The 72,089-nt window shown below is 36.9% G+C and overlaps 2 protein-coding genes and 1 non-coding gene across 6 annotated transcripts; 2 read left to right on the top strand and 1 right to left on the bottom strand.

Moving 5' to 3' along the window:
• Positions 1-9,461: 9,461 nt before the first annotated feature.
• Positions 9,462-9,568, bottom strand: LOC122283533. Its single transcript, XR_006230934.1, has one exon. It is a non-coding gene; the product is annotated as a small nucleolar RNA R71 (small nucleolar RNA).
• A 27,653-nt stretch (positions 9,569-37,221) lies between these two features.
• LOC122283033 (deSI-like protein At4g17486) lies at positions 37,222-44,408 on the top strand. Of its 4 annotated transcripts, none has more exons than XM_043095185.1 (7): positions 37,222-39,792; positions 40,024-40,277; positions 42,186-42,473; positions 42,645-42,722; positions 42,821-42,901; positions 43,920-44,091; positions 44,134-44,408. In XM_043095185.1, the coding sequence occupies exons 2-6, from the start codon at positions 40,109-40,111 to the stop codon at positions 44,063-44,065; spliced, it is 762 nt and encodes a 253-aa protein (XP_042951119.1). In that variant the 5' UTR covers positions 37,222-39,792; positions 40,024-40,108; the 3' UTR covers positions 44,066-44,091; positions 44,134-44,408. The 4 variants fall into 4 exon arrangements, with proteins under 4 accessions (XP_042951119.1, XP_042951118.1, XP_042951121.1 ...); XM_043095184.1 differs by having other exon boundaries at positions 37,223-39,913; XM_043095187.1 differs by lacking the exon at positions 44,134-44,408 and having other exon boundaries at positions 37,225-39,913; positions 42,645-42,706; positions 43,920-44,059.
• A 7,853-nt stretch (positions 44,409-52,261) lies between these two features.
• On the top strand, positions 52,262-57,027 carry LOC122283018. Its single transcript, XM_043095151.1, has 2 exons — positions 52,262-52,971; positions 56,548-57,027. Exons 1-2 carry the CDS (start codon positions 52,329-52,331, stop codon positions 56,766-56,768), a joined length of 864 nt encoding a protein of 287 aa, XP_042951085.1. The 5' UTR covers positions 52,262-52,328; the 3' UTR covers positions 56,769-57,027.
• The last annotated feature ends 15,062 nt before the right edge of the window (positions 57,028-72,089 follow it).

The raw sequence follows: 72,089 nt of genomic DNA, 5'->3' as shown, positions 1-72,089 counted from the left end.
TATGACTTTTAAAGGTGAATCACATGTACATGCACTAACTTGAAAATGATAAGCAGGTTTGGCAAGTGGGATAGATATAAAATTTTCATATTATTTAATTTAAGTATTATAATATTTTAAATTTTTTATATAAAATAGAATAAATAATTTAATTTTTTAATTTTTAAATAATAATAATAATAATAATATTAAAAAATAATATTTTAAATTTTTATTAAAAATAAAAAAATTTATATCTTACTGTCCAAACCTAGCCTTAACATTTTCTTTTAGATGATAATTCAACGAAAACAACCTTAGAGTCCACTCTTGAACAAACTCACACAAAAAAAAAACAAAAGACCAATATGTAGATTGCAGAAAGTGTTGGGAGACTCCAATGCCCTTTGATGTTGATTGCTTGTTTCGAGTGTGGCCTTTGGACGTGATAGGTCGGATATCATTCCTTCTGGAGAGATGTACAAAAATGGAGTTCAGAAAATGGATAGAACTCTACCCACATGTACACTCTAATTTTCTAGATTAATTATGAAGTTTTGGAAGGAACATGATTACCTTATTATAATTTCTTTATTGGTAACTCTTATTTCTTTTGGGAAGTGAAGTTTTAAGCTTCGTTTTATTTATTAGAATTAGAAGAATGGGTCTAGAGGTTCGATAAATTCTCCGATATTGTACGAGAGAGACGCACCCAACATGGTTTTGATAGGGTGGACTAGCGTTGGGCCTAAAGTTACTCTTTTCATCGATCAGATTTGGTGCATTTTTATTGAAGAGTAGATGAATACGATGGACTCGAATTGAGCCTAAGGTATTGTCAAAAAGTTCGGAAATGGGCCTACTACAAGCCCAATTTCTCTCCCACAGCCTGAATGATTGGATATAGTTTACACATGATATTAGCTTCATGTTGTTCTCGAGTGGTACGTGTTGGGCTCGTAAGATTTGAGATTAAGGCGATCTCAACATTCAAATATTATTAAATTATATTTTAATAATATTTTTATTTAATTTTTTCTTTCTTATTTTTTATAATTTTATAAAATATTTCACTATTATTTATAAATAATTTTATTTATTTATTTATTTCATCCCAACATCCAAACGTTACCTTATTATTAAAATTATTTATGTTTGCACTGTTATCCATAAATTAGTTGAAATTGCTTAAATCGAAATAGGTGTTTGCGTCCATGATAATCATTGTGGGAAAAGCATTCTCGAGCCCCTTTTTGAATTTTAGGCGCATATTTTTTTTTTTTTTGAAATAGACTTTAATTTAATTCATGAATGAAAGAAGTTATAACTATGACCAATAAGTCCAGGTATAAGCCTTGATTACAAGTTAACTATTCATCGGTTATACGCTCCCCCGCACACAACTTTCATTGTGCCGGACACTATTTAAAAACTTCATAAAACTTTCAAATGACACAGCCTTTCTGAGATGTGACTCTGTAAAAATAGAAGTGTTTATCTCAACTTTTCTATGAGAAAAACAACTTATTTCACCCCTACCCTCCAAAAGAGGAGGGAAATTTTTCACCCTCATCCTCCAAAGAAGGATAGGGAGTCACTACCCTCTTCCTCCAAAAGAGGAAAGAGAATTGCCTATTTCAAATTATTCTCATTTAAACCTAATAGACATAACAAAAAATAAAACAACTCAACTGAAAAAGAAAAAAACAGTGCTCCATAGTCACCGAATGCCCACGCCATATGCCTATCCACTATCTGCACTTTAATGCCCACACAGCTCCCTACTTTTGTTGCCCACTATCCCTGCTACCCATAACTGCCCTAGCCCTCCCTACGTCCTGCCATAACCTGCAACTAGCAAGCATGCAGCAAGCATGACTAAGCGAAAGGACGCCTCAACGGACTAAAAATCTCTATTGAAATAGCCATTGGAAGCATGCATCCATCGAAAGCCCTTATCACAGACTAAACATCAAACCCAAAAGCTAAACTAACCAAATTAAGCACCCAGAACAAAAAAACAAAAACATAACACAACAAACGAAAGGCCTCAGCCACCATAACTCTTATTACATGTTGGAAGAAAACTGAAGAAAAGAGCTAACCCACAATAAAATGAACAAGACAAACTAGGACTAGACTGTAAAACGATTATGTCTGGAAAACAGAAAACCAAATCGAAACTGCAAGCACTGTTGCCAACCCCCTTCTCCGAGCACCATCCATGAAGAAATCCACCATGAGTTACACCCGGGCTTCGCCCCAAAAAAGACGCCTTATCCCCCTCATGTATGTTGGCATGCATCCCGAAAAACTCCTCCATTTTTCATGGATAAAACATAGGCCTTAACTCCTCGTAAGTGCACCCTAACCCAACATGCAAACTTTCGCCTCTGAGAGCAAGCCGCCCTGACCCCGCTCACGCCGTAAAACCTCCAATGCATCCCCTCAGCAGACCATTCTTCCAGGCAACCCCACATACATCTCTCAAGCATGCATGTCTTCATTTTATACGTATGAAAGCTAATGCCTCTCAGCCAAAATAGTCAGGAACACCAGACTAGGTCTTTCATTTTCAGCCACCCAAAACCACAGCCATACGAAGCCGAGATCCTCCACCTCCATCATGTAAAATCTTCCCGCCTAGCAGCGTGAATTATGGTTGAGAACTCGGGAACCAAGCCTCATGGTGGCCATTCATCCTCCCAAAGTTGTGGCCAACAACTTTTATTATCAATCTAAAAACACGAAAAGCAAATACAGGAAAGGGAAACATAAAACAAAACTGGAAAAGAGAGAAAGGAGGGAGGTCCCTCTTACGGTTTCTCAGTACTTGTTTCCTAGAGAGAAGGGAGACTTTCTCTCACTAAATTTTTAAATTTTAGGCGCATCAAGTACTCACCCTAGTTATGCCTTTCTAATATGTAAAACCATCACAGTCATTTTATTTGTAATTTTTTCTTTTAAAGTTGAAAATGTGGATCTATGTCTTTCTCAAATATAATTCATTTTTTCTTATATATCTTTAATTTCTATTATATCTTTTGTTTTAGAAAAAAAAAACAAATAGTCTCTTGGACTTTTATCTATAGAATGTATCTCTTGAATTTTTGTCCATAGAGTGTGTTCTTTACTCTATCTTAGACGGTGGTCTGTAGAGGTTTGCAGTATGGATTAGACCATGCCAATTGTGTACTGAAGAGCTATTAATATTATAGTTAACTTGTAATGTGTGTTTCATGTCAAAATTATAATATCCGTTATTAATGAATACAATATGTTTTATAAAAAAAAAAGGAGTACTCACCCTAGTTATGTGCTCGCAAGGGTAATCATTTCAGGTAACTTTTTTTTAATAGAAAAATATTGTTCATTCATTTATAAAATAGACATTACAACTCTGACATGAGAATTACAAGCCAACTACATATTTTCAAGCTCCCTAGTATACAAATTTCTTTGTGATCGGCATGGTCTTGTCCAATGTTGTAAAACCTTTCCAAACAAACCGTATGAGAGATAACACTCTGTCTAAGAACAACATCTAAGACAGTAACAAATCTCACACTCCCATAAAGTGGAGGACATACTCTATGGACCTCGAGTCCTAGAGAGAATGTTTTTTGGTTTTTTTATTTATTTTTTATTTTTTTATTACAACCTAAAACATAGAACATACTAGAAAACATAAAAACATGGGAAATACATAGGAAAAAAAAACAACACAAAACAGAAGTTATAGTGGCACGTGACCTGGGAGCATGACAGTCAATCAGGCTTGCCCTAGACCCAAAATAGCTGCGTGTGACAGCAGAAAAGCACCATTGGCAAAAGACGTGTGGGATTCATGTGCCAACTTTGAACTACACGCGTGGCTCATGCGCCTCTCCTTTTTTGTTTTTCTGATGGATCGGCGTCTCGAAAATCTTGTGGTGGGGCATGTGGTGGCTGCTGGGTGCCGAAAAGCTATAGACTAGCTTTTTGCCCTCCTTTGGCTTGAAAAAGTAAAATATGAAAAACAAAAAGGAAAAACCTAGAGAGAAATGGAGAAGGAGGGAGGGAGGGAGGAGGAGGACGACACCTTCCTCTGAGCAGGTTTGACGTTGGTAGGTCGTAGAGAGAAGCAGTGGTGGAACCAGTAATCATTTTTAGGAGAGGCAAACTTTTCTACTACATAAGATGTTCATGTAAAATGAAAAAATATTACAAAATCATAAGGCATAAATGTATATAAAATTTAATCTTGATAATTTTTTTTCAAATAACGTAGAAATAAAATTTTAAAAATACAACTTAATATCTATTTCAAATTTTTGACGACAATATTTTATTGAATAATTTTCATTCATTATTATTTTTATAAATATGAAATCTTTAGAAATTGTTTTTTTTCATAGAAACTATCAAGTGAGATTTTAGAATGTCATATCTCATTCTAATATCTAAGCTAGTTTATCAAATTTCATATAAAATCTATCTATTTTGGTGTCGCATAAAATGGTGCAATTGAGATATTAAATAAACTTTTCCTTACTCAATGAAGTTTAAAGGATAAATCATCTCTACCATTTTTCATATAAATCATCAATCTTAAATAGTTTTTCTTATATTTTCACTTTGAATTCTATATTAAGAAACTTAATATTGTATAGTAAAAACACTCTAGGGTCAATGTTAATAGTTCATTATCTCTCTTAATCTTAATTTTAATTTAATTTTAGTGGGGCCATATCCTTAAAAATAGATAATATCGAGAAATTATATAAAATCTAGGGGTTATAGGAAAAAAATTATAGAGAGACATTTCTATGTATATTAAAATTTTACAAAATATATGGAAATAGGAAAATTATAATTTGTTTTTTAGGGGACCAATTTCTATATACATAAAATTATGAATAAAATTTAGGGACTATTTTAAATTTTGAAACAATTTTGAGGGGTCATCAGCCACTATGTAATTCCGTCACTGGAGAGAAGTTGGATGTTGTCACTCTAAAATGGGGGATGGGGAAATTACAAACGTTTCGTTTCACGTAACCATGCAGAAATATATAAACTTTTAGAGTAATGCTACATACAGTCGTGGAATTGCAAACGCCGTGTAATCGCTTTGAAAAAAAGTGGGGTCCACGATTAAAAAGTTAATTTTTTTTTCATGTGGGTCCCATATTAATTCATTTTTTTCAAAGCGCGACTGCACGCCACTTGCACAACCAAGACTACAAATATCATTTCTCAAACTTTTAACTTGTGATTTGAAAGCAAATAATATGCTGCCAATAGTAGTGTTACACATTGTTGCCAGGTGTCTACTTTTCTGTTTGTCCATTTTCATAGTAACCCGAGTGAATCCAAGCCCAAATATTTTCTTTCAATGCAAGACTTTCGATCGATGGTTGATCTCATGATGAGTATGCAATTTTTTTTTTTCATCGTTAGATTCATGAATGTTTTTGTATGTTTTATCTACAGTTGTAAAGTGTACAGACATTACATAATATTTTTAAAAAATAGTAACATTTACAATTAAGAAATTAGTTTTTTTATTCAATATTTACTTTTTTTTAAAATAATTATGTAGTGTTTATACATTTATAATTACAAATATCATTTGTCATATTCTTTTTTCTTGTCTAGAAATAAAAGCTTTAGGACCCTAGTTGGTTGAGAATATACTCTAATCCATGGTAATTTTTCATGGTTTAATCCTTTCTTTGGTCCATTCACCTATAAATAGGAACATATGTAATGTATTAATTTAATTTGAGAATAGAAAAATTGCAGCTATCAAATTCTCTCCGCATATAAATATATATATATATATATTTCCCTACATGGTTTCAGACAATACCCAATCCTGGTAATATTGTAGAATCGTTTGTGTCTGTGCTCCATTTTTTTTGTTAGCTGGTATGTTTCTTCACTTTGCTATTTACATAGCACATCACATCATTCAAAGGCTTCCTATGCACTTAACGGACGACTACTTTTTTATCATCAATTTCGTACATCAATTTGGTTTTGCCCACTGTCCACTTATGCCAAATGCCACATAGACACCTTTTTTCGGGTAGTCAGTCGAATCCCTAAGTCTCATCCACCTGGTTAGCAACGTGTTCTTATTTACAAACTTGATGAGTATGTGAAAGTGCATTCTAAATATCTTATTATTGATTAAAATGTTAAAATGTGAATAGAAATCATAGAAATTAATGTTTATTCTTGAATTGAATTTCTATTTACGTTGGAATTCTCCTAAGCAATTTTTTTATATTTTATTTTAGAATTTATAAAACATAGGAATTAAATTTGTATTCTTGAATTGAGTTTCTATTTACGTTGGGATACTCCTAAGTAATTTTTTTATGTTTTATTTCAGAATTTATAAAAGAGCAAGTCAAAGCCCAGTCAAATTCAAATGAGGACCTTCATGAGATTTGAGAGCAATTTGGATTAAGGCACAAAAAGAAAAAAAAAATCATAGAAGGAAATTGCAAGAAGTCCAAATCTGAAATTTGCTAAGAGATAGTCTATACATACTTTAATATTTTGACTGTAACTTTTTACTCACATATAGGATTGATGTAATTCTTGATGCATTAGAAAGCTATCTTAAAGGGTTATAAATTTGTCTTTAATAAGGATTTCCAAATTCGAAATATTTAGGAATTTTTTTAATGCAAAAATTATGAAGACATTAGGGTTTCTTTCCTACCCTATATAAGCATATCATTAGTATGAAATTGAGGGTGAGGGGAGCCACAAGAGGTAGATTTGAAGAGAGGAGAAAATCACTTCCATGGCCGCCGTTCACTTCAATTTTCTCTTGAGATTTTTGTTGTCCATTAAATTTATGGGTAACTAAATTCTCTAGTAGGGGTAGGGATGAACTTGAACATTAGATGATATTTTTAATTTATGTATTTGATTTTCAATTATTAAAACTCTTTTGTTTTATCATTCTCAATTCATTGTTGACGTTTTCTTCTCCGAATAATCATAGAATTTATTCTATTTATGGATTCAGTCATACTTTTTCTATTGAATGGATTAATTCTTTTATTATATTTGGATCAATTATTTATCTATATTGATTTATTTCTTTGATGCAATATCGCTTCTTGAGTATATTATCGTCGTTGGATTTTTTCAATAGGGATAGTAATTTATGTATTTTAAAAGTGGTGAATGATTTTTCAAAGGGTTACATTTGATTTAATTTTGGTTTATAAATCTATACCTTTCGATTGGGAATTTCGAGAATTGAGTTCATAATTGAGTTATCCAATGAATTAAGAATAATTAAAATACCGGATTTGTGCAAGAGATTCCCGACGCTCTACTGTTGCTTTACTTCAATTTGCATTTAAAATTAATTTTTGTTCTCCATTAATCATTTAATATTTTTATTTAGTTTCTTTGTTCCTTTTTCTATTCTTTTAATTTGTCTCCCTATGAAATTGATACCCCAAAGCTGCGCTAAAATTACCACATTATTTTTTGGGCGTAATCAAAACTCAAGATGAATGTCTTCATTATCATCTTGAGTTTGACGAGGGATGTTATTATATTACTATACTTATTATAGAATATATTCATAATATTCTAGTATGTATGTGATGACTTGCAAAATTTCGTATTGCAGATTTTACAGGATCGCTCGAGCGGAGGTTTTTGGCCGCTCGAGCGAATTCAGGCAGATTCAAACGCTCGACTGCCGCTCGACAGTGAATTCGAGTGGGTTGCGGGAAAACAAAGATCTCTCGAGCGGAGAGATTGGCCGCTCAAGCGAAATCAGGCAGAGTCGAACGCTCGATGTGCGCTCGACACCCCACTCGAGCGAACATCGTATTTTGACAGATCTAGGGTTTTCCGCCGTCACACCATATAAAAGTGATTTTTCACTCTATGGCCTTACCTTTTGATTGGAGAACACTTTTTGGGACAGAAAAAGACAGCTAGAAGAATTCAATTCATCTGTTTTGGAGAGGGAATTCCATATATTGCACATACGTTGGAATCATACACGAGCACAGACGGGAGAAAAGCATGAATCATTTCCTTGAGTTTTTGAAGACGAGTTGTGGCTGCGAGGAGTCTTTTTCAGCGTTTATTTTCTTCCAATATTCTCAGAACAATTATGGTGAATTCGTTTATGTTGAATTCCATTTCTAGCATGAGCTAAATTTTATTTATTCTAGGAAAACGATGTAACCTAGTTCCGAACTATGCTTGATTGTCTATGCTAATTCAAGGCAATTCTCTCTTTGTTTATCTGATTTATTCTGAATTTATTGCTTCTAATTAACTGGCCATTGATTAGATGATATTTAATCTTGTGATTTGCTATCGAAAGAGGGAATCATAGGGTAGATCTTGAATATTTCAGCATAGGTAAGTATAGAGATCGAAAGACTTGTATGAACCTATATAGTAATTAAATCATTGGTCTTATTGCTTTCTTGATTATTTAATTTGCATATTCTTGTGCAAATTGATAAACAAGAATAAATTCTCATTGACTATCGAAAGAGGCTTTTGGATGAATTAGACAAAAAGAATTAAATTAAATTAGTTGGATGAGTAAAGCATAGTGAAGAATTAGGTGAAATCGATTTCCTAGAAGTTTTCTTTCCCATTAAATTGATCTTCGAACGTCAGTTTTATTTCTTTTGCGTATTTCTCTTTGAGTTGATCTTAGTTTAATTTGCAACTACAAAAATCTTAGTGATTCCTCTAGATAAAATCGAGATTAGTATAATTTTGGTATTTGGCAAAAGTAAGGTACCAATCCCTGAGAACGATACTTCTCTTATCACTTTATTATAAAACTACGATACTGTGCACTTGTAGTTTTGCACCGATCAAGTTTTTGGCGCCGTTGCTGGGGATTGATTTATTCTTATTCTTTTTGTCAATATCGATACTAAGTAATCTTGGTTTTAATTTAGAATTTTATTTTAAGTTGTTCTTATATTTTATTGTTCTACAGGTGTGTTTTTGATGTTGGATGCGTCGTGCTAGATCTCGTGATATTATTCCTTTTGATCCGGAGATTGAAAGAACTCTTAGATCACGAAGAAAAAATAAGATACTAGCCATGGCTGAAGAAGAAAATGAGGCACTGCCACGCACCTTTAAGGACTATGTACGTCCAGTTGTGAATGGAAATAACTCGAGTATAAGGCGCTAGACTATCAATGCCAACAACTTTGAGCTCAAACCAGTTTTGATTAGCATGGTGCAGCAGGCTCAATTTAGCGGATCACCACTTGATGATCCCAATATTCATGGAGATTTGCGACACTGTAAAGATCAATGGCGTTACTGAAGACACCATTAGACTGAGATTGTTTCCTTTTTCTTTGAGGGACAAGGCTAGAGGTTGGTTACAATCTCTACAATCGGGAAGCATCACTAGTTGGCAAGACATGGCTGAGAAGTTTCTTGATAAATTCTTTCCTCCTGCAAAAACAGCCCAACTCAGGAGTGAGATTGGTCAATTCAAGCAAAATGATTTTGAGTCACTCTATGAAGCGTGGGAAAGGTATAAAGACTTGGTTCGACGTTGTTCACAACATGGATTGCCAGATTGGTTACAAGTTCAGATGTTCTATAATGGGTTAAATGGGCAAACTCGAACTATAGTTGATGCTGCTTCTGGTGGAACTTTGATGTCATTTGTCCCTCATTCTCCCTTCTCTGTCTCCTTCTCTATTTTATTTTTATTTTTCTACAGAGCCTAAGTCCATAATATGTAATTATCTCTCTTCCTCTATCATTTGATTTCATATATTGAAATGTGGCGACAACAAGTATCCTTCCTCATAGATACACCCATGATTAATACTTTGCCATTATTTTTCAATGCAACTTTGGATGCAGCATCACGCATATCAGCTTCGTGTAGTTCACAATATTAATAATTTGATAATAAGCTTGGAACATTTTTGGACCTCTCCTAACACATTACATGTTTTCAACCAATAAGTTGAAAATTACCTATATAAATATATACACATTTTCAGAATTCCAATTAAAACATACCCAATGGAATTTAAGTAGGCTTTTTCCATATATAGTTCAAGTTAGAAGATGGAGACACATAGAGCTCGGCTTCAAAAAATAATTATACTTTAAAAACTTGGATTGTTGACGACGTGTTTCGCGCATCAGGTACTAGTGCAATGCAAGGAAGGTTTTTTTTGGGGGGGGAGGGGGGGGCATGGAGTTGAAGGATAACCTTCGATGCCTAATGTGACGCCCCCAAATCCCCACGCATGGACACGGGGAAATCGAGACGTCCGGATGGTGGCATCACGGGTCACCATCCTATCGACGAGTGCCAAGTGTGTGTAAAAGCAACAAATGTGCAAGCGTAGCGGATAACGAAAGTCATATAACTAAGTACTAGAATTTTTCTTATTTAAATACAAAGCTGTTCAAACATACAAAATAAAATATTACATAACAAATATTATTTTAAAACCAACTACAAAGCATAGACTTTAACTCAGCACTCTGACGGAGCCGCATCCTCGGGCTCGACCTCCTCCTCTTCCTCGAACTCTGCACCAAAATCTACGGTACCAAAAATGGTGCCGCAGGTAAGTAAAATCCAAACACCACTAGATAAAAACATATTAACTCAAACAACATGCATGAAAGAATGCAATGCACATGTCCCATAAAACCATAATTTTTCCACGCACGCCAAAAATCCCATTTGGCCTGAAAACATAAGCTTTCCAAATATCATGCCAAAAGTCACATTTGGCCCATATCCAACTCAAACCATTAACCAATTAATCCGTATGCACCATGACCTCCCCTAGGGGTCATCCGTGTGCCACACTGCAGGTAACAACCACGCGTGTGACACCTAAACGAGTGATGCCTAGTTCGGCGCCTCGCGCGTTCGTAGCCAAAAATCCTCTAGCCCTCGCCAGCAGGCCACATAGTCGGTGCATAGAGCAATGCCCAGTTCCACGCCCGGTGCGTTCGTAGCCAAGCATCCCTAGCTCCCGCTCCCGTCGTCGCCCAGCGACAACTTAGGGGACATCACTCAGTATATTATGCTCCCGAGTGACTAGAGGAGCTCCACCAAAACAATAACCCATCCTGGCTTGGGCTCGTGAAACACACGCACCCGAAAACCATTTACGCCAACAAAACATGATTTTCTCACTTAAAATAAAATGTACATGTATGCAATATGTAACACACGCCTCATGGCACAAATAACCAAGCAAACACAAACAACTAAAACCAAGCACTTCGTCCTTAAACCAACAGCAAATAATTTATTGTATGAGAAAAATATATTTAAATTTAAAAGTAGGGTTTGAAAAATACTTACAGCGCTATATATTAATTTTCGATGGATCGGCACGCAGCAAACGGTGAAGGAAAAGCAACGTAACAGTGAAATTTCACTGTGGCCGTGGGTTGTAAAATATCAACTTTTGAACGGGGATAAACCAAAACTCGAGATTGATAGGGAATGGCCTAGGGATGTTTATGAAGCTAAGGGAAGTGGAGTTTGGCCGTGGGTGGTGGCGAAAACGGCGGTAGGAGGCCAAAATACCCAAATCGGAGAGTTAGCTCATGGGGACTGTTCTGGCGACAGGTTGAGGCCGGAAAAGGGTGGTTTAGGACGGCAAGGAGTCGGTGATGAAGTGGTGAGGAGGTGGTGGCCGGAGGTGGAGTGACGGTGGCAAATCGAAGCAAAAGTCGTTCGGCTTGGAGGAGGTATTTGGCTAAACGACGGCTCCGTAGGCGGTAGAAATTTGTGGGGTGGTTCACCGGAGGGAGGGGAAGAGATTGGTGCTGGTGGTGTGGCTCACGGCACCAGCGAGCAGCGGTACTGGGCGGCTGGGTGCTTCGGTGTGAAGGAGAGGAGAGAGAGAGAGAGAGAAATCGCACGGGGGGGTCGACGCACGGGGAAGAAGGAAGGAAAAAAAAAGAAAGAAAAAGAAAGAAAAAGAGAAGAAAGAGAAAGGAAAAAGAGAAAAGAAAAGATGGGGAAAAGAAATGAGGTCCAATCCTCACCTCTGGGGTTTAACAACTGACCCAACGAAAACTATTTTAAAAACAGTAAAACGACTAAATAAATTAAACACAACATCAAATAAATTAAAAATCAATTAAAATACAATAATTTAAAATAAAAGAACCAATATGTTAATTAAATTAAAAATAACATTTCAGTGAAAATACACGCAAAAGCGGGTCATCACATCCTCCCCCCCTTAAAAACAAATTTCGTCCTCGAAATTTGCAAGATCAAACACCAACTTGAAACAAGCCACATAATTCCACATAAAACCACCTGTGACCAAGATTAAGAAACGTACCGTCATTACTCAAACAAGTAGGGGTACTACTCCCTCATGTCAGCTACTCTCTCCCAAGAGAAGTCTTGAGCTAACGGATCTCCCCATGCCACCTTAACCAAAGGTATCGTCTTGGACCTCAACTGTTGCTCCTTCCAATCCTTGATCTGCGATGGAACAACCTCATAAGTAAGGTCCGGTTGCAACTGAATACTCTCTGGGTCGACAAAGCGCGGCTCTTCTTGTCCAAAGCTCTTCTTCAAGGATGATACGTGGAAGACATCATGAATATCCCCAATATATTCTGGCAAAGCAACTCTATAGGCGACGGACCCTACCTTCTCCAAAATCTGAAAAGGGCCGACATACCTCGGATCCAGTTTCCTCTTCTTACCAAAACGCTTAACTCCTTTCATGGGAGAGACTTTGAGATAAACCCAATCACCTTCTTCAAAAGATAACTCTCTCCTCCTGGTATTAGCGTAACTTTTCTGGTGACTTTGAGTTGCTGCCATTTTATCCCTGATGATCCGAACTTGGCTTTGCATCTCTTGAATTATTTCGGGTCCAATTATCTTACTCTCCCCGACTTCATCCCAACACAAAGGCAATCTGCACTTCCTCCCATAGAGAGCTTCATAAGGAGCCATCTGAATGGTCGCATGAAAGCTGTTATTATACGCAAACTCTATGAGCGGCAAGTGGTTTTCCCAACTCCCTTGAAATTCCATGACACATGCCCGTAACATATCTTCAAGGGTCTGAATGGTGCGCTCTGATTGGCCATCTGTCTGCGGGTGATATGCAGTACTGAACTTCAACTTAGTACCCAATGCTGCCTGCAAACTCTTCCAGAACTGAGACGTGAATCTTGGGTCTCGATCCGACACTATACTCTTCGGTATGCCGTGCAACCGTACTATCTTCTTAACGTACAAGCGGGTCAACTTACCCAAGGAATCAGTGTTATTAACAGGCAAGAAATGAGCACTCTTCGTTAACCGGTCAACAATCACCCAAACAGAATTTTTCCCACTAGGAGTTCTCAGCAAGCCCACTACAAAATCCATCGTGATGTCATCCCACTTCCACTCAGGAATAGGGAGGGGTTGGAGCATACCAGCAGGTCTTTGATGCTCGGCCTTGACTTGACGGCATGTGTGGCATTTCTCAACATATAAGGCAATATCCCTCTTCATTCCATCCCACCAGTAATTTTTCTTCAAGTCTCGGTACATCTTCGTACTGCCGGGATGAACTGAATAAGGGGCCGCATGAGTTTCTGCCATGATCCACTCCTTGAATTCTGAATCTTTGGGGACCACTCTACGATCTCGAAATCGAAGAATTCCATCTTTATCCATACTGTAATGCAACAGCCCTCGAGATTTTTTGACTCTTTTTCTGATATCCAACAGCTTCAGATCCTTCCTTTGAAGAGTCTTCAATTCCTCAAAATCAGTTACCCGAATATCAAGAACTGAAGATAATACCTCCACTTGCTGTGAACTCTCAATAAGGAGCCTTCTCATCCCACAAAGCAAAGAATCCAATTCTGACGGCTCGGCTTCATCTTCCAAGTGCGATTTTCGGCTCAAAGCATCAGCAACTATATTTGCCTTCCCCGGATGATACTTGATCTCGCACTGGTAGTCACTGATTAACTCCAGCCATCGCCTCTGTCTCATGTTCAAATTCTTCTGGGAAAACAAGTGCTTCAAGCTCTTGTGATCGGTGTATACTTCACAAGCTTCCCGATACAAAAAGTGTCGCCAGATCTTGAGAGCAAAAACAATCGCAGCCAATTCCAAATCGTGCGTTGGATAATTGTTCTCATGGTCCTTTAGCTGACGGGATGCATAGGCAACAACCCATCCTTCCTGCATAAGGACACAACCCAATCCAAATTTAGACGCATCGCTGAAGACTACGAATGGCTTATGCGGTTCTGGGAGCGCTAACACTGGTGCAGTCGTCAACCTGTTCTTCAATTCTTGGAAGCTTCTCTCACACTTGTCTGACCAAACAAATTCTGCATTCTTTATAGTCAACGCTGTGAGAGGTCCGAATAGGCGAGCCAATCCCTCCACAAATCTTCGGTAATATCCGGCAAGTCCCAAGAAACTCTGGATCTCGCGCACTGTAGTCGGACGCTGCCATGACAAAATGGCTTCCACCTTACTAGGATCAACAGCCACACCGTCTCGGGAAATCACATGCCCAAGAAATCTGACTTCCTCCAACCAGAATTCACACTTGCTGAGCTTGGCATACAACTGGTGTTCTCTCAATTTCCCAAGAACTAGATGAAGATGATACACATGCTCTTCAACATCTCGGGAATATCATCAGAATATCATCAATGAATACTACCACAAAGGAATCCAGATAAGGTCGAAATACCCGATTCATTAAATCCATGAAAGCAGCAGGGGCATTGGCTAATCCAAACAGCATCACCTTAAATTCATAATGCCCATATCTCGACCTGAAAGCAGTTTTGGGTACATCCTTGTCTCTGATCCTCAACTGGTAGTATTCTGACCTCAAATCAATCTTCGAGAACACAGCTGCTCCTTGAAGCTGATCAAATAAATCATCTATTCGTGGGAGAGGATATTTATTCTTGATGATCACTTTATTTAATTCCCGATAATCAATACACATACGGAGGATTCCATCTTTCTTTTTAACGAACAGCACTGGCGCACCCCACGGTGAAGTACTTGGTTGAATAAACCCCCTGTTAACCAACTCTTGCAACTGAGTTTTCAACTCTTTTAATTCAGCCGGTGCCATGCGGTAAGGAGCTTTATGTACAGGAGCCGCACCAGGTTCCAAGTCTATAACAAACTCCATTTCACGAACAGGGGGTAGCCCAGGCAAGTCATCCACAAACACATCTGGAAATTCCTCCACAACGAGAATGTCTACCAAAGACTTCTTCTCAGACGGCATAGACACCATCTGAACTAAGAAGGCATCCGCTCCCCATGCAATCTCTCTTCTTGCTTGAATTGTCGATATAATTACCGGCCTTTCCTTTAGCTTACTCCCCACAAATTCCAGACAATCACCATCTGGAACCTGAAGGCTAATTATCCGACTTCTGCAATTAATACTCGTAGAATATGGGTATAGCCAATCCATCCCGAAGATGATATCAAAACCCAACAGCTTAAACACCACCAAATCAGCATCCAAGAACCTTTCATCAAAATTTAACGGGCAACCCAAAGCAACCTTGGAACACCACACCATTTCACCATTGGGTAGAGCCACTACCAATGACTTCGGTAAAGGGTCCGTGACCAAATTACACATCCGAGCAAAAGTGGAAGATACAAATGACTGTGAAGCACTCGAATCAAATAAAGTGCAAGCATAAAACTCATATAAACGGACTCTCCCTGAACCAAACACATTAACCCATGAAATCCAAAAAACAAAGAAGAAACCAAAACACACCAAAGATCAAATCCAAAATTAAATTAGATCCATACCTGTAATTACTCCAGTATCATGGGTCGCTGGTGCCTCATCATCCACATCTCCAAGTGTGACAGCATAAACCCGGGCTTGCACTGCTTGTCTTGGATTTGTTCTTCCACTGCGTCTACCTCCACGGCTTCCTTGAACTCTGACGGGGCACTCACGAGCAATATGTCCCACTTGGCCGCATCGATAACACTAGGGTCCACCACTCAGCCGACACTCGCCCTCATGAGCTCTATTACAAATTCTACAAATTGGCACCCGTCCTCCCATACAAACAGCCGAGGCCGCTTGCGGTCGAGTCCCGGTCCACTGAACAAATTTCTGAGGCGAACCCGAGCTACTTCCTTCACTAGAAAAACTCTGCCTCTTATGTCCTGGAGGGGAGCCCATACTCAGATTATTCTCTCGCTCCACAAGAGTGGCCACATCCACTAAATCCTGAAAAGTGGATATCCGGTGGCTAACCACCATACGGCGTATATCAGGACGTAGACCCTCCTGGAAACGCTCGGCTCGCATTTCTTCTGTGGCGATGAGGTGGGGAGCAAATCGCCCAAGTTCTATAAATCTTCAGGCGTACTGTTCCATAGTCATGCTCCCTTGGACCAAGCTTGAGAATTCTCTTGCCTTTTGCTGCCTCACAGAAGCGGGAAAGAAGCGATCATTAAACTCTTTCTTGAAGCGCTGCCAGGTCACAGCGGCGAAAGATCCCAATTCTGATTCCAGCATTACTCTCTTGGTATCCCACCAATCAGAAGCGGTGCCTTTCAACAGATAGCTGGTATAAAGTACTTGTTGCGCCTCAGTGCAACCACACACCTCAAAAGTTCTTTCTAGGTCTCTAACCCACTTTCCAGCTTGAAGTGGATCCTCTTCTCCAGTGAAGTGTGGAGTTCTATGAGCCAGGAAGTGCTCATAGGTGCACCCAGCTTGCACCATGCCACTAGGCCCTCCTGGTAGTAGCCAAGGCCCTCCTTGTTGCCAAGGCCCTCCTTGTTGTGGCCAAGGACCTCCTGGCTGTGGCCAAGGCCCTCCCTGTTGTGGCCTAAAATTCTGTTGTATGAACTCAGTCATCTGCCGTATCGCTTGGGCTATGGAATCATCTCTCGATGTATCGTCCCGTGGCTCCTGAGTAGATTTCCTTAGTCTCACCATTTTCCTGCCACCATAACCTTTGACCCCCTTTTTAGAAAACAAATAAAACCAACATAAAACCAAAAACCAAAACCAACACCACATAGTAAGAAACAAAGAAACCAGCATGCAATAACATAACTAAATAAATAAAAACAAGCAAACAAGCTCAAACGAATAAAACAAATAAAACACGTCAAATAGCAACTTTACTTAAAATAAATTTTAAAACACAACTTTAAAAATATTCTGGTACTACCTACGGGACATGTGGTTTTACCCAGAGCCAAACCGCTCTGATACCACCCGTGATGCCCCCAAATCCCCACGCATGGACATGGAAAAATCGAGACGTCTGAATGGTGACATCAGGGTCACCGTCCTATCGATGAGTGCCAAGTGTGTGTAAAAGCAACAAATGTGCAAAAGAAAATGCAGCGGATAACGAAAGTCATATAACTAAGTACCAGAATTTTTCTTGTTTAAAAACAAAGCTGTTCAAACATACAAAATAAAATATTACATAACACAAATATTATTTTAAAACCAACTACAAAGCATAGACTTTAACTCAACACTCCGGCGGAGCTGCATCCTCGGGCTTGGCCTCCTCCTCTTCCTCGAACTCTGCACCAAAATCTATGGTACCAAAAATGGTGCCGCAGGTAAGTAAAATCCACAAACACCACTAGATAAAAACATATTAACTCAAACAACATGCATGAAATAATGCAATGCACATGTCCCATAAAACCATAATTTTTCCATGCACGCCAAAAATCTCATTTGACCCGAAAACATAACCTTTCCAAATATCACACCAAAAGTCACATTTGGCCCATATCCAACTCAAACCATTAACCAATTAATCCGTATGCACCATGACCTCCCCTAGGGGTCATCCGCACACCTTGGCTCCTGTGCCACACTGTAGGTAACGACCACGCGTGTGACACCTAAACGAGCGATGCTCAGTTCCACGCCCTGTGCATTAGTAGCCAAAAATCCTCTAGCCCTCGCCAGCGAAGGGCCACGGAGTCGGTGCGTAGAGCGATGCCCAGTTCCGCGCCCGGCGCGTTCGTAGCCAAGCATCCCCTAGCTCCCGCTCCCGTCGTCGCCCAGCGACAACTCAGGGGACATCACTCAGTATATTATGCTCCCGAGTGACCAGAGGAGCTCCACTGAGATAATAACCCATCCTGACTTGGGCTTGTGAAACACACACACCCAAAAACCATTTACGCCAACAAAATATGATTTTCTCACTTAAAATAAAATGCACATGTATGCAATATGTAACGCATGCCTCATGGCACAAATAACCAAGCAAACACAAACAACCAAAACCAAGCACTCCGTCCTTAATCCATCCGACCCCCGAACTCCTTGGACTCATTCCGAATCAGCCAACCAACAGCAAATAATTTATTGTATGAGAAAAATATATTTAAATCTAAAATTAGGGTTTGAAAAATACTTACAGCGCTATATTAATTTTTGATGGATCAGTGCGTAGCAAATGGTGAAGGAAAAACAATGTAACAGTGAAATTTCACTGTGGCCGTGGGTTGTAAAATACCCACTTTTGAACAGGGACAAACCAAAGCTTGAGATTGATAGGGAATGACCTAGGGATGTTTATGAAGCTAAGGGAAGTGGAGTTTGGCCGTGGGTGGCGGCGGAAACTGCGGTAGGAGGCCAAAATACCCAAATCGGAGAGTTAGCTCGTGGGGACTGTTCCAGCGACAAGTTGAGGCCAGAAAAGGGTGTTTTAGGATGACAAAGAGTCGGTGATGAAGTGGTGAGGAGGTGATGGCCAGACGTGGAGCGACGACGGCAAATCGGAGCAAAAGTTGTTCGACTTGGAGGAGGTATTCCGGCTAAACGGCGGCTCCGTTGGCGGTGGAAATTTGTGGGGTGGTTCACCGGAGGGAGGGGAAGAGATTGGTGGTAGTGGTGTGGCTCACGGTGCTGGTGAGCGCCGGTACTGGGCGGCTGGGTGCTTCGGCGTGAAGGAGAGGAGAGAGAGAGAGAGAGAGAGAGAGAGAGAGAGAGAGAGAGAGAGAGAGAGAGAGAGAGAGAGAGAGAGAGAGAGAGAGAGAGAGAGAGAGAGAGAGAGAGAGAGAGATTGCACAGGGGGGTTGACGCATGGGGAAGAAGGAAGGAAAAAAAAGAAGGAAAAAGAAAGAAAAAGAGAAAGGAAAAAGAGAAAAGAAAAGATGGGAAAAAGAAATGAGGTCCAATCCTCACCTTTGGGGTTCAACAACTGACCCAATGAAAACTATTTTAAAAACCGTAAAACAACTAAATAAATTAAACACAACATCAAATAAATTAAAAACCAATTAAAATACAATAATTTAAAATAAAAGAACCAATATGTTAATTAAATTAAAAACAACATTTCAGTGAAAATACACGCAAAAGCTAGTCATCACACCTAAGTTACTATTCTTGCTCTTTTGAGGGAATTTTTGTGGGTAAGGGAATGCGAGTTCAATTCTAACTTGATACCCAGCCTTTATACCTCTTTGCCGAGATAGTACTTTGTCTCCCATGTTAGAGGCCTTTTTCTCTTGTATGGGACACTACAAAGTTTTCTTTAAAGCAGCATGGCGTTCCCAAGCCATGCCTCAGTGGCGGGTTGATGGGTGCGTCCACCTTCCGTGTAGCTTGTGAGGGACATGAGGGCTTGTTGTAATCTCTATCCATGTCCCATATCTGTTCCTTAAATACAACGTGTGTCTACAAGGCGGTGTCAAGGTAGGTGATGTTCTTCCTTTCCACGTCATCTAGTTTCCCTCACAGGCATTAAGCCTTCCTCTTCCTTATGCAATTCATAGGCCAACTGTTCTGCTAACCAATGGGCATCCAGGATAAGCCTGGCCCGGGAGGGATGTAAATACCTTTCCTAGTTACCTTACAAATAAGTTCACATATAGTGGGAGGTTTTCCTTCTTGCCTCTCTCTCTCTCTCTCTCTCTCTCTCTCTCTCTCTCTCTCTCTCTCTCTCTCTCTCTCTCTCTCTCTCTCTCTCTCTCTCTCTCTCTCTCTCTCTCTCTCTCTCTCTCTCTCTCTCTCTGTGACACTCGTTGGTATGGGTTACTTACTGCATGTGTTGGTTCGTTTTCCCACGTTTGGGTTGCGTGGGATGGTTTTCCTCTCCACATCTATTCATGCAGTGGGAATCGTGGGATTCGTTCTCGTTATCTTACATTTAGGGGAAACATATGTCGCCCTTTGGTCTAGGTAGCACATACGACACAAACTCCTATTTAAACTAGACTTGCTCTCCTCTGTGGGGGAGGCTGGGTCACCGAGGGGCTAGACCCCTCTGTTGACTCTCATAGAGAGGTAGTCTATTTGGGTAGTTTGGGCCTAGACTCGCTTCTCCCTGTTGATGCTGACGAGGAAGGTAAGTTTTAGGGTAGCTGAGGGCTGGCCCGCACTCTTCCATGAGGAGGATAGAGCAGCACTTAGGCATGGACTATCCCTTGGCGTCCTGCAGCGAGGTGAGTTGTCATCTCACATTCTGTTGGTGGAGATGTGCCTTGGTACAGATTCGTGCTGGAGGCGAGTTACACATTGGTGGAGATACCATTTTTACACACCCAATTCCTGAAACATTCGTATTCTTTATTAACAGAGTGTATGCAACAACCATTAAAGCAAACTGCAAATTTACAAATCACAAAGTCTTTATTGGTAGAACATTCGTAGGTGCTCAACGTTCCATGGGTGTTGTAACTCGTTCCCTTGTGAGTCTCGAAGCCAATAGACACCCAAGCAGTTGCTAGCAACGACTATATAAGGGCCTTCCCACTATGGCCTTAACTTTCCTTCATCTCGTGTAGTGGTCGTCCCTGTTCACTTTAGCACAAGATCCCCGACTTTGAACGACTTCAAGCACACCCTTCAGTTGAAGCAACGCTTTGCCCTCTTCTTGTAAGCTTCCATTGCCACTTTCGCCTCTTTCTTGATTTCTTCTATCAGGTCAAGTTGTTCGTCGAGCCACTAGTCATTGGAGCGTTGTTCGTAGTGTTGCACCTTGTAGGTGTGGATTTCCACCTTGGCTGGCTGCATAGCTTTGTGGATGTATGCGAGGGTGAACGGGATCTCCCCTGTTGGCATCCTTCAAGGTGTGTGGCCAGTAATATCCCACCTGCATTGCTTTGTCGGCTAGCACTCTACCTTTAGAGTGGTCCCTACAGATTCCCTCAAGTATTTTTGCTAGTACATGTTGGGCCTGCTCGTTTGAAATGCACCTTAAGAGAGTGTTGTATCCGCTCCGACATAGGATGCCATCAACTATGGTGTATCTTGTCACTTGGTACCTGAGCTTCCTAGCCCCTCGTCTCTCATCAGGTACTTCATTGGTGTTCAGATACCTGAGGATGTCTAAAGCCCATTCTGGAGCTCTTGGCCTAATCCTCATCACCTCGATCCCTACGGCAGCACTTCTGTGGTCCTAAGGACTGCCGATTCTGGGAGTGGGGAGTCTCTTACCCTGATGTTGTTTTCACTAGCTTATTTGCCTTGTGATTCTCGGCTCTTGGGATTTGTTGTATCTGAGAATATTTGAAGCGAGTGTGTTCGACCTCTATCAACATTAGATATTTTTTTAATTTCTCACTTTTCACCACAAACTCTGCTTGCACCTACTTGACCGCCAATTGGGACTCGACCCAAATCTCCACCACCTCAGTGCCTAGAGAATTGACTATCGTTAGGCCGAAGAACAATGCTTCATACTTTGCCTCGTTGTTTGTAGTTTTAAATGCCAACTTAACAGCATAGTCGTGCTCATCATCCTTATCCATAATGATATGCACTCTAACTCCCCCTCCAACTCGGCAAGACGAGCCATAAACAAAGACTTTCCAGGGCTTCATGGATTGTGCATGTTCAGTTTCCTAGGGGAAACCTGTGAATTCTGCAACAAAATTTGCTAGTACTTATCCCTTTATGGAGGTGCGCAGGGCATACTTGATGTTGAACTAGTTTAGTTCCACAGCCCAGTTGGTGAGGTAGCCTGAGGCGTCCAATCTTTGTAGGATCTTCTTTAAGGGGTCTCGGTGAGGACTTTGATCGGGTAGGGTTGGAAATAGAGTCAGAGCTTCCAAGTGGTTACCACCAAAGTGAAAAGTGAGTTGTTCAATGTGGGGGTATCTGGCCTCAACCCCCTATAAGCTCTGCTGGTGTAGTATACCGACCGCTAGACCCCGTCATCGTCTCGTACTAGGGCCAAGGAAGCTGCATGCAGGGAGACAGAGAGGTACAAAATTAAGACCTCCCCGCACCTGGGGCTGAGCAACGAAGGGCTAGTGAGGTATTTTTTTAGGGTGTTGAACGCCTCATCACATCCCTCATTCCAATTTTGGGCCTTTCGCAATACCTTGAAGAAAGGAAGGCACTTGTTGATTGACCTTGATACAAAACGGTTGAGGACCCCTACCAAGCTTGTGAGCTTCTGGATGTCATTAATGCTCTGAGGGGCAGGCATATTGAGGATGGCCTGCACTTTCTCTAGGTTGGCTTGGATTCCTCATTTTGACATCATGAAGCCCAGGAACTTCCCAAAGCCCACACTGAATGCACATTTTGCTAGGTTTAGCTTTATCTAATACTACCTCAATACCGCGAAGGCTTCTTGAAGATCGTTTAGGTGTTGTGCGGTATTTTCACTTTTGACTAGTAGGTTATCCATGTAGACCACCATATTCCTCCCAATTTGGTCCTTGAACATACGGTTGACCAATTGCTAGTAGGTGGCCCACATTTTGCTAGGTTCACATTCATTTGGTACCACCTCTACATCGTGAAGGCTTCTTGAAGATCGTCTAGGAGTTGTGCAGGATTTTCGCTCTTGACTAGGAGGTTGTCTGATTGAGCTGAAATATTACATATTTTAGCTATTTAAAACCAATGGATTTTAAATTCATCATGACATTATTATTGGTTTTAAATGGAAAAATGATTAATAAGGATAAATCAAAGTTGTGATTTTAATTGATTAAAAGTATGAATTTCTGCTTGAATTCTACCAATTATTGATTACTGTGCATTCTAGTCCATAATTTTTCTTGCTTTCTATTATCATTTGCGTTTGTACCATTTTTTTTTCTGTTCTTCATGTTCATAAAGTTTCTTGAGCTATCTTTCCATCTTTTGGGTTCAATCCATGAACCTCAAAAGATAGAAGCACTTCTTGCCATCCGTGAATGGAAGTTGCTCAAGCTAATCTTTCATTTGTGTTATTTTGTTGTTGAGTGTTTTTCTTTTTCTTTTTTTTTAATCTCCATCTCCATTTTTCGTGCATACCATGGTTCATTATGTTCATGCCTTGTTCATACTTTGTCTTGAGCTTTCCCACCATTCAAACACTCCCAATTCCATCTAATCTCAACTCACGGATTCATTTTTCACACTAAAATAAACCCACCAACTCAACCCAAGTCCAAAAAGGAGGCTGAAACAAAGAAGAGGCATGTTGAAAAGAAAAATAAATAAATATGGAAGTGCATGCCGTGTCGTGCTTGACTTGGAGGAAGGAGTTTGGCAGCACCAATTTGAATTCAACCATCTATATATATATATATGTGTGTGTGTGTGTGTGTGTGTGTGTGTGTGTGTGTGGCTGGACGGTGCAGTAGGTACAAGAGAGTGAGTTTTCAACCAAGAGATTCCGTGCTTGAGCTTTCAACCAAGGGGATTCATGAAATGAAGAAGAGAACCGTTGCATTTGAGCTACATACACATGTGAAAAGCTAGAAAGTGATCCAGTTATTAAATGAAGAAAAAGATGGTCTATTTGAGCTGCTGTCCACCGAATTGTCTCCACCTAATTTGACATTGAAAAAGTCATAAAAGGCAGCTTCCTTTCCATTGAATTGGACAAGAGCCGAAATGAAGGAAGATAGAAAGAGAACATGTGATGGATTGGAAGAGAAGTCGGCTGTTGTTGAAGTGTGAAGACATGCTTGAGTTTTCAACCAAGTGTGAATTGAAGATGGATTTCGGCTGAAATGAATTGGAATTGGAGGAATGTACCGAATTGAGGCAGCTCTTTATATATTTATATATATATATATATATATATATACATATATGAGGCTCAACGGTGGAATAAAAAGATAGGGGAGTGGATGAGTAGAGTGCCGTGTATGAATTTTTAACAAGTTAGGCGTGAAGTGTGTTGTGCTGAAATTGAAAAATAAAAAGAAAGAAAGTAAAGTCGGTGCTGGAGGTAATTGATTGAAGGGAATAAACTGGATTAATCTAATTGGTTGGTTCTACTCTTTTATGTTGAAAGTAGGTGTGAGTGTTGTGCTGGAATTGATGAAGGAGCTGAAGGAGCAATTCGGTGTCTTGGTATTGCTGGAAGGGGTTGTCGGTGTAGATTATTTTTCTGTAAGTAGAGAGTCGGTGCATGAAAGAAAAGAAAAGACATTGAGGTGGGGATGTGGGATGTGAACGTGTGAGTGAAAGAAATTCTGGAAAGTGAAGAGAGGTGTCATGCTTAAGTTGGTGTGGAAGGGAATTACTCGGTGGAGGAATCTTATTTTTCTGCAGTTCATTTTCATTTTGAATGGAAGGAAATAGAGAGAGACGTGTGAATGATGTGCTGAATTTTCTGTATACATACCGTGTTGGACTTGGTTGCTTGGTTTGAATTAAGTGTGAATGCAAATGAAGTATGAATATAAGAGGCAACTAGCCAAGTTGTTCGGCTATAAAAGGGGATGCAGTCCGAACCAAATGACACACAATTACAACTTGCTTCTTTGTTATTTCTTTGTTATGTTCTTGAAAGAATTGGCTCCTTCTTGTGTTCAACAATTTTGTTTATCCTTTTAGCTTCAATGCTTTGTTGTTTTAGAATTTTTTAAGTATATTAAGAATTGTTCTAGAATTTTATTTCATTAAGTGTAATACCATAATTTCTATTAAGTGTGCTAGTTTGTTTCATTACTAGTTTATTTCATGCAATAAAAGAAATTGTTTTAGAAGTTTTAATCAAGTGTGCTAGTTTGTTTCATGCAACAAAAGAAATTGTTTTAGAAGTTTTAATCAAATTGCTAGTTTGTTTCATGCAACAAAAAGAATTGTTTTAGAAGTTCTCATTAAGTGTGTTACCTTAATTTATTGCAAGAAAGGTTCGGTTGAAAGCTTTTGTTTTTGTTTTTGATTTTTCTGAAACATCATATGTGAGAAGTTGTTTCCTTTTTATTTTGCATTTCAATTGAATAGTGAAAGGGAGTTTTCGTCTAGACTTTTCGTTCTCTATTTTATTTAACTTCCGTTTAAAGTTTATGGAATACTTTTGAGATTTTTTTGGCTTAGAAGTTTGGGTAATTTATTTGTTGTTTACTTATTTCGTGTTATTTATTTTTCTCACATCTTTAAGTTTTCATTTAATAGTGATTACAATTGTTATGTGTTATTTTGAGAATTTGTAATTTAAATACAAAGATGAATTCTAGAATCTTGGTTTTGGGCATTTTCAATTTTTAGTTCATGTTTTGTCAATTACTTTCTAATTTAGTTTAATTCTTAATTTAGTTTTATTAATTTCTGAGTTTAATTTATTAGTCCTTTACATTCCAATCCGACAATCAAAATCTAAAAACATGAATCTAGTCCATGACTAGTACCCTTTTCCATCCATTGCACATACCATCATTTTATTTTCTCTTTGTGAAATTTTTCACAATTTTTTCAATGAGTTTAATTTTAAGCAACTTTCCCTGAGGAGACGATCTAGGAATTTATTCCTAATTATTACACGACATCCTCCTGCACTTGGGATAGCATTAGTGCTACTCATTTTTGAGTGAGTCATCGTCCATGTAGACCTCCATATTCCTCCCAATTTGGTCCTTGAACATATGATTGACCAATTGTTAGTAGGTGGCCCCCGCATTCTTCAAGCAAACAGTATGGCTAAGTAATAGTACAACCCTTGGTCTATGATGAATGACGTTTTCTCCTTCTCATCCGGGTTCATACGGATCTGATTGTACTCGAACTAGGCATCCATGAATATCAGCGTGCGGTGGCCCACTGTTGAGTCTACGATGAGGTCGATGCAAGGAAGTGGGAAGCTATCCTTCGGGCAGGCCTTGCTCAAATTGGTGAAGTCCACGCACATATTCTACTTGCTGCTTAACTTCTTTACCTACACGACATTGGATAGCCAGTCCGGGTAGTGCACTTCCCGTATGAATCCTACCACGAGTAATCGGTCGACTTTTGCAGCAATGGCAGCGTTCTTCTCTGTGTTGAAGCTCCTACACCTCTGCGTTACCCCCTTGGCTTTGGGGTCCACACTTAGATGATGATGCATGATCGCTGGGTCGATTCCTGACATGTTGTTACAACCCCTAGAAAAGTCACCTCGGGACAAGCCTCAACATTGCCCTTGAGAGGCAAGGATAGCACCTTGGCTAGCCCACAAGCATGCCTTGGCTCGTGGGGTGACACGCACGGGGTGCCCAACATGCATGTATGCCTTGGCCTGCGTGGTGGCACACACGGGGCACCCAGTATGCGGGCTAGCGGGGTGAGTGAGAGCTTGCCTGTGCGAGCAGCCTGGCGCCGCACACCCATGCGAGTCTCAGTGCGCAGGCCCATGCGCACCTTGGTGGGTCGCATGGCCCTTGCACGTACCTATGCGCTGCAACTTCCAGCTCACCCACCAGGCATTCCATCCAGCGCACGGCTCCAGCCCGTGCCTTGCAGAGTAGGTCAGTAGTAGGCGTGTGCATATATTTTTATAACCCGCTTGACCCGATCAAATCCACCCAATAAAAGTTGGGTTATAATTGAAGTGGGTCATTTGAAATATTATGCGGGTGAAACCGCAGTTGAAGAACAACCCGTCACACACCTCAGTCCCGACTCCATCTCCTTCGTCTTCAACCCTAGCCCCCCTCCCTCTCTCTCTCTCGACTTCTCTCTCACCAACGTGATCTCTCTTTCTCTCTCTCTCTCTCTCTCTCTCACACACAGACGCTTGCGTGGGTCTCTCTCTCTCTCTCTTCGACCGCAGCTCCAAGATCAGCTTCGGCGTGGGTCTCCAAGGAGGTATGTTCCTGATGATAGATGTGTTTGGATTTTGCTTACTGCGTGGGTCTCCAAGAATTGTTAATAGATCGATTGACTACAAGTCTGCAATATTATTTTGCTTACAGATTTTTGCTGATGATATTTTGCTGAGATGATGAATCTAGTTTTTACTGATTTTTGAGTTTGGCTAATTGGTTTTTTTGCTAGTTCTAGGTTTAAGATGTGGTTTGCTAGGAACTTTGTGGGTGATTTTGGTGGTGTCCTGCTCTGGTTTTGTATTGGAAGCCAATGGTGATGTGATTTAGAGTTGGTTTTTGTTTGGGTCTATGATTATGAATTTTTGGTAGATTATTATGAATTGGGGCTGTGTTTTGGAGCTTGTTTGTGAAAAAATCCAAGTCCATGGTGTTTTGATGCTTTGGTTTTGTATTGGAAGCCAATGGTGATGTGATTTAGAGCTGGTTTTTGTTTGGGTCTGTGATTATGAATTTTTGGTAGATTATTATGAATCGGGGCTGTGTTTTGGAGCTTGTTTTGGCTTTGTTCTTTGGTATTCTCATGTAATACTACCGTGTAGAAATTATCATTTACTTGTGTGCTCTACTTTTGAGTAATGATGTATCATTATTGAAAAGCAGAGGTTTGCAAAATCAGGTACTGTTTAGTGCAAAGAATGGGCATTCCTATTCTTTTTATTTGGGGACAATACATGATGTCTTCTTGATTGGAACTCCAATAAGCACCAAACTTTTTTTTATAAAAAACCTATCTATTGTACTTTTTTAAACCTGAAAAAGTATAAGAAAAACTCCCGTGGGCAGGTTGCCACCCGCACAAAGTTTTGGGGATGGCTGGAGCATCCTTGAAAACCCATGCTAGGGATGGGGTCTGATCACTCTTTGGGTTTGTCGGGGTGGCCAGCAACCCTATGATTCTTTTGCATCCCTTGAGGAGGCTGAGAATGAATGGGTGGAAAGATCCTTTGAAAAGAGTGATGTCTGGGTGGTAGTGAATCCCAAAATAGAATTAAGGCACCAAGCACGGAGGGGTATTCATGGATTTTTCCCAAACTTGTTGGGATCTTTTGAAGGAAGACATTATGAAGGTAAAAAGCAACATTGTGATGATTCTTATTTCACATTCATTGCCTTATTTCAAAGAAGTCCAGGACCTTTCATGTTAAGGATTTTCAGCCTATTTGCTTAGTCGGTGGTCCTTATTTCGGGAGCTTGACTCTGTTGGTGTTGGGGCAATTCTAAGAGATGAAAAGGGTATTGTTTTGTTGGTTTTATGTAAGAAGGAAATGTGGGTCTTCCATATTTATTGAAGTTTTCATAATTTTTTTTTATATATAATTTAATAATATTTGTTTCTTCTTCTTTTTTTCCAGAATTTGATCCCCAATCAAGCTTTATTTATGTTGATGATAAGTGACTCAAGACTTATGGTCTATTCTATATTTGTTGTTAAATATTCTTGTTCGAGGACTGTTTATTTATAGTTCATGAATTTGTTTAAAAGGGCTGTAATGTTTTCCATTGATAATATATATATGGACGTTCTATTCATGTTTATTGTTTATGTTATAGATGGCCTATGGGATGTAATGTAGTGGATGAATGAATGAATTTGTGAGAAAAGCTGGACGTTATATTCATGTTTATTTTTAGTTCATGAATTTGTTTAAAAGGGCTGGAATATTTGCTATGGATCATAATATATATATGGACATTATATTCATGTTTATTGTTTATTGTTTATGTTATGGATTGCCTATGGGATATAATGTAGTAGATGGATGGACTAATATTTATTGAGAAAGGCTCTGGAAAGAAAAAACTGAAAATATTTAGTGAGAAAGGCTCTGAAAAAAAAAAAAATCGCTAATTTAACCTGACCCGAACCATTCGGGCCGGGTCGGGTCATTATGGCAGGTCCTGGTTGCAGGCGACAACGGGTCGGGTCAATATATGTGCTGGGCGGGCTGTTGTTCAAGCCTAGTCAGTAGCATGCCCACCAGGCATGCCATCCAGCGCACAGCTCCAGTCCGTACCTTGCAGAGCAGGTTAGTGGCATGCCCACCAAGCATGCCATCCAACACATGGCTCCAGCTCATGCCTTGCAAACTCAGCACCTAGGCCACCAGCTTAAGCCATGTCGTGCACCACCATGGCTCACCGTCAGTAAGCCATGCCGCACCACCTGACCATGGGCCAACCCAAAGACTGCCATGCACCCACTTAGCCCACCATGAGCCATGCATGCCACGGCTAGCCTTGGTCCATGACAACTATTATGTTATTTATTTTATTTATTTAATTTTATTTAGTTATTTATTTTCAAGGGACCTATTGGGAGTTTCCAATTTGTTTTGCTTATAAATAGCACATCTTTCATTTGCTTTAGAATTTTTTGGCAAACTCCTAGAGGGAAGACTATTGTTTGAGAGATCACAAACCGGTGCCTTGCACTTGGGCTTTTTGAGTGCAATTCGTGAATCCCAAAGAGAGAATCACACTTTGCAATTCGTGAATAAGTGTGATTCATTTATCTTGTTATTTGCAACTAGGTACAATCCGTGAATCCAAGTTGAGTTCTTCAATATATGAGGTTTATTCAATTCTTGTGCAATTCGTGAATCAAGTATTGAATTATTATTATTTATGCTTTTATTCATTCAAGTTCATAAGATTGTGCTTTTGTTCTTGAGTTTTCTTCATTGTTCTTGAGTGTTCTTCATATTTTTTGCTCTTCCAATCCATCCAATCCATAAAATCTCCCAACCCTTGCATTTGTCAACTTTCCATAAAGTGTTTGCTCCATCTCTTTAGCCTTGGCTGAAATTCCCTTCCTTTGGGGAATTGAATTCAAATTTTGACAATCCTTACCTAATTTGAATTGCCTTATCCGCCCACTCATTTTGCCAATTAGGGTTCCTATAATTTAGGAATCCTAATTGACCCATTCATCTTGCCAATTAAGGTTCCTATAATTTAGGAATCCTAATTGATCAAGCCCTCCTTCCATAGTCGACCATACACCTCATTTTTGACTTACAAGATTTTAGGAAACTTTCCTAAAATTCCTCACAAGCCAAACTCGGCCAACCCTAGCCTCCCACTCCCAAAACACTAAACATTCATCCTAGCCGTCCATCATACATCTTCCAAACCCTAAACCCCATCTTCCAAGTGGCACCAACCCTAGCCCACTCTAGTGTCGTGCGCCCATCACCATTGAACCCCACACAATCCCTTACCCATTTCCATCACTCCATACACCCATCCTTGCCTAAATACCTAACCACACATACCCAAGTGGTCATCTTGACCACTATTGCTCGAGAACCAAGCAAGAAAGGAATAAGGATTCGGTCATCACAAGACCACCATTGGCATGGAGGACTTATTGTCTAGGGACTTGACCGAAGTCCCTAACACATGTCCTCATGACTCCAGGTGAAGACATCGCAATGTTCCATGAGGAGTTATTGCATAGTGGTCCTTATCTCGACGGTCATCTTGGTGCCTATCCTGGTGGTTTGGGTCCAACATGAATAATTCCACTAGCTCGTTCGGTAACCGGTACAAAACTGCAAGTGCACAATATCGTAGTTTTTATAGTAAAGTAATAAGAAGAGTATCGTCCTCAGGGATTAGTACCTTACGTTTGCCAAATACCAAAATTATACTAAACTTGATTTTATCTAGAGGAATCACTAAGATTTTTGTAGTTGCAATTTAAACTAGATCAACTCAAAGAAAAAAATGCAAAGGAAATAACACTGACGTTCGAAGATCAAATTAATGGGAAGAAAACTTCTAGGAAATCGATTTCACCTACTTCTTCACTATGCTTTTCTCATCCAGCTAATTTAATTTAAATCTCTTTTGTCTATTAGCAAATCTCTAATTCATCCAAAAGCCTCTTTCGATAGTCAATTGAAATTGACTCTTGGTTATCAATTCACACAAGAATATGCAAACTCAATAATCAAGAACGCAATAAGACCAATGATTTAATTACTACATAGGTTCATACAAGTCTTTCGATCTCTATACTTACCTATGCTGAAATATCCAAGATCTACTCTATGATTCCCTCTTTCGATAGCAAACCACAAGATTACTTATCATCTAATCAATGGCCAGTTAATTAGAAGCAATAAACTCAGAATAAATCAGATAAACAAAGAGAGAATTGCATTAAATTAGCATAGACAATCAAGCATAGTTCGGAAATAGGTTACATCGTTTTCCTAGAATGAAGAAAATTTAGCTCATGCTAGAAATGGAATTCAACATAAACGAATTCACCATAATTGTTTTGAGAAGATTGGAAGAAAATAAACACTGAAAAATCCTCCTTGCAGCCTCAACTCGTCGTCAAAAGCTCAAGGGAATGATTCAACGCTTTTCTCCCGTCCGTGCTCGTGTATGATTCCAATGTACGTGCAATAATTGGAATTCCCTCTCCAAAAATAGATGATTTGAATCCCTCTAGCTATGTTTTTCTCTCCCAAGAAGTGTTCTCCAGTCAAAACCCGCGGCCCTAGAGTGAAAAATTGCTTTTATATGGTGTCACGGCGGAAAATCTAAAATCTATGAAAATACTATGTTCGCTCGAGCGGGGTGTCGAGCGCACATCGAGCGTCCGACTCTGTCTGATTTCGCTCGAGCATCCTATCGAGCGCACGTCGAGCGTTCGACTCTGCCTGATTTCGCTCGAGCGGCCAATGTCTCTGCTCGAGCGATCTTTGTTTTTCAGCAACCCGCTCGAGCTCCCTGTCGAGCGGCAGTCGAGCGTTTGAATCTGCCTGAATTCGCTCGAGCGGCCAAAAGCCTCCGCTCGAGCGAACTTGTAAAATCTGCAATATGAAATTTTTGCAAGTCATCATTCGGCTCTACCTTCTTGAGTGTGTACTCATTCCGTACTTCGTCCTTTGCTGGGGTGCACTCCAGTTAGGCGGGAGGGTGGCCTACACATCCTCCCTTGTTTGGGGGGTGCTAGTTCCCCCTCCAATGTCTCTTAGCTCGTTGGTGGCATCATCACTCATCTCCTTCTCCATTCCTCCTGGTCTTTTTATTTCCATGATCTCTGCTTCCACGCTTACCTGTGTCACTGTCTCGTCATCCTCCTGAGCTGTCTGAGAATGGGTTCTCGCAAGCTACAACGAACCTTTACGTCAGTACACTACCAAAGCTCCAAAAGACCTAACGTGGATCTTGCTACTACTAATTACCAGCGATGCTCGAACTTAACCATTTAAGTCTCTAAGCTTGTAAGAGAAAGAACTAAAAAGAACCCACTTTATCTATGGACCCTATTTAGAACAATCACAATTAAGGGGTGTTCGCACTGTCTAAAAAAAGTAATTAATTCATTCTAAAGCTCTCTCTTTTCATGAAATATCTTCATGACTTTATCATAAGTGTTTCAATCCTACTGTACCCTAGATATTTTGGTGACTAATTCTATGTTTTGCAGGATGAGCTTTAATTCAGTTCAGGCGTATAAAAATTTCTTCAACTACATCAACTTTTCAATCAAGCAGGCCACACTGTATTGTTTTTATTATTAATCAAAACTATGAAAATTAAAGAATATTTGAAGTTGGATATGTATCTATGGAACCCTACACATATATACATATCCAATTATAGCTCCACACTAAAAATATTCATCTACTTCAATCAAAAAAATCATTATTATAAGTTGAGCATGAAGAAAAATTGGAGAAAAGAAAGTGTTCAGAGGTAAATCTCATTTGTGCTAAAAAATTATGTGTTTAGAAACTAGCTAGAGGATGTTTGGACACAGAGATGAAGCATGAAGTTCTCAAAACTTCTCATAATTTCCTTTCCATATACCACTCAAATACAAAATATTTTTCAATTTCAAATATTTAGTTTTTTCATCTAATGATCATTATTCAAGCACAAAAACAAATACTACTTTTATTCAACATTTTCTCTTTCCTTTTTAAAACCAATAAGACATCATAACTCAAATGATTTCACTACCATTTAAATAATTCTGAGATACACCAAGTATCCAAATGGGCAAGTGCATGCTTAGATGTTGGTAGTTCCCATATGAATAGTATGAAAATGTTTGTGTATAGTAGTAATAAATAATGATAGAAACTTGAACTAAAAAGCTTTAAATGGAGTTGTTAATGTTGTGTTTCATACGTTTTTGGGTTAGGCTCTCAGTAAGTTGGGTCTTCAGCCTTGGGCCTGCAAACACAGAAAAAACACCGAGAGATGGCGGTCATGATGGTAGTTGGGGAAGCCTTCGATGCTAAAGTCAGTATATCAATAGAGGCACGTTTAATTGAGTAGAGAGAGCTTTGATAGTCTAACCCTGATCCCAATGCCTGAAAGTCACTTTTATACCTGAGTTTTGGGATCGGGAGCCCATGCTTTGCAGTGGGGGGAGACATCCTTCCCACAGCTTCTTCAGCCATGCCCATTTAATACGGCATGGCCCTTTGGGAGGGGCATTTAATGTGGCATGGCCTCTATCCAGTCGATCTGTCACAGGTGTGATGCGTCAAATCGCCCCTCCCTTTTTGCTTGTTATCAGAGGATTATGAGTCTTCTACCTGTACAAGCTACTTGCCAATTTTACCCCTTTGGGTTTGGTTACACAGCGGGGAACTTGAGTGTCCCCTGTTCCTCTTTCTTTGGGCTCAAAGGCCCTCCATGGGTCGAGGTTTACCTAGCTAGCTCAGGCCTCTTGTGCCTGGGCTTGCATTCCTGGGGAAAAAACCCCTTAACAGGAGTACTTTTGCAAAAGTTGTGGGATCCATTGAAACTTCTTGAAGACTATTATATGAAAGATTCATAGCACTGGCATTGCCAATGAAAGTTATAATTTAACTAATGCCCCTCAAATTTCATCTATATTGGATTAGTTAAATAAAAGTTATCTAACAAATTTGCTACAATGTATCTATCTTTCAAGTCATATATGAAGGCAATTGTAGCTAATTCAAATGATTTTTTTTTTCCATTTTCTCTCTTCTCAGTCCCACACGGCTCGTCTCCCTTCTCCTTCCCGCGACTCTTCTCCTTCTTTCCACGCTCTCTCCCGCATGGTTCTCTTCTCATTCTCTCCATTGCATCTCTTTTCGGTGGTCACTACTTCACCTTAGCAATTTTGGTTAGCTCTTTCTTGCATCTCTATCTCCATTGGTGAGGTCCAAATCAAATCCCAGCAACAAGGTAAAATTATCTGCCCTAGCACTTGATCTCAAATATTATTTTGCTTGATTTGTTTGGGTTCCAATGCCTAGTTTTTTTTTTTTTTTTAATTTCGGCCATATCTAATTTCTTCTCCTCCATTTTTTAGGTTATGGTACTGTGTGATAAAAAAAACTTTTCTTTCTTTCGTTTGGTTGTATTGCTTCATTGTGGAATCAAAATGATAATGGATCTATTTTTTTAAGCTATCTTGGTTGGTGTTGCTTGTTTCTGATTTAGTGGGGTTGGTGCTGTTGCATTGTGAAATCAAAATGATAGTGGAATGGTTCTTGTTTGGGCCATTTTCATTGGTTGGTGTTGCTTTTCTTTGATTTGATTTGGTTTGTGTTGCTACACTGTGGAATCAAAATGATAAGTCTGAATGGTTCTTATTTAAGCTATTTTCATTGCTTGGTGTTGCTGTTTGTTTATCTCAGTTCTGCTTCATCAATCCTAAGCATTATCATGCTCTCATGAATTATTGAGACGCTTGAAATCACCATGATATTATGCACAATGTATTCATATGTAGATGTTCACATTAGTCTATTGGACACATTAGCATTATATTACTGCATATGTTTTTAGATTACTGGATGTTAACATTATATTATTGGACACAAAACTATCTTACTAGACACATTAGCATTATATGACTAGACATAAAACTATCTTACTGCATACGTTTTTAGATTACTGCATATGCTTTTAGATTAGTGATTGCACAAGTTGTGATAATGTGGACAATAACTATATGTATCCACGAGTTGAATCTTAGCCTATGTTTTCCAAGACTACATGTGATCTGGTTGTTCACTTAATTAATGTTTGCCTCTATTTTCCAAGTGGTCCTGTGTATATGAGAGAGAGTTGTCTTGTGAAAATTTGTCATCAATTACTTGGCTTTTTGAACTGCTGTTGTTATATTTTATGAAAATGATTGTTAACCTCCATAATAAATATCTGAATTTGAACTACATGTGATTTTGTGAAAATAGTTTTCAAAATAGTTGTAAGGATGTTTCATTGCAAACCAGAATTGAAAACCATTCATTTGCAAACATGTATCACACACTTAAATTAAAACACCATGTATTACTCTATATCACACACTTGATACTTGGGTAATGGACTGATGTAATATTTTCTATTTGGCTTGAATGCTCCATCCTTGTGGAAATATTTTTCAATTTTCTATGTAAAGGAACCCCTACTTTTTACTTTTACTCATTATCTACATATAATTTACATTTAATTTTGTATAGTAATACTCTCTTTAAGGATGGATACCACATTTGATAAAAATCCCTTTTTTACCACCCTATTGGAAAGTGGTGAATAAGGTATCTCCAACACCCCAATGGGTAGCAATCATGATAATGTTGTATTCCAATCAACAAGACTGGTAGGTGAAAAAAGGCCACGTAGTAAGAAATCTGCACAAGGTGTGTCTTTCATTGTAAAGGAGGACAACCTTCTTATGTCAACTTGGCTTAACATTAGCATTGATGCTATTCGAGGAACTGACAAAAAATGTACACAAATGTGGGATATAATTTTGGATTGTTACAATGAGTATAACAAACCTAGCAATCCAAAACGTTCTATTGTATCACTGACTAATTGATGGTCAGTGAATGAAAAATGCACAAATAAGTTTTGTACTGTTGTAGCCCAAGTAGAATCATTGCATCTAAGTGGTGTAATGAAGCAAGACAAGGTATAAATTTTGAACTTTTTCAAATATGCAAATTATTTGGAGAAATCACATTCTCCCTTGGCATATTTAGATTCAAAGGGTCAAAATCATGTATAGAGAGGTTGAGAAATCCAGCTACACCATGGAATATTGTTAGTGTCTATTGAGACACCAGCTAAAATTCAATGTTGTCAATGAGAAGAAACCACCTCAGAAACATTCAGTTATCGTGGACTCGACTCTAGGAGGAGACGACATAGTTGGTGAGAACATTGAGGTCATTATTGAGAGACTACCAGGCAAGAAAGCTGAGAAAGAAAGGGAGAGAAAGAGAAAGGGTAGGGAAGCTTTGGACTCTAAATTTCATGCCGCCTTAACTTGGATGCGCAAGGATAGAATCATGTGCATGGTGGAGAGAATACAAGTGGCCAGCAGTGTGAACTCTGATAGGTCTTAATTAATAGCCCAAAAGAAGAGGAAGACCAATATGGAGATAATGAAATTGGATCTTGCTGGCATGAATGCAATACAGTGAGGATATTTCCAAAATCTTCAAAAAGAGATTTTTGAGGAATCTAAGAGGCGGTTTTCATCTACATCTACACCTTCATCTCCATGTCAACCATTTGGGGGCGTGTAGCAATTTCTTGTCTATATTCTGGGCTATTGTTATCTATTTAATATTGTAATATAACACTTTTTTGGCTGGTTTTAGTAGTTGGGAAATCACATGTGTTGGAAATACATTTGGCTGGGGAGCCACTATGTGTAGAGGAAGTGCTATATTTTGGGCTGTAATGTGGGCACTGCTGTTGTTATATTTTGTGTACTGCAGTAATGTAGGCCTTATTGGTATTGTTGTTGTTATATTTTGTGGGTAACAACTATATATGACAGAAGCTTCTTGGTTTTGTGCTATTTTTTTGTAAATTTTAGGTAGCAACTATATTCTTCTGATGTTATATTCTCTAGGCTGTTAATTGAGCTATAATATTGTGATTATTTTACACTTAAATTCTAGTCAATCACACATTTCTTACTAGTAATTGAATGAGTTAGGCCTTGATAAATCAATTCTAACTCAGTTGATAATAGCCTAGTTTTATGATTTTTAATCTCTAATTTATTACATGAAATTGAGGAGGTTTAATTGTTGTGTATATATGCAGGTGGGCCATGCGGGCTCCTGCACCACACGGAAATTGAACCAAATCAAATGCCCAAACTTCACGTTACGGAAAGCAACTCTCAAGCCCAAACCATTCACATTACAGAAGTCACTCATGTTCCTTGCCCTGCATTTTCAACTTCACTTCGCGAAAACTCACCATTCATGCGGGTCCTTGCATTTTCAAGTTACAGAAAGCCCCTTCACACTCCAGCCATGCGGGCCCCTGCACCAGCACATCTCACGAAAAACTATCTCACATTTTACGGCCCCTGAATTTGCATTTTCGAGTCACGGAAAGCTACATTTCACACAACCCTGCACCTTCTTTACACCAGATGCACCATACCAGTTCATGCGAGCCTCAATCCAAGACATTACTGCAACAGAGCACATCCCTTCTTTCTTTCCTTTCTTGGACATACAGCTACTATTAGTAGGAAAGTGAGGCTCAGTTACAGCTGCTATGAGAGTTTAGTGAGCCTCAGTTAGACAGAGGAATGCCTGCTCCATTTTTGGTATTTTTGGTCTATGTGTTAGAAGGCAACTCATTTGTTACCTCAAGAAAAGAGAAAATGAAAAGGAGGGAGAGAAAAACATTTAGTTTTTTACCAAAGAGTTGTAGACTGTGTTCAGCCGACTCCCAAGACCCATTTTCTATCAATTGCAATTTTGACATTTTTCTTATTGAATGCAAGACTTGTGGCTGGATTCAAGCTCTTATTTTCATTGCATTTATATTTAAGTTATTTCTCATTCTGGCTTGGTTCATTTCAGTAATTGTATTTTTGGTAGTCACTTGTGTTTGGAATTATTCTTGGTAGTTTCCAATTTTTGGTAGTCACTTGTGTTTGGACTTCTTTTTGGTGGCTCTAAATCTTTCTTCCAATAGAATTTTATTTTCATTTTAGTTCAATAGTTTTGGTAGTCATTTGTGTTGGATTTGTTCTCGATGGCTTCTGTTCCGTTTGTTCCTTCAGTAGCGTTTACATACGTTGAGTTGTTTGGAGTTGTACTTTGGATTGTACTCAGTGGTGTCGAATGATTCTAAGTAGTGTAAATTTTTCTAGGTTAGAATGAACTCTTGGGGATGAGAAATAGTGGGTTTCATATTTGCACACATGGTGTTTGATGAAATGTCCCTTAGAACATAATCTTCACAATTTGTTTATTTCTTGGGAACATTGGATTAGATGACTTCATGAATGTGGTTTAGCTTCAAGCAAGGATAACCAAAATTAATTCAATGCACATTCACGAATCCATTTAATGAACGGAAGTGGTTGAAGTAACATCAAGGCACATTGGAGTAAAAATTATTGGATGCGAGCTAAATATTTTTTATTCCCCACTCATGTTTGACTTCTTATTTTCTTCATCTTTTGCATACCCTTCAACATTCATTCACCATCTCTTACAAAGGAAACAAGGGAATTTTTAACAATGTCCAAAAAGAATCGGTTCTCATTGTGAATATGATTATAGATAGCCTTAATTAATAACTTTCTTTTATTGTTAATAGTGGATGAATTTACAATTTAGACTAATCGTTATTTGAGGAAACAACTTAGGGACTTCCCTATTATTATTTGACAACTCTTATACTTGGGAGTAACTCTTAAAACACTTTTTAGAGAGAGAGAGTCAGCTGTTGTATGTGGCCAGGAACTATGAGCTACTATTATGTGTGGGCAGCAATAGTGGTCAGTAACTATGAGCTGTTGTATGCCTTTTTTTGTGCTGCCAATTCTTTTTCTCTATTTGTAAAACTTGTGATTTGATTTGTAGTTGTCTTGAGAAGTTTTGTTTGTAGTTATGATTTTATTTGATCTATAAATTTTGGTCAACAATTGTGAAAGTGCTGAAAGTATAGATTGTTGGATTGTGAACATTATGGTAGTGTTTAAATGATAGTAGTAGTAGCAAAATTTGTTGCTCAACTACAAATGCTTGTGGGGGAGAGTTGTGAAAATAAATATGAAAATAAATATTGGAGTTTGTTGGGAAGAGTTAGAGATTATGAAAAGAAAAATAAATAAAAAATTGTATTAAAAAATATATTTAAAAAATAATATTATTTTATTATTATAGAGAATGAGAAAGCTAATTTAATATGGAGTGGAAATTTTGAGTCTTTAATCAAAAGTCAAAAAGTTATCATATTAGCTAAATTTTAACTTGAAGATAGTTAATCTAACGTGAGTGCTCTCACAATAGGGTTCAAATCAAATGAGGTTGGACAAAGGGATCTCCCTTTTCCATTGCCTTGTACATTGTTTGAGAATCGTTTTCTGCCTGAGAGCCACACATACTAAAATTAGAATGGCTTATTGTTCTGCAGTCTAATAATACTTAAATAATGTGTCTTGACCATATCTTAAATTTGCAAATTGTCACACAATGAATGATTTTCATATGTTCTTGGTGGCAGAAATTTAACAACTAGTTTTTGTTTTTCCCCCCCTTTTTTTAAAAAAAAAAAAATAGATTTGCTATAAATTTATCATTATTAATATATAAATTCCAAAATATTTTAATTAGATCAGCAAAGGAAGAATTCCACGAAGCTCATGATTTTAATACGCAAATTCAATGCCAGTTCCATGATTTGAATGCTCCCACGTTACCCCTCCATAGACAACATCCAATTCCTCTCCATTTGTAAGCGCCCTCTCTCTCTCTCTCTAAACCCCGTTTGTCAACTTTGTTTCCTGGGTAAGTCGCGGAGATTGGTTCTTCGAAACGATTATTGGTAATATTTATAAAATTTCCAAAAGCTGTGGTATGCTCCGCCTTCTCTCCTTCCACTTATTTCTTTGAATCAACGTAACTTTTTTTTTTTTTTTGGTTTAATAACTGTGTTTTTCTTTGATTTTTTCATGGGTTTTCAAGGATTGGTAAGTTGAAGATGGCGAGATTGTGAGTCCTGGAATATATGTTCTACTTGAGGACGTGAGGGGTTGACAAAGCAGTACGGATGCGGTTGTTTCCGTTGAGCTCTAGCTCGAGCTCAAGCGCCCAAAACGATCAAAATGAAAGGGTAAAGAAAAATCTGTCTCCCTTGTACCTCAATGTCTACGACCTCACGCCCGTAAATAACTACCTTTGTTTGTTCGGCGTTGGCGTCTTCCATTCGGGCATTGAAGGTACTTGCGTTGTACATTTCACTAGTTTCTTGACTTTTTTCTTTTCGAAATTTGTGATCTTCAAGGGACATTTCCGTGTCTTTAGTTTGTATCCCCAGATGATTATGAGACTATATGATTGAAAGTGAGAATTCTGCTGCCGTTACTTTTTTGGCTTTGCTGGCATAATTTTAGCTTATTGATAAGCTAAATAAAAGCTTTACCCTACAGGAGAATGTATGGGAGAATGTAAATTTTTTTAACCATATTACCTGATGTGGTTGGAATTTCAATTGTTTACTATCCTATAATTCCACAACTTTGGGAACTTTGAAACTTCATATTTGCTTTGGCCAAACGCAATTTTTGCAAGAGATTGAAATCAAAAATGAAAAAAAAAAAAAGTTGAATGACTAAACTGCTGCTCAAAATCAAAGAAATTCGTAAATTTTAATTAGAAAATTGTGTTTTCATAGTAGATAGAATCTTTAGATTATTTCTATGATTCAACAGTGACTGACAGAGCATTCTAGTACTGGATTTGAATGACTATACCACTTATGTCATTATTCCAGCAGGCATTTTATTTTCTCCTATGGCTCTGGTTATATCATGCTAGAGACACAATTTAAAAGAAGAAAGATATTTACAGAAATTTTTTGTGTTTGGTACCTCAGACCTAGAAGAATAAATGCAAGTAAGATGATATGAGGTGAACTTTTTTCTGGTAAATACCATTTTCTAAATAACAAACCATTTGAATGAAGCCAGTGCACCTGCATTTCGTCATGTTCCATTTTCTGGGATGCTTAGTTTAAGTGGTTATGCTTGGATGCAACTTCATTTTTGGCTCTTTTCCTCACAAAGAACAAGCACTTTGTACTATAGTGGCTATTGGGGATAGGACATCTATTTCTAGGAAAACATATATCATATTCTTGTTTCAATTATTTTGCAGGGTAGAAGAAGAATTGTTTGTATTGTTAAATCAATTGTGACTTCAGGAGGTATCCTAGAAAATTGCTTAAGGATGTGAACTTTCATTATTCTCACTGCAAAGGATAGATAAAATTAACGAGGTATTCACAACTGATAAACTAAACAAATATATATTCTCACTTTTGCAAGGAATATAGCTAGAATTAATGGAAGTCATGTAGCTTGCTTCTCAAAGTCTGTTACGTTTAACTGATAAACTCATGGATTGGAGCAACTTGTCGGAAGTTATACATTAAAGCATAGATTCATTTTATTAATGTAGGACACAGGACTTCAAGAACAAAAACAAATAATATTCATGCTGCTTGTTTCTCAAAGTGTGTTATCTATGTTACACTGCTATATTCACGGATTGGAGCAACTTACCAAAAGTCGTACGTTAGAGCATAGATTCATTCAATTAATGTAGGACATGAGGTATGAAGAACAGAAAGTAGCTATTAGAAGAAAGAAAACCCCATCCTTCTATTGGTGGACCACTAAATGTTATAAACATAACAGATGTCTTGGATGTGTGTGTGTGTGTGTGTGTGTGTGTGAGAGAGAGAGAGAGAGAGAGAGAGAGAGAGAGAGAGAGAGAATCATAACATGGACTAGTTCTTTTGGATTTTAGAGTTATATGTCGCTTGGACTTTCTTTAAGTCATTAAAAGTGGCATCAGTGTTGAACTTGAGCCGTGTTACCCATGATGGAATGGCTTGAAAAGGACATCAAGAATTTAAAACCCTAGATTGACCCAGGTATTAGAGAGAGAGAGAGAGAGAGAGAGAGAGAGAGAGAGAGAGAGAGTACCATACAAATGCCACATGGTGAGAAGGAAGTCCTTAGAATTTAAGTTGTTTTTGTTATTGAGTCCAAGCATTAAGCTTTGGTGTTTTCAATTCTAGGGTGTGCCAGTCATAATAGTTGTAACTGAATTTTGATGAACAGTTCATGGCTTGGAGTATGGCTTTGGAGCACATGAATATTCTTCTAGTGGGGTGTTTGAGGTGGAACCAAGAAGTTGCCCTGGCTTCATCTTCAGACGGTCAGTGTTGTTGGGAAGCACCGATATGTCTCATTCAGAATTCCGGTTGTTCGTGGAGCACCTCTCTGCAAAGTATCATGGAGACACCTATCATTTGATTTCCAAAAACTGCAACCACTTCACGGATGAAGTTTGTACTCGGCTAACTGGAAAGCCCATACCAAGATGGGTAAATCGGCTTGCCCGATTGGGTAACAGATCCCTGCTTGCTTATTCTGCTATTGTCCATGTTACCTGGTATTTTAGTGTTGGATGTGCATGGGAACCTAGTTTCATATTTACCTTCCTTAGTCCTATGAACATACCTATTAATAACCACCAGTATACCATATTGTCATATTTAATTTGTACTATATTATCAGGGTGCTGTCAAATCTCTACAGGTCTACTGTATGGCACTCTTGCCCCAGTGGAAACTGGTTATGTAAGGGTTTTAAAGGGTGAATAGCTTCTTACACTTGGCCTCGCAAAGGGATCTTTTGGCCAACATATGACTGGCTTTTCATTCATCTGATTGCATATTTGGTTAATATTTCAGGTTCTTTCTGCAATTGTCTTCTGCCCGAAATCATCGAGGTTACAGCAGTGAGACATCTGCCTGATAATCCAACATTTTCTGGTCAGTCTATTTGGACAAAAGCACGTTTGCAAGCTAATTCATTTTATTCTTGTATGTATTCTCTTCTAGAATTATGCAGCCACTGGCTATCCAATAAAGAAAAAGTCTGGCTCCTGCATGAATTGATCGACTCTATATTTCTGTATGTCATGAGTTTACTTTGTCAAAATATGGGAATAATTAGAACTTACTTTTTCTTTGGATTTGTTGACTAAGCCTGCTCTTTAATCATTTTGTTGACAATCCTCATCAGGGCAAGGTGAAGCATTCAATTGCAGGGTCGGTCTTGTCATAAAAAATGTTAAAGAGTAAATCCGTCAGCTTAATTGGTATTAGCTGAAGTTTATCTAGTAATGGAAAGTAAAGTTTTAAAGTGATTTTTGTTTTGATGAACCGAGGACGTTTAGGGTGTTTATTGACAATAATGCACTGGACGCTAGGAATTCTCACCCGGGCGCATCTATAGTTTGTTTCTAGGGTCATCTTATTATCTAAAACATGCTGGAATTGTCTTGACAGTGACTGCTTTATTCAGCAGAAAAGACTAGGGGCCTCGTTTGAATGTTGAGATGATATGAAAGATCTGTGAATAGTAGTGAAATAATTTGTGAATAACAGAGAAATATTTTAAGTTAAGATGTTTCAAGGAGTTTTGGGAAATGAGATAAAAAAAAAGTTGAATAAAAATATTATAAAGTTAAAATACTGTTAGAATATAATTTTTTATTTTGGGACTTGAAAAAGTTGAATTGTTTTGTGTTTTGTTTAGAAATTTGGAAAAGTTGTAATGATTAGATAATAATTAGATGAAAAAGTTGAAAATTTGAAATTGGAAAGTGTTGCTTGGTTGGTGTTTGGATATTGAAATGAGATTAGATGGATTGAGACCATCTCAACATCCAAATGGGTAAATTCTAAGATATATTTCTTGTGTTATGTGTTCTTCCTGTTGGGCTCTCTCTCTCTCTCTCTCTCTCTCTCTCTCTCTGCTATTGCTCTAAATACTGTGCCAATACAGATGATAACGGGTCAGAATCTTCTACATCATTTGCTTCAGCAGTCACTGAAGAGAACGAACCAAATCACCATCTACTGACCCCATCAAATGGTGATGTGGTTTTTATAAAGGAAAAATCTGGGAAGCTAGCAAGGGAGCTCATGTGATTCTTTCCTCCAATTCCAATCACAATTCTCTCTCTCTCTCTCTCTCTCTCTCTCTCTCTCTCTCTCTCTCTCTCTCTCTCTCTCTCTCTCGGGTCATTCTGTTGCCTGTACTAGTAATGTATGGCCTCAGGTGTTTATGCCAACATCTGTCAAGTAAATTATTCAAGTTTTCAGTGTATGTGTCCTTGTGTATCGTTGATCCCAAGAGTTGTATGTCGCCTATATTATTTATAAATGTGTTGAGTATGGCCAAATTAATCGTGTAGAGCATCATCATCAGAAATTTGCATTTTATACAGTATAATTCATAAATATAAGGGTGTTTGTATGTATTTGCATTTCACCTTAAAAGAATTCTCAATTTAAGTGGAGTTATATGAGTTGAATTGTGAATAGTAGTATTTTGTAGTTTCCATTCAGATGTATTTAACTTTTTTAAGTTGAGATGGATTTAACTTTTCAAAAACTTTATCTGCAGTCATTTTTGTGTACTCTTAACTTTTTAGGTTAAAATATATGAAGTAGTTTGAGATGAGTTTAAATTTTTTATGGAAAGTTGAAAAGTAGTGAGTCCCGTCAATGATTAGTTTGAGATTAGTTAAGGTAAGTTGAGTTTGGTTCAAAAATCACGCACAACCTTACAAATCTTGAAAAAATGTACAGGATTAAGTTGTGGTCTCTTTCTTTTTCATTGAAATACAGGAAAATAAAGTAAATACATGAAAATAAAGGATGATCGAGACTTTGTACAGACAGTTTTTCGGGCAATTATTAAAAGATTATTTGAAAGTTTCACTCTAATCTTATAGTCTTATTCGATCAAGAAAGCAAAGTTTGAAAGTGGTCAAAGCTAAGATTGTTCATCTGGGTTGGGTACAGCCCAGCCCGGAACCCGAATAACCGGATTTGCGATTATGGTTTTCGGCCTGGATTTATTCGGGTCGGAACCTGCATTTACAAAAATCGGAATATAAAATCGGATTCTATATTATACCCGGTTGTTAATCGGGTTTGTTTACAATGCCCAAAACAAACAACTCGTGACTTCGGTCTCCTCTCTCTCTCTCTCTCTCTCTCTCTCTCTCTCTCTCTCTCTTTGTTATGAACTTTAGTAGAATTAGAAACCCTAACCTCCCTCCATGAAATCTTGCCACCATCTCTCTCTTGCCGTCGTTGCTGGCCGGACTTCAATCATTAACTCTCTCTCTCTCTCTCTCTCTCTCTCTCTCTCTCTCTCTCTCTCTCTCTCTCTCTCTCTCTCTCTCTCTCTCTCTATGATCAATGCCTTTGAACAAATCTCTTGTGGGTATAAAGTATATGCTGTTATTTTGCTAGATTTGCTTTTTTTCTCCGTCTCTCTCTATTTTGTTAGATCTGTTATTTTTTGGGTTGTAAAAAAATAGCCTTTTACTAGATCTATTCTCTTTGTTTTTAAACGTGGGGGTTTTTTTTGGGCCTGTTTTGTTTTATGATCAATGCCTTTGAACAAATTTGATGTGGGTATAAAGTATATGTTGTTATTTTGCTAGATCTGCTCTTTTTTGTTAAACATGAGGTTTTTTCTTTTTTTCTTTCTTTTTTTTTCTTAAAGTTTTTGAGTGTTTTTGTTTTAATTATTGTGTTTATAGTATTTTGTTTCTTCTATACTTTCTCTAAAGAAGATAGTATTTGTATGAGAATTTTATTTTTGTTTTTTCTGCTATATGGTAGTGCTCTGCATCTTGTTTTGATATAGTTTATTTCTGTCACTTTGTAAAGTGTAAATGCTATGCATTTAATCAATCATGTCTGTAATTTTTATATAATAATAGTAATACTTTCTGATAATAATAAAAAGAGTGAAATGTGTCATGATAAGGTACTTGAACATTAGGTTAAAGTATTTTCTTTACCCCTTCTTATCCTAAAAAAGTAGAGACACCTACACATATGGCTTGAGCGTAAACTCAATCGAAATTCTTATAATCTAATCTTGAGTTTTAAATTACTTGTATTATATATGACGATAAACTTTAAACACATGTTCCACCAATTATATAGTGTGTTGACCATTACACCACGAATATTTAGAGCCATCGAAAGGGGGTTCCAAAAGGCCTCCATCTTCAATAAACTGGTTAATTTCTCGCTTTTCATAATTTGAACGGTGTGCCCCAACAATTTTCTCAACATTCTGTCTAATAATAAAGTCCCTAGAAAGAATCCAAGGATGATTCTCGGGATTCAAAGCCAGTAGCTCATCACACAAACCTCATCTTTGTCACTGAAAACAGCTCGCATAGACAAAAGAAACCAAAACTTTTATATTTCCAGAAGAAAACAAGCCTAATAAAGACTGGTTTGATGCCAACACCAGATCAAATTGAAAATCTGAATCATAGAAAAGCCAAAATTTGCCACCCTCTTGAGCATTGGAGCAGAAGTGAGGAAGCCTCAAAATCTGAGACAACCGTTGCATCTTGTTTTCCTCTAGGAAAGGTTCCAAAATGGTCACTACCCTAGGCTATTTTTGAATCATAATTCTATGTAAATGACTTTTAGATGCACATAATCCCCGAACATTCCAATTGAGAATGTCAATCATCATTAAACACGTATTTTCTTGGACCTAGTGGTGACACATCGAGTCACCCCATCATTCCTCCACTCTTGTTCTAACAAATATTAGACTGATATGGACAATTCTGGATCAGATTCAAAACTCTTATGTGAGTCTTCTTCTACGACCACTGAACCACTAGCCAAGTTCGTACTCCATTAATTCATCAACCAGTTTCAAAGCACTTTGAGGAGAGTTGAGTGGATCCTCCAGCCACTGATAAGCCACATCTTCCTTCATGGTACATTCCTTTTACATTACTACCTTGTTTGTAGGGGTCTCCTCAAATTGTTCTCCAAACTACTTCCTTCATTAATATCCCCAGCTCCCACTACACTTCCCAACATATTTTCATAGAGAATATCCATTCAAGATAAGAATTGGGCTTGAGACTCACAAATTTGTTTCAGATGGAGTTCCTGTCTCTTCTTCTTGTCCTCCCTTGCACTCTTTTCCATAGAATTGTCATTTGTTTTGTTAACCTAGCACCATTTCTTCTTTTTATCACATGGCTTCTTCACTACCTCACGCTTCATTCTAGACTCTTTGGTTCATCTCTGAGGGAAAGTATGAACTGAATGCCCTTGAACATGATAGTTATTGCAAAAAGCCAGTATGGTTTAAAAATGACCTCTTGATAATAACTATTAGGATCTCTTGGGGAGTTGATCCAAAAACCATGCCGCACAGGCTTGGATATATCCATCTCAACGCAGGCTCGAGCTCCCGCTACATTGGTTGTTGCATTGTCCCGCTTCAAAAATCATCCGAATCCTCAACCAAAAATCTTAAGCATTGAAGTGTGGTAGAAATTGGGGGGCAGGCTAGGAAGAAACATCCAAACAGGAACCAAGGTTGGCCTTTTTTGCTCATCATATAATGTCATCCATTGAAAAATATGATAGGGCACCCCATCGATGTCAAAAAACTCATGAGCCAAAGCAGTGCAATAATCCTCCTCTGAAATCATTCTAACCATCACTGACGACGGAGTATGCATACCTCCTACCATGGGCTGGTTCTATAAGCCCCATCTACACTTGATGAAGCAATGGATATTATTCAATGATGGCTGCTTACGTAGGAATTTCAAAACCACGGTATATCGCAAAGGAGCTGCCGATTGAGCAATCTCCTCTTGGTTGAAGTGAAAAACCATCTTGCCTTTGGAAAACGAGGCTATCTTATCTTCATTTCAACTTCTGGAATAGGTTTGGGGTCTCCAAAATGATATCTGAATAAAGATGGTGTTTCGCCAGACCTTCGACTACCGGCGGGGCCATGGGCTCAGCCATGGCAGATGCCCTAGAGAAAGTGACAAAAGAGTTTCGGTTTCGCACATTTCAAATTCTCTCTCAAACTCTTATCTTTCTAGGACATTATGAATGGGCTCCACTTCTCATCACAATGATAACAGAGCCCTTTCTTCATTTTCTCATCCATTTGTGCTAAGGATATTCTCCTTGTTGGTGAGTTGGGTTTCTGCCACCTACTACTCTCTTCCCCATAGTGTCCCCCTTGATTCTAACTATGTGGTCCCCCCAAATTTCCCTACACATTTCACCTGCTAGTTTAAGAGCCCTTCTGGTGCTAAGCAGATATTCTTCTTGGATTTTAGCTAGGCCATACGCAACACTTAGGCTAATAGGAAGAAACATATTTCTGATGGGTAATCTTATTTCATCCTTCAGACCACTCAAGAAGAAACTTAGCTTATGGTGGTCTGACAAACCCTTGAGTCGATTTGAGAGGGCCTCAAATTGAGCCTTATACACAGCTATAGAGGTGGTTTGTTTTAGCCTAGTTAAAGCCTCCATGGGGTCATCATAGGCTGTGGGCCCAAACCTCACTTGGATGTCTTGTGTAAATGTTTCCTAAGTGTTAAACTATCTACTCTTGTAAGCATCTTGATACCAAATTAATGCCTCACTCTCCATGTGGTAAGAGGCCATTAGCAACCTATGAGCAGGTATGGTTCGGTGAAGATCAAAGTATTGGTTTGCCTTGAACACCCACCCAATTGGGTTATAACCATTAAAGTGTGGGAAGTCTAACCTTATCCTCTTGGGCACATTTCTTCTATGGTCATTAACATCTACATTTTCCTCAACCATTTCTCGATTAGCAACCAAAGCTTGATTTGCATCTATGATTCTCATCATTTAGTTAATTGATATAACATTTCCTTCTTTTCTTGTAGGACCCCCTCATGCCCTTCCAATTGGCGTCGCGGATTCTCCTACTGTTGTGTGAAGAGAGTGCACCTTAGCAATCAGAACTGGAGTGTTTGATACCAACTGTTATGAAGTGGGCCCAAAGATGGAAATACAAAAAGGAAAAATAACGAAGATAATAGAATTTGAGAGAATTAAATGGAAAGTAATTCCATAAGATTCATTTAGGGCAAGGAGTTTTTAGGCCATCCGGCCTTTAAGGTTGGATGAAAGTTCATAACAATCTGGACAAGAAAATCATTCCCTTTTTCTGGTTCTCTTTATCCCATACACGATTGTGACAAACTAAAATAGACTGTCTACGTGGCTAAAGAAAATTATCAGCAAATTAAAACAAGGCTTCTAGAATATCAGAGTGAAATACAGTGTCTGGAGCTTGAGTAAAAACACAACGTTCCTTTTAGTACTTCTCCCATGGTTTTAAATATCGTACCGTATCAGCCGGTACGGTCGGAATATTTCGTACCGGTCTGAATACCGACCGATATTTCGGCCTACGTACTAGCCGGTATTTCTGTCTTCATTTCTTTTTTCATTTTTTCAAACTACAAACTTATTTTTTGACTCTCAATTTATACCAGACTATTTATAATTTTTATATATGTATTTATGTATAAATTATTTATATATAAACTATTATTTTATAATATAATTTATATATATATTTATACATATAATTTATTTATATATCGACTATCTTGAAACAATATCGGTACCAAAATATTTCGTTTCAATATCTTGACTGATATGACATCTAATACGGTATTCAAGATATTAATTTCTCCCACATAAGCGATGTCGTTAAGTTCTTATTCTTCCATCTTCCTTCATGCGGCACCTTCTTATCTCACCACATGTTTAATTTAGAGCACATAACAATTGCGTGCACCTTCAAATGAGAAGATTAGTATTTCTATTATTTAATAATATATTGAATTGGTATTTATAAGTGATTATCGGACCCCTTAGTGTATAATTACTAACCTGTGAAGTTGACAGTTGCAGGGTGTAGTTTTACACCGCGAGAACTGCTAATACCACCTAGAGGGGCCTCGACAGTCCCACATATAAGTGTAAAATATATTTTTATATATATTTATTTTGTATTTTTTCATCCGTTTTTAAATCACTTTAGTCATTTAAAAAAAATTACAAGTTTATAAAAAAAACACTTCTTAATCATTAAGTAAAAGAAAGTCAAATCTATTGAAAGAACGTGTAGGTCACTAGAATTTTCCTAGCACCTCATTCCTCATTCAAGTTTTTCCTTTTATAGAACGGTTAATTATAAAACCAGTCCCTGAGTTTTAGTCCGTTTGCAAATCTTTTCTGTCGATTTTAAACTTTTATAATTTTCTCTCTGTATATGCAAATTCTTGCAGTTAAATTCTTCCGTCCAGCTTCCGTTCACTAGACTACCGGTAGCGTTGCCACGTGGCATTGAAATACCACATGATTAGCAGTATTTAAAAACAATAAAAAAATCTTAAAAAAACTAAATTTAAGAAAATTATTAAAAAGATCTATATATTCCTTTTTTTAAAAGGTAAGGTTAAATATTCAAGAAAATTACTTCGAAAATTAAAAAATTTAAATGAAAAAATAAAAAAATAAAATAAAAACTCTGGAGGCATGGTATGGGCCTGCAACCAACACGTAGCAGCCAATCTGAGCGTAAATTGGCCACCTTTGAGGTGACCAGGGCCATTTTCTTTTTCTGAGTGGTTCAAAGTGGAGTTTCCTTTTTTTTTTTTTTTTTTTTTTCTTTTTTTTTCTTTTTTATCTTTTTCTCTTTTGAATGATTTTCATTAACTTTTATTTTAGTTTTTTATTAATATTTTTAATCTTTGACTTTATACTTAAATAAAGAATATCATTTTTTTTTTTGGAAGATGTTTAGAGATGAATTGGATTTAGAATCTGATATTATAATTTTGTGAATAGTAATAAAATAGTTTGTGAATAATAAAAAGATAGTTTATGAATAGTTTGAATTAATTCTTTATTAGATTTTGAAAAATGAGAAATATAAAATTAAATAAAAAATATTATAAAATTATAATATTGTTAGAATATGATTTTTTGTTTTAAGATTTGAAAAAAATTGAATTGTTTTTATATTTTGTTTGAAAGTTTAGAAAAATTATAATAATTAATTTGAAAAAGTTGTAATGATTAGTTAAAAAGTATTTATTTGTGTTTACATGATGTTTGAGAATGAGATAAGATGAAAATTATTTTCAAACAGCCCACGATAATCTTCTTAAATTTATATTTTTCTTTGATCTATTTTTCAATTGTTTTCTAGATTTCAATACTTATTTTTATATTGTTTTTTAATAAGACTACTGGTGGGGAGTTTGAATGCAACCCGTCAAATGTTGATTGCTTTCCGTGTGGCAACGTCGACATTAGTCTCGTAGACAAAAAAGAATTTAATTGCAAAATTTTGTATATTTAGGGAGTGAATTATAAAAATTTGAAAATTAGGGACGAATTTGTTAACGGGGGATTAATTTAAGGACCATATTCATATTAATATACGTTAGTCAATGGTAAAGATTGGATGGAAGTTTAGGGGGACTTGTAAAGAGGAAGAAAAAGACTCCAGATGTGACTCAAAGCTGCCAATGAAGTTTCCAACGGGGTGAGCAAGAAAAGACTCTATTAAAGGGTCAAGGCTCCAAGAAGCTCATGGGAAAAAGGGTAGGAAGAAGGCCAATGGTTGCATTGGTCTAGGTGCCCAAACCTGGTGCTATCTTCCTCTATGCTTCCTTCCATGACAATACGTCTATTTCATGATGCACTTGCCTAGCTAAAACTTAAAGCAGACCTGTTTTCTTTCTCTAAAGTGGTTCCCACTTGTTCTGTGCAAAAGCATATTAAAGATTAAAGAATCCAGTTACTTCCATGCGTCTCAAGTTTCCTTGGACTTTTGCTCTCCCAAATCCCAATATTGTAATCCTTCTAGTGGGTTACACATAGGGATATATATCACTAATTTAATGCGCTTGCGTAGAATTTTCGTACCGAATAGACTTCACTAGAAAATTTTAAGAGATATATTTGATTTATTAAAAAAAACTTATAAATTTATATTATTCGATATTGTGTTTTAAATTATATAATATTTTTAATATAAAATAAATATAATATATCACATTAAATTAGATTAATTTATAAAATTATATTTATAAATATAACGATTTCTCAAAGGTTAATATTAGGTATATATTTAATATTTCTTAAACTTTATGTCTTTTAATAATTTTTTTTAAAAAAAAAAAAGGTTTTCGTTTGGGTGGGCTCCATTATCTGACTCTCTTGTCCGGTACTCGGTAACTAGGTATAAATTGAATCATTCGATACAAATATGTAAACCAACAACTAGAATTGCCCCGACCTTGCATATTCTCTGCATCACTAAGAAATGGATGCTTTCATCTTCCTCGTTCTCTTCTCTTCCACCTTGCTGCTGAGCGCAAAGGCTTCTGAAACCAATTGCCCCATGGTGCGGTGCGCTCCTGGCGCGCCCAAGATTCAGTTTCCTTTCCACGCAAAAGGCCTGCAGCAGCACTCTTTCCACCCCAGTTTCGAGCTCGCCTGCAAAGACAACGCAACTCTAATTCACCTTCCATCGTACGGTGATTTGGTCGTCAAATCCATCTCTTACGACGCCAAAAGACTCGATCTTCTTGACCCCAAAAACTGTGTCCACGAAGTATTTCTCAACCTCGATCTCTCCCTCACATCCTTTCGTTACTACTACGTTGTCAAGAACTACACATACCTCAATTGTTCCTCCAGGCTTTCGCCTTCTTTCACCGAGGTTCCCTGCCTGAGTGGCCCCGGACATCATGTCTATACCGTAGAACCATCTTTATCTCTTCCAGATTCTTGCAGGCCGGTGAAAACTGTGGCGATTCCCTTTCTTTATAGTCCGTACCTCTCCGATAATAGTTTCGGTCTTGGGTTATCTTGGGACCTACCTGGATTCCAAGATTGTGAAGCAGAAGGAGGCCATTGTGACTCGAAGTATAAGACGGGTCTTTCCAGCGTAGCAAAGGATAAAGGTGAGATTTGTTCATTTCCATCTTGTCTTTCTTTCTTTGTGCATATCCTTTTTTGCTTTTGGAAATGTAGCATGTCTTATTATTATTATTATTATTATTATTATGCTTTGGGTAATATAAAATATTCGAGTTGGGTCTTTGATCTCATCAAAGATGTTAAAAAGAAGGAAAATATTACTTTCACATAGGATTTTCTATCGAAAGCTTTTTTTAAAATTTATTTATTAATTAAGTAAATATTTTTAAATGAATATGTATTTTTTTATTTTTAAAAATTGTTTTAAATAGTTTAAAAAATGTGAAAGAAAAAGGAAAAAAAATTTTAACTTATCGGTAGAGAATTTAGATCCTCTGTGGAAGTAGTTGTGTCTTAAAAAGAATGGCACCCATCATTAAATAAAAATTATTTGCAAACAAAAATGACGTAGTTACCCACTATACTACAACTAAACATTAAGAAATTATTATTTTATTTATTTTTAGTTACTACAATGTCAGTAATTCTAATTAAAGTGAAAAAAACAAATTTTTAAGATAAAAATCGTATGAGTTGTTGTACATTGTATGAGGTGGTGTTCTATTATTGTCCGCAAGTGTGCGTCTGGACTGGGTCATATAACCCCACTACTTAAAAAAGTTCCAGAAAAGGACGCCCAACGTTGAGACCGGCTGCGGCGTAGTCAACAAAGGCGTTTTCACAATATATCTTATTTTATTTAATTATTATAATTATTTTTAAATATTTACATAAAATAAGATAAAAAATTTAAAAAATTAAAATTTTATAATAATAATAATATTAAAAAATATATTTTAATAATATTTAATTCAATTTTAATTTTTTTTATTTCATCTCATCTGCATAAACAATCAAAATTAACTTTTTAAAATAATATTTTTTTAATTAATAATATATTATTTGATTAAAATAATTAAAGATCTTATAAGAAGAGAAAAGAGGTCTCCTTTGGATTGTAAGCATTAATTTCTATAAAGGAATAACTTAATTATTTCAAGTGATGTATACCTTGAAGGCAATCTCCAAAAAATGTCCCTCACCTAAAGTCTAAACGTGGGAACATTAACTCAATATATATAGTATTAATATAGTTAATATTACTTCTAAACTTTAAATTTATACTTAATATTACTCCATTTTATATTGAGTTCGCCCACACCGTCCTTATAAGTTATAATGGGATGGAGGATATATAGTGCATTCCCATCCCATTTTTTTTTATAAAATTTCTAATAATTTAGTTAAAAAATTTCTTAAATTTTTATTTTAAATTTTACTAATCTTTTAAAAACCTCTTGTATCCTATTTTCTATCATTTTTTTATTACTTTTTTCTCTCACTTTCATTTACAAACTTAACTACTTAATATGTTTTCTTATATTTTGAACTATTACTCTAGTAAATATTTAAACAAAAATTTAAATTATTTTTTTGTGGATGTGGTAATATTTTTAAAATTAATTTTTTTATATTTTCACAATTAATTAAATTATTTTTAAAATTATTATTTAAAATTATAACAAATATGAATACGAGAGAAAGTGTAGATTATTATAAAAATAATTTATTTTATGTATTAGAATAAAATTTTGATAAAAAATGATTTAAGGGATGAATAGTAATTTCATATATTTAAAGAACTATTGTTCATCTCCTAAATATTTTCTCTAAAATAAGAATTCAGATGTAAAGAATATTTTGATTATAAACCTTTTCTTTAAAATAAGAATTCGGATGTAAGGATTATTTTAATTAAAACTATAAAATAAACCTCAAATTATAAGAAAATTAATATTTTGGTAGATCAGATGTAAATGCTCTTACATATAATGTTAAGTGTCTTTTAATATATATATATATATAAGGCCAAGTGGCTATATTAAAATTATAAAAACTATATATGAAAACATCGCTTAAACATATTTTTTGTGTATGTCATGTACTAGGAATGTCTCGTGGTCGTTTTTTTTCCCCCTTCGAAAATATCAAGATAGGTGTCCTCTTTAGAATCGTTTTAGGCTCTTTATTTATATAAAAGTCACCTAATTCACATTCGTCAAATCCAAGAAGACTTTGACTGGTTAATTGTAATGTCGAAGGAAACGTCACTTCTTGTCAGCCTGTACCCACTTGCCCAAGAAAAGTAACTTATCCTGCTTCCCTATCCCACCGGACACGTTCATCTAGAATGCCGTTTAAGCTAAGTTAAAACATCACTGGCGTTGAATTTAATATTAAACAATTTTTTTTAATCATTAAAAAAATAAAAATAAAAACACTGGGAGCTCCCAGCGGGAGAGCTGGGGGATCTAGCATTATTCTTTAAAAATATGTCGAAAGTGTTATCCATGATTCCATATGGTTCAAAGCAACGAAAAGCTAGACGCAGGATGTCTCTCTCTGCTTAGTTGCTAAGTTATTTATTTAGTTGCCAAGTTATTTCTTGAAATCATCTCAATTTATTTTATTTTATTTAATTATTATAATTTATTTAAAATTTTATATAAAATATAATAAATAATTTATTTTTTTAATTTTAAAATAAAAATATATTAAAAATTTATATTATAATAATATTTTATTTAATTTTTAAATTTTATCGAATCTCAATCCGTGTGTAATCAACCTAAGTAATCTGTGTTCTAAAGAATAAAAATCTTTTATTTTTAACATGAGTTTTAAATTTATATATATATATATATATATTTAAAATGAATGCATAAAATTTAGACATATTAAAACTGTATAAGACATTTCAATTTGTATATTTCACAAATTCTTGTCATCGTTGTCTTGTTGATAAAGCATGGTCCCTTTTTTTTTTTTTTTTTTAATGTCCTAAAAGATTAAGCATGGTACATAAAGAATGAATTAAAATAGCACTATGGCCTATAAAAAGGATGAAATATAAATTACGAAACTCAAATTTATTAACTTTCTCAACATGATTTATCAAATTCCCGTCAATTGAGAAATTCAGTTAATAAGTTAAGATGGCTCTATAGCCACCGTTGGGGTCTCCAGCTAGTCATTTCATTTATATTTATTTTTTATTTTTTTTTTCACATATATTTTTTTGCAACATTATTAAAAAATATTTCCTTAATTATTAAGTAAAAAAAAAAAAAAGTCCCAACACGAGTCCCCTCCCTAGCATTTATAAGTTAATTCTTAATATTCAGCTTGCTTGGCGTAGGTCATTAGTTCTTAATTTTACTTGTGAAGTAGTCGCCACTTTAGTTCTACTCTTACGATCAAAATTTCCAAAAATCTTCTCAATATTTATGCTCAATATATACTGCAATTGCCCACTTTATAAGACTGTCTCTCTTCTACTCCTTGTTTGGATCTAGTGTAATTCAGTTATTACATGATACATGTGACATAGAGGGATGTCATGCGACTAAAGAATTGATTGGGATAAAACGCCCGGAATATACCCCATGTTTGGCATAATTTATTTATTTATTTAATATCAAATCTTCACATATCATAAAAAGAGAGAGAATGATCCAAATTCCAAAGTAGTACTACTAATTTTGCTTCCTTTTGTGCAGTCTTCTTGATTACAATGATCGGCATCTGCATTCTGGGCATAGCGATGCTGTCTGTGTCATTTTTAAAGATGTATCACTCCAAGAAAATACACTGCCAGCCGGAAACAGAAGAAACATACCCAACTGAAATTGAAAAATCATATGGAGACTATGAAGGCCTCAAACCAGATTCTGATCATACAGACAAAGTCAAAAACATTAAACAGTACGAAACTGTTTAATTAATTTAGCACTTCATAATATGTACAGAAGCACCTTAATTTCGAACACAAACGTTAAATAAAGTTTTAGCACTCTCTCAGAATCCGGTACTCTAGACGGCTAAATAATGTAGCCGAAAATCTTTGTAATAATGTAGCATTTTTTTGTTTTGTCTTTTTATGTTTTTCATGATGCATTGTCTTGCCACTTTTCTTTCCTCCTGTTGGTGTTGGGGTTTGAGTTCTCTTGGCAATAAGAAAGCTTCTGAGTCTTCTAGTTTATACAAGTGTAAAGCACATTCATGAAGCCAAATCAAATGGGAAATCATGACTTCTATTGAAGACTCGCTGGCCGTTAAGTGCACAGATACACTCAAGAGTGTCTATGATACGAAAAGGCATCTCATGCAATAAGAACCTAAAGGGAATGCTTCCTACAAAGTTGGCAGATACGACTCATTTCGTAGTGCCTTTATGTTTGGATTACCATTGAACTTTTGTGACGTTTCATATTTTCAACGTAGATAATTGGTGTCAGTTGCTTTCATAATTGGGGACAGTAAAGATTAGGCCTTGAACACTAATTTTAAGTGAGAAATGTTAGGTTAATTTATATATAAATTTCATTTATATATAAATTTCACGCTATACATAACTTAATATAGTATATCAGATCTATTTTATAATAAAAATAACTTTATAATTTGATAGATCATATTAAATAATATTATTATATAAAATTTTAATTTTCATATTGACCAAATATTTTTCTTTCTCAATATACACCAAAATAACCGATTGTAGACAATTTGTGAGGCTTCAAAAGCAGTGGCAAAGTTGTTGATACCTATTTTGTAAGAACAAGCTAAAGAGGGAGAATGAATCATTTTTGGCCCACGGTGGGCAACTTGGACCTTGATCAGAGTGGTTTGAAGCTCAAGATGGCGGTCCAAAGTTGCAGTATGGTGTCCATACATATATCCATTGTAAATACAAGTTAAATACAACAAATATTAATGGAGAGCAAAATACATAGATTTATGTGGTTTGGCACAAGGCCTATGTTCATAGGTGGTTTGGGTACTATATAAATGATAAAGCTAAAGTTTCCCATCTAGAGATTAAAGAAGCTCCATCTCTCTAGTCGCCCCCAAGTTCAAACGAAGAAGAAGCCCCCTATATTTGAACCTAGATCCTCATATTTACCCTTGTCAGTTGTTACTTTATTTCACTTCCTGCCCACCTTCTTTCTTTTCCTCCCTCCTTTCTGTCACAACCTTTCTTTTCCTCTTCTTTTTTCTCCTCTAGCCTTTGTCCCCTCATTTCCCTCTCTCTCTCTCTCTCTCTCTCTCTCTCTCTCTCTCTCCCTTTTTGATGAGATCCCTCATTTGGGCTGGGCTTGGGAGGCCATATGGGCTATGGATATTTTTATCCCTTCCAATTACTGCGCGATTCTTAAGGTTGTCTTGCTCAACAAGAAGGCCTTGAGATTGTTTAAATCAATCTACACGTAGAAAAAATATGCTTGGAAACTTGGCCATTGGTCCTCCGCTTACCGAAACGATGATGATTTTCGAGTGCAAGACTTGATTTGGAGAGATGGTTGGGAGTTGGTGAAGATGTTGTAGCCAAGGTGCAAGTGTGGAGATAGAGCTCGACTGTGTTGCTTCGGCGGGAGGCGGAGCTTTATCGTGTTGTTGGGACCAAATGGACATTTAAAACTTTGAGACATGCAACTTAAGGTTACTTGCCCCCATTCATGACATATAGGATGTAATATTCCTAACATGCATCTAGCGTTATGCAATATTCGTAATGGATAATTTTTTCTTTAACAATACTATGCAACAAACAAAAAATATCTCAAGTACTTAAAACATACTTATACATAAATACATACTAAACAACTATGATCACAATACTAGTTCAAAATGACTGTGATCAAAAGAGTGCTGGAGTTTTAACTCCATAAGTACAAGTAGTAAACTAAGTTAACTATTATACTATCATCGACGTCACACCATTGCTTAGTTGACAATTTCCAATTGGTAGATTATTGACTCTCCTTCAGATCCTGTAACAAGATCTACCATTTGGGAGGAATGGTAGTTGGGACTACTACAATGAGATTTGATTACAAATCTCAACAAGTTAATAGAAAATCTCCACACATATTAATGATACATGCATGGGAGTAAAAGTATGAATGTATAATCAAAGTCATAAGTAGGCATCATATAATTTGAAATACAACATAGCATAATTGATATAACTTAAACTGAAATGTAAATTGAACTTGACTTGACATGACATGAACTTAATCTGAGTCTTGACTTGACATGACTTGAACTTGATCTGAGACTTGACTTGACATGAACTTGAACTTGATCTAAGACTTGACTTGAGATGAACTTGAATTTGAACATAACATGAACTTGGAATCTTGTTCATTAACTGATTAAATGTGACCTTATGGGTACTACATACGTCCCCTAGAGCTATGTGTTCCTACTATTATCGCATCATAACATAGGTATCTGCACCAGCTAAGAGTGTGTTAACATATGTGCCACACTTGCTGTGGACCCCATGTATTGTAAGAGTCACAATTGCTATGTCTCAAGTAGTGTATGTGTCACACTTGCTGTGGATTCCATACTTCATGTGCCACACTTGTTGTGGACCCCACGAGAAATGAAATGTGGCTCTATCAGCATTAGTGCCCGGTGCGCTCCAGTGACCAACTAGTTAGGCCTCATTCACAATCTGTTAATAATATTTTGTCAACCTAGGGAATTTTATACCAATTTAGACACTCCACGTGAACAAATGAGTTACACTATGATATTACCTCATCCTACCACTTAGGGTCGTGATTGACATGAATGTTCTCGAAATACACTAATTGTATTCGAGATGAAATGTGACATGAATATAGAATGATAGAAGCCCTGACATAACATAAAGTAACATTAACGTAATTCAAAAGACATGACATACTTGAAATATAAACATTTTGTAACATGACATAACATGTAACAAACAACATTTCATAACATGGTATAACATGTAATATACAACATTTCGTAACATGGCATACTTGCAACAGTAAATATTACATGACATGACATACTTGCAATGTATGGAAATACATGATAGAATATATTGTGTAACAGATGATAATTCGTGATAGAATAAATTATGTGTAACAGATGAATATGTAATGACGTAACAGGTCATGACACATATGATAACATACATAGATAAGCCATAGTTCTTTTACTCATCACACATACACATTAAATTGATAGTAAGTTAAAAGTTAATTTATCTCGATCTTCGATCTTTCCATTTCTATGATTGGCTTTGGGCAAGACTTTCAACTGGTAACGATTTGAGAAAGAGACGTTGGGGATCTTACATGCACGGCATTTTCTAACAAGGAGGGAGTTCTTTTGGCTCTATCTCTTCTCCACTTTTGCTCTCTTGTCTAGATTGTTTTCTTGGGTTGAGTTTTATGTTTTATTTTAATTTTATCATGGAGAATATTTATTTAATTTCTATAGCTCTTATGATGAACATGGTTGGCTAAACTTTCATACTAAAGTTAGAAGTGAAGTTTAATGATTAGATATTATTTTGGATCATCGATAAAATTTATATTATGAGTTTGATCGATTGAATGGTTTTATTATTGAATATTTTGATTATCTATATATTTATCTTGATTCATTGTGATTTCTGAATAGATTGAATGCTTGAAAAAATTCTTATGATATTCAAATGAGTTTGTGAATATTTTAAGCATCAATCGTTCATACTTAGTCATTAGTGACTATTTTTCTTGGCCTTAAATCCTAAATCTTCCAATTAAATGGAATCATTATTTTAGTTTTATTGAAGTAAATTAATAGGAGATAATATTCTAAATTATTTGACGGATCCTCGAAACCTTTGTCGTTCTCCATGTCAATTTATTTTATCATTTTAGTTTTCTTCTGTTACTTTAAAAATCTTCATCTCAGTAATTTTCTCTTTCATTTAATTGCACGTTCCTTTTAGTAATTTTTTTCATTGTTTGAGTTTATTTTCCTTATCAGATAAGTCAATCCTTGTGGATTCGACTATGTTAGGTACTACACCAACTGTATACTTGTAAGTAAAACTATTCTAAATTTTTGGCTCACTAGTTTGAGTCAAAATTTAGGCACAACATTAATTTTGATGAAAGGTGCCGAGAGGCCAATGGGAGAATGACACATGGCATATTGGAGACTTGCCACATTGATGGGCTAAGTGATTTGGTTAAATATTAGATGGATTTGGAGAAGGCTCAAGAATGGTTTAATAAGGACCCTAGTGATGAGATGGTCTAAGGATAGATACAAAGACTTTAAGCCCAACTTGATGGATACAAGACTTTAGACCCAGCTTAGAAGACATAAGACTATTGGGCCCAACTTCATAAGAGTCAAGCTTATTGGCCCAATTTAGGAAAAACCCAAAGTTAGGACCCAACCTAGTGGACTATTAAGGCCAAGAAAAAGCCCAATAAATTTAGACATAAAGCCCATGGATAATTCCACATCTAGGCCCACAACAAAGGCTTGTTCATATGGCCCAATAATAGCCCAACACTTGAAGCCCAAGCCTTATATTTCATTTCACTCTTCCAAATGGGACCCACATACACCATACCATTGGTTTTTGTGAAGCCCCTAGATTTTGCTTGGGATCGGACAGACATCTGAATTGCTGAAACATGCAATACAAGGTTACATGCCGCCATTCATGACAATTAAAGATGTAATGTAATGAACATGCATCTAGCAATATGCAATATTCATAGCAGATAATTTTTTATTTCAATAATATTATACACCAAACTAAAATATCTCAAATACTTAAAACAAAATCCTTACATATCATAATACTAAACATCTATGATTACAGTACGAGTCTCAAAAAGACTATAATCTCAAAAGTGTGGGAGATAAAGCTCCTTAATTACATCACCAAAACATAATCACTGGACTAGTTCATCAAGAAACTCGCATAACTCGACTAACAATGCCATAATACTATCTATAAATCTAATTATGAAGGCCACAAGTTTCTCATTGCGTCAGCGCTGCCTAATCAACCTCCTCCAGTCAGCTAGGTTTCATTCCCTTTCCTGCTCTTGACACATTTCTTACCATTGAAGGAGAACGGTAGTTGGGACTACCACGGTGAGATTTGAGTACTAATCTCATCAAGTTAATAGAGAACTTCCACACAGGCATAATCAAAGTAATAAGTAGGTATCAATAACTTGACATGTAATATGGCATAATCTAACATGACTTGAACTGAAATGTGAACTGAACTTTAGACTTCACATGACATGAACTTGATCTAAACTTGAAAGCTAATCTTGGAATTGAAACACGGATTGAACGTGAGCTTGAAACATGACTAAACGTGAAATACATGAACTTGAACTGAGCATGACTGAACATGAAATATATGAACTTGAATTGAGCATGACTAAACATGAAATACATGAATTAAGCGTATCATGAACATGAACAAGAAGATACATGGACTTGGAATCTTGTTCAATAAGCATGATAAAAAAAACTTGAACAAATGGGTGCAACACAGTTTCCCCTTGATCCATGTGTCTCTACCGATTACCACATCACAACACAAGTATAGGCACTAGCTATGAGTGTGTTAACATATGTGCCAGTTCACAGGTATTTGCACCTATTGTGTGGACACACGTAATGAATGTATCACATGTCAGGTATCTGCATCAGCACGAGTACTTATAACATGAAATTGAAATGTGGGTGGAACCATTGGTGGTTAGTGCTTGACTTTGGTGATCAGTTAATTAAGTCTCATTTGAAGTCTGTTGATCTTTAACTTGTCAACCTAGGGATTTCACATTAGTTTAGACACTCCAGCGTAAACAAAGAAGTTATATTAGGATATTACTCCATCCTAGCACTTAGAGTTGTGATAAACAAAAAGACTTGACTTGACTTGAAAAACTCTTCTTGAGATACATAAGCTGTACTCGAGACATGACGTGCATGAAACAAAATGACAAAAGCCCTAATGTAACGTAACATGACATAAACGTGAGACAAAAGCCATGACATAATATGAGACAAACAACATTTCATAGTATGGTAGAACATGTAACAGATAATATTTATAACATGTCATAACATATAACAGATAATATTTTATAACATTACATAAAATATAACAGATAACATTTTGTAGCATGACATGACATATATGTAACAAATAACATTACGTGACATGACATATGTGTAATAAATAGCATTACATGATAGGATAAATTGTGTAACAGATAAGTATTTCATGACAGAGTGTAATATATAATAGACATACATAAGGTGACATGGCATAACATGATATATAGGATATCATAAATGCATAAATAGTAGTTTTCTCACCCATTAAACATACACAGTAATTTGATAGTAAGTTAAGAGCTAATTTAGAGTGATTGTTACATTACGAACGATTAAGCACGAAATGCGAGAGAGTGTAGGTATGGATTTTAAAAGTTTGAAACTTTATCACTAATAATTTAGTAATATGAAAAATGCTAACTTAGAGTAAAATTACCATTTTACCATATACATCTAGGAAAATGACTATTTTACTTCTAATGTAAGGATTTGATATCCTTACTCTAAAAATCACCAAAATTTATTGTGAAAATGACCATTTTACTTCTAATTTGAGGATTTCATATCCTTACTCTAAAAATCACCAAAATTTAATGTAAATTTTGTCCTAAACTCAAATATCAACTTAGAAAAATTTAAAACCAATTGCCATTATGAAAAACACCATAAGGCCAAAACACTCCAAAGGTCATATCTCTTGGTTTTGTTGCAATTTCATCAAACTTTAAAACTTATGCTCAAACTAAGATATTGCAACAAAGATCATCATATCCTAAGCTTAAAAACATGCTTAAAATATCCAACAAAATCTACTTCACAAAAACACAAAAAATATTAAGCAAAAAGATCCAAACTTCTAATCAAAACACAAACCCTTAAATCTCAAGATTTTGACCCTTTTTAAAATATCTCCAAGAACTCCAAAAGTTCAAAACTTTCTTCTAACATGTTCATAACACACTCCTAAGAACTACCATGCTTTGAATCGACACATAAAAGTCACTAAAAATCACAAAATCTCACTTGAAGTACTCGGCTCCAACACTTAGACAAAAACAAATTTTTTTTCTCAACTTAGATTTGATCAAACATTTGATCCGAGACATACCTTCATAAAAACTTCAAACCAACAACATCATATAGCTTAAAAATATGTCCTAAAGTAGATCCAAGCATTAAACTTAAATTTACTTGGCTAAAAAAAAGCCAAAACATGGATCTAACTGAAATTATCAAACTTTTGACCTAACCGAGTATTCTTTTGCATAAAAATCATATCTTCACAAATCAGCACCTAAACTCATCAAACCAACATCCTAACATGTAAATAAGAGGATTAGGATCATCATATAAAAATATCAAAGTTATGGAAGTAAGATTAAACCACAAAAGATCAAAGCTTTCATAAAATAGACATTGTTTTACTCCTTCAAGTTTCTAAATTTCTAGATCTAAGACAACATTCCATCAAACACTTATAACATGCAATGAATACTTAACAAACATTCATATAAACATGTTAAATAAACTTCATAAAACGTTTAGACCAAGATATATTCATTAGCTTAGTCAAAAGCACCGAATACAACATACTATCCAGTTAATTTTCCAAAACGACCTTCCCATGGTTAAAAAAAAATATTTACAATCAGATTACTATTAAATCAAACAAAAAATGTATCAAAAGAAATTAGACTCAAAAAGTAACAACTTTTATAAAGGAGTCTTAGTGAAATAATACTTCCAAAGACTTTTAGAAATTGTAAATAAGAAAGCTCAAGAAACTGCCCCAGAGAAAACTCGAAGTGTTCTCCCTAAGACCGTGAGCGAAAGGAATAAAATGAGTATAGAAAGGGCATCCACCCCTCTTAAGCATTCTGAAGAGTGAAAGGAGGGCTTTTAGTGACAATTAAGTGATGGTAGTTTTGGCCAATAGAAGGGGCAAACTACCTATGGTATCGAGCTGCCTAGAGCTGCTGTGTAGTGAGGTGGTGGTGAGGAGGACTTGCCCTCACATCATGTGACTTTTTGGGGCTGCATTGGTAGTGGGTTGTTAACCTTGCATGGGCGACAACTTCTCCAACAAGCTTTGTCAAGGTGGCCAAAACATTGTGAGCCTAAATGGCATTAACCAAATGGGTCTCATTTGGGGGTCTAAAGAGGGTTTGGTTAAGTTTTGAGATTCTATCAAGCCCAAATCTAATTTTTACTGGCCCAATAAAATTTTCATAGTTTAAAGGGTTGATGTCATGTGAAAGTAATTTAATCAAGTGATTAAACACAATGCTAGAAATCAGATCCATTTAGGGTTTGGAATTAAATTTGGGGTTTGGGGTAGCTGTTTAGGGTTTCAGTTTCTACTAAGCTTTTTGTTGAATCCAAGGTTTCAAGTTTTGTGTAATTATATATCTACACATGGATTTTGATGATAACAAATGAATTCAAAGAATAAAGGAGTCTCAAGCTCAAGTTGTCTACACAATGGAGTCAAGCACATCAAGGAAACAAGCATGAGCAAAAAGGGAATAATTTCACATTAAAGTCATAGAGTAATGTTGTAAATCTCTTAAAAATTCGAAATTAGGATTAAGGTTAAAAATTAATATTTTATCATAAAGCATTAAAATACATTTTCCACATGTGCATGAATTTTTTGAAAATTAAATTTGAAAATTTTGAAAGATGATTGATTGTCATCTTTCACATGTGCATGTTTTATTTGAATATTTTTAAAAATAATTTATGCTTTTTTTGACTTATGCAAAAGGTAGATGTTTTTTTTTTGAAATATTTGAAAAGTAAAGTATGTTCTTTTTGTCATATGCAAAAAGTAAAAAGATTAGGTTTGAAAAATTTGAAAAGTAAAGTGTGCTCCTTTTGTCATATGCAAAAAGTAAAAAGATTAGGTTTGAAATATTTGAAAAATAAAGTGTGCTCCTTTTGTCATATACCAAAAGTAAAAAATTAGTTTTAAAGTTTTTGAAAAATGAATGATGTTGTCTTTGCCAAAAAGAAGAACCTTTTATTTGACTTTCTTGAAAAAGTGAATGATGTTGTCTTTGACATGTAAATCCTTTTAAATTTGAATATGAAGTCTCATATGCCTATAAATAGATCATTTGAGAGCTTCACATTTACAACACCAAGAGCATACAACATTCATTCAAAGCTTTCATTCTCTCTTCTCTAAGCATTTAGCCTTAACTCTTGTTCATTTTGAGAGATATAGTTTGCGTTGTATTGTTCTTATTCCACTCATTGAGGAGTATTTTTTAATAACCTACTCACTATCAGCTCTTGTATCAGTAAAAGGGTGTGTATAACCCTTGTGCTTGTAGAAAGTGTTCTACACAAGGAAAAGTTGAATCACCACGTGTAAGGTGATTGCAAGTGTAGAGGGTGTTCTACACAATCCTTTGTAACGGTGTTGTTTAAAGGTGTAATAGGTTTCTATCTCTACCTGAAAGAGGTTGAATAGTGAATTTGGAGATCCTCAAGGGGTAGCTTGAGGCGAGGATGTAGGTAGTGGGGCTGAACCTCGTTAACATACTGAGTTTGCTTCTCTCTTACCCTTACTCTTTATATTTATTGCTATTTCATATTTTGTTTATATTTTATATTGTATATTTAATTTATAATTGTTATTTTTTTTAATACAACTCAATTCACCCCCCTCTTGTATTAGTCATCTGGGTAACACTTTTTGAGTTTTAATTGAATTCTAAGTATTTAGGGTTTCATTAGGGTTGAAACCTTATTTGGTTTGGCACAAAATGGATGATTGGATGGAATAGTTTTTTGCTTAGGTGGCATGATCTCACACCTTGATTTCCTTCATATTTCCATCTCATGATTCCTCTTGGTGCCAAGTGTCCAATACTATTCACCAAATGTGACTAAGATCTTTCTAAGTATTCAAATAAAACATCTCTAACTTAATTTAGACATTCTACAATATGATTTTGAAAACACTACACTTGATACTACTATAGAGGTTACTATTCACTTCTGAAAAGTGAAAAATAAATTTTGCATTGAAAGATCCTAAATAAACATACTAACCTAATAATTCAATTCGTTTATCAAAACTTAACTCTGAAGTGCATCCAAATAATCAAAATACATTTTTGAACGAACATTTCGTCTAAAAACTAAAAATGCTTATTGCACCATAAAATCCTAAATATTCAAGCTAAACTAATGGAGTAGACCGTATCCCATTATGACACTTCTAACTACCACAAATAAATAAAATTACATTTTTGGCCCTACAATGAGTGGCAACACTGACTACGTTGACAGACAAAAACCTACGCGATTGGTTGATTCTTGAAAACTTACAGAGTTTTCACGATGTTCCTAAAACCTCTAGATTTTTGCACCATTCAAATCTCATAATATGATATCCCCTAAAAACAAATCTAAGAGTTGGTCAAAAATAATTCCATAAGCAAAGCCAAAATCACAACTATTCAAGTAGGAGATGAAGTTTTGTACAAAACAAGTACCCTTGTTCTTTCAAGAATTTTCTACACCTAATTTGGCCATCCCCTTAGGCCACCATCTCTGCCCATTTCAGCCTAAGAAAGTGCTTCAAAGCACTCAATTTTATGCTTGGCCAATCCCCTTCCATGAGCATCAAAACCGATTGGCAAATGGATAGGTGAAGTAGCTCATGTTGACCGAAACCCTTGCACATTCAAGCTTCCTTTTCATTTTCTGCTCAAGCTTAACCAATTGGCACTCAACATCACCTCTTTACCCATCTGGGAAAGTCACTCAATGGTGGTAATTATGCCCACAAATCAAACCAAGAGGATAAAAAATCTTAACAGTTTGGTGAAGCCAAAACGTTGGCTTTCAACTTGGATTTCTCATGTGATTTCACTTCTAACTTCTTAAACCTTTCAAAATCTGCAGCTATAGCCTTCACCTAGCTGTTTTCCATGAGGTAATCAGGTGGTCTAGGCCGCTATTTAGCTGTGCAAGAAATGACAAACCTGAAAATCTAATCAAGCACTCCACCACCAACACACACCAATCACACTCACTTCATTTCAGCAAACTATGCACTCCCTCACTCCCCACTCCTCCAATTGAGTATTGTAAATACCCCTACCCCTTCACCCCCTCACTTCCTCACACAGCTCCCTCAAGCATTCTCTTAGCATTCTTGAGAGCAAAGTACTCCTAGTGTGAGAGAAGGGTGAAATTGAGTGACTAGTATGAGATTCTTGAAGTGAGTTGTGCTTGAGAGCCTTCAAAGCCACGGTTTGGGTAAGAAATCTTACTCTATCTTTTGTTTTGTGTTTTTTATTTTTATATAATAAGTTTCATTTTTTTATAAGTAAGACGTTTCATTGATCTAACTGAAAAGTAAACGAGATACATCATTTAAAACAAAAATTTTGACCACCTCGGGTCCATCTTCTAACCAAACTTTCTCATTAACTCCCTACTGCTGTGTGAGCAGCATGATTTGCAGACTTGTATCCAAAAGATAGCCTCCATGTCAGGTGAAGCTCTAGCAGCTGTTGTAGGTCCTCTGTCTCTTGACCATGCCATGAGTAGTCTTCACTTTTCAAATTAACTGCATCAATGACTGCTTTGGCATCCCCTTCGAAGAGGACATCATTCATACCCATCTCACTCCACATCTCCATGGCCCTATGAAGAGCTACTCTTTCTTCTTGGAAAGCTGAGAATACCTGCTCTTTTGGGGCTGTTAAGCAAGCTTGTAGCCCCCCTTCATTGTCTCTCATTATAATTCCCATCCCCATTCTGTTCAAGTTCTTGTCATAAGCTGCATCGAAATTTACTTTGAAAAAAGGCCACCTAGGTGGCTGCCAGGACTGATTAGAGACTGCTACTGTGGACCTCCCTTCTTGTCTGGTGCTACTCTGCTGATTGGTCTCCTTAAGCATTGCTATATTAGCTTGAGCCATAGCTGTAATTGTAGCTGGGCTTTTGAACTGGTCTTGAAAAATGTAAGCATTTCTCCTACCCCATAAGTGGTAGCATAGGACTACAGCCATGTCAAGATCTCATTTGTTTAATCTAACAGCCATCTCTTCCCATAGATGTTTGAAGTCAGAGAATGAGCTATTTCACTTTCTAAACTTGCTACTTTCACCCCCCACAAATCTGCTGTTGCTGGACAGGCCCAAAGGGTATGTAGTGGGGTTTCAACCTCTCTTATACATATTGGGCAGAGATTGCTTTCTATAATTTTCTTCCTGAATATACTATCTTTTGTTGGGAGGATGTTGGTTAGGCTTCTCCATATGAACATTCTTACCTTGCCCAGGACTTCTAGCTGTCAAAGCTCTTTCCACATCCCATCATTCCCCCCTCCTGATGAAGATTCACCCATACTTCTACTTGATAGTTTTGTATCCATGAAATAAGGACTCTTAATTGAAAAAGTGCCTTTTGTTGACCCTGCCCAGATCCTTTTATCTCTTGCCCCTCTCTTGCTAATGGGAATTGAGCATATCAGCTTTGCTTCTTCTTCATTGAACACGACCTTCACTAGATCTTCCTTCCAAGCTTGACAATCTTTATTAATCAAAGCATCCACTCTGCAGTCTGAATCTAATGTATTGATGTGGATCTGAACTTGGAAAGTCACTGGCCTAGGCAGCCATTTTTCCTTCTAGATTCTTATGTCTCTCCCATTTCCCACCCTCTAGACCAGCCCTTCCTTAACCAGACCCATACTTGACCATAAGCTTCTCCATATGTAAGAATGAGATCCTTTTAACTCGGCCTCCATCACATCACAATTCTGAAAATATTTCTAATTGAAAACTCTCGAGACTAATGAGTGTGGTTCCTTTATCATTCTCCATAGTTGCTTAGCTAGAAGGGCTCTATTGAAGCTGCTAAGGTCCCTAAACCCTAGTCCTCCTTGGTTTTTTACTTCCCCCAAATGTTTCTAAGATTTCCAATGGATGCCCTTCCCCACTTCTTTATGGTTCCACCAAAATCTGGCCATAAGTACTTCAATTTCTTTTAGGAGAAATCTAGGCAACTTGAACACACTCATTGTATAGGCTAGTATTGCTTGCGGCACACTCTTTATGAGAATTTCCTTCCTAGCTGAGGATAGAAACTTGGACTTCCAGCTATTGATTCTTTTCCAGATCTTCTCCTTTAGAATTATGAAGGTGTTGTATTTTGACCTTTCCACAATGGTAGGAAGTCCAAGGTATCTATTATAATTGTTGCACCTTAATCCATTCACTTGCTACAATATGAATTCCTTTGTTTCATTCTTTGTATTTGAGCTAAAGAACACACTTGTCTTTTCTTTATTCAGAGTTTGACCCGATGCTTCCTCATAAAGAGACAACAGTACCTGGATCTGGTACCACTCAACCATCTTTGCTCATAAAATATTACACAATCGTCAGCAAAAAGTATGTGGTTGATTCTTAGACCCTCCCTTGACACTGCCATCCCCTCGATGAGGCCTTTTTGATCAGCACTAGCCAATAGGGAACTGAGGGCTTTATCACAAAGCAAGAACAGATAAGGTGATAAGGGATCACCTTGACTCAATCCTCCTGTAGAAATGATTGTCTCCCCTGGTACCCCATTAATAATAGTGGAATAAGAGACTGTTCTAACACAAGCCATCAATAGTTCAGTCCATTTCATGCCAAATCCCATCTTGATCAGCATAGCCTCTAAGAAATTCCACTCCACCCTATCATAGGCCTTTGACATATCTAGCTTGATGGCCATGGATCCCTCCCTTCCTTTCTTCTTTGAATGCATGGTGTGGAGTAGCTCGTAGGCTACCATTATGTTATCTGTGATGAGTCTATTAGGAAGGAATGCACTCTGGTTCCAAGAAATCACCTTCTCCAATGCACCTATCATTCTATTAGCTAATACTTTGGGGATCAACTTGTAGGCAACGTTGCATAGAGATATTGGTCTAAAATCATGGATAGAATTTGGAGAGTTTACCTTGGGGATTAACATGATATGCGTACGGTTTAATTCCCATGGCATCCTTCTAGAATTTAAGAACCCCAATATTGCTACAGACACATCCTGCCCCACAGTCTTCCAATGTTCTAGGTAGAAGCCTGCACTAAAACCACCGGGGCCAGGTGATTTGAAAGGGGACATTTGCTTTAAAGCCAGCTCCACCTCCTTAACTGTTAAACTCCTTTCCAGCTTATTTTTCATCTCATCTATTACCATGTGTTTTATCCCCTACAGGCACTGGTTGATGCACTCTAAGTCAGGCTGTATGGACTGGTATACTGTTTTGAAGTAGATTTTGAAACCTGCTACTATAGCTCCCTTCTCAAACAATTATGTGTCATTCATGTCAATCACCGTTTTGATGGTGTTTTTCTTACTTCTTTGGTTGACATATGCATGGTAATATTTAGTGTTTCTGTCACCCCTAACCAGCCAATGCCATTTTGCTCTTTGTTTCCACTTTGTGTCTTCTTGATTTAACAACAAATCGAGCTCTTGTTGTAGCTGTTTTTATTCTTTTACATTTCTAGGCCCTGCACATCTTTGTTACATATTCAACAGGTGAGTCTTCTCTCTTATGGCTTCTAGTCTCTCCCTGTTAAGCTTCCTGCTCCACTATCTAAGCTTCCCCGGTGTGAATTCTAACTTACTCATCACCCTTTCCAGACCACTCCCCCTCCCCATGTTTTTTCTCCATGCCTCAGCTACTGCCTCACTACAATCCTTCTCCTTATTCCAGCTGGTCTCATACTTGAAAGAATAAGAGCAACTTTGAACTGAGCACCTCTCAATACTGCAATTCAGCAGTATTGGGTTGTGATCAAAGCATATGCTGGAAGGGTCTCTACTGAATACACAGGGTACTAGGATTTCCACTCATCATTTGCTATGGCTCTGTCAAGTCTCTCCCTTGTGAATGTATCATCTTCATGACGGTTGCTCCAGGTGAACTTATTGCCTATCCAACCCAGGTCATACAAGTTCCCTTCCTTCATTGTGGCTCTAAACATTCTCATAAGGTTTTCACTTCTGGAATTCTCTCCCCCCCCCCCCCCTCTTTTTCATTGTTGAAGAGCACTTCATTAAAGTCTCCTATGACTCCCCACCCACCATTATCAGGCCTAAA

The sequence above is a fragment of the Carya illinoinensis genome, chromosome 11 (genome assembly GCF_018687715.1).
Source record: "Carya illinoinensis cultivar Pawnee chromosome 11, C.illinoinensisPawnee_v1, whole genome shotgun sequence".
Classification (NCBI taxonomy): domain Eukaryota; kingdom Viridiplantae; phylum Streptophyta; class Magnoliopsida; order Fagales; family Juglandaceae; genus Carya; species Carya illinoinensis.
The sequence above is the reverse complement of the archived record's forward strand: the minus strand, read 5'-3'. Positions and strand labels throughout refer to the sequence as shown.

Excerpts from the sequence above, each read along its gene's own strand:
- LOC122283018 (XM_043095151.1), top strand. The coding sequence starts at position 52,329 with ATGGATGCTTTCATCTTCCTCGTTCTCTTCTCTTCCACCTTGCTGCTG. Across the intron at positions 52,972-56,547 it reads CAGCGTAGCAAAGGATAAAG|TCTTCTTGATTACAATGATC; the intron begins GTGAGATTTGTT and ends CCTTTTGTGCAG.
- LOC122283033 (XM_043095185.1), top strand. The coding sequence starts at position 40,109 with ATGCGGTTGTTTCCGTTGAGCTCTAGCTCGAGCTCAAGCGCCCAAAAC. Across the intron at positions 42,474-42,644 it reads AAATCGGCTTGCCCGATTGG|GGTGCTGTCAAATCTCTACA; the intron begins GTAACAGATCCC and ends CTATATTATCAG. Across the intron at positions 42,902-43,919 it reads TGATAATCCAACATTTTCTG|ATGATAACGGGTCAGAATCT; the intron begins GTCAGTCTATTT and ends GTGCCAATACAG.